Genomic DNA, 72089 nt, shown 5'->3' with positions numbered 1-72089 from the left:
ACACCCATGGTCGTGGGCACAATTTTTGAAGGCACAGACATATTTATTCTTATCAGTACATAGATTTTGATGACCTCTCATAATACCCAGCATACCAGTCGCTCTGCCCAGCTTCACTTTAGGCAAGGTTTAGTCTGATAACTGAAACACCTGCAATGATGTGTAGGGACGTTTTTCATTCTCTTAAAACTCTTTGTCAGCTGTAATTTTAACCTTACATATTTGTTTCTTGTATGTAGCATATTTATATTTGCCACTATCAGTAAGTCACCAGATAAGAGGTGTGCATTTGGGTCCTATGCTGTATGAATCTGACTAGCTAGCTAACAAACTAGCTAAACTAGATATAGTAAGCTAGCTAACATAGCTACTGTGGCTAAACGTGGATTCATAGATTTTTGGCTACTTGGGGGCAGTACACCTAGCTGTAAATGACTGATGTATTATCACCATTTTAGGTTGTTAATGCTAATGCTAGTTGCTTGCAGTTTGTCTTCAGGTTGTTAGCTAGCGTACAGTGGTATTAAGTGTTTGTTGCAAGGTTTATGAGAGTTGTTGAGCCAAAATAATGAGCTGAAATACGTTAAGATCTTAAATTCTGCTTTGAGGAATTAATCATTTCTTCCACAGTTTATAGAAATATTGCTTAGTGCTGCTTTGAATTTTTATCGAGGTTACATTAAGCCAAAGTAGCCTAACTCATTTAATATGGGACACCAGGCAACCTAATGGGTTTTGATTTACTGGTAAACTATTTTAACCAATATCTGGTGATTTTAACAAGCATTATCCCAACATTTGAGTAACACAGCAAAAATAAAAGTCTATGTATGAATAAACACTGTCTGCCAGGGGAATGACAAGATCTACTGAGTACTGTCACCAATGCTACAAGACATGAGACTCCTCACAGGTTCACTCCTTTCCTGTGTCTCAGCACAACATGTTTTCTTGCTATTGATTGGGGCAGAGTGTTCCCTGCTCTGTTTCTATTGGCTGGCAGCCAGGGTTTTTTGAAGCCATCATGACGAGATAAGCCAATCAGAGTGGCAGGGTTAACCTCAGGGTTATCAGCGCTACTGTTTACTTAACCCTGTTCACCACAGATACTCAACACGTGTGGATGTGTGTGCACGTTCGCAGCTCCAGCTTGCTTTGTGAGCTGTGTGAACAGTACAGTGTTTCATTGTTATTATATGAAACGAACCATCACAGGAGCAGTGGTATCACAGTGTGTCCCAAGCTATTAGACACTTATTCATCTAGACACCTCACACACACACACACACACACACACACACACACACACACACACACACACACACACACACACACACACACACACACACACACACACACACACACACACACACACACACACACACACACTCTGTGTCTTTATTTTGCACACTCTTCCCCTCCTCCCTCTCTTGTCTTCAGATTCTGGACAGATGTGTCAGTGTTTGGGCGAATGCCAGTTCCAGTGATACTAGAAGTTCAGACAGAACTCTCTGTCGCCTGCACACATGAATGCACACACACACACACACACACACACACGCACACACACACACACACACACACACACACACACACACACACACACACACACACACACACACACACACACACACACACACACACACACACACACACACACACACACACACACACCCCTTTTCCTGTTGGATTTTGTTCCCGCTGTTCTGAGAAAAATGAGGCTTGACTTTTAAAATGGAATGTTCTGGACCTTGTCAGCAGGGTTTGGTACCGGTCATCGAGTCACGGTCGGCCGGGACAAACTCACAGTCTTACATGTTGTATCATGCTCTCCAGGTTTTGCTCATGTTTGAACTATTCCTCCCACCTTAAATAGAAAGTCCTGCTGGGCTTGGACAAAGTTTATATTCTGGACCTCTTTTGCAAACAAGAGGCAACTGTTTGGCTGCATTGCAAAGATTGCAATTAGAGTTCTATCACTACTGCTTTCAAAATGGCTGAGATTATTGATGCAGCTGAAATAATAAGATATACACATAATCATGTTGATTTTTTTTTTCATGTTGGCTAAGGCCTGTGCACTAGGTGTCACTGTTTTACATAGAGACAACCTTTCTATGCGTCACCCCACTAACCATTGGATAGTTTTATAGTCGTGCAGCTCACTGAGACACCACAGCTCTTTCAGCGTAAACACAGTCAGCTCACACAATACATGAAGTATAGTAACACTTGTTTTTGGTGGGACAACATGTTGCATAGTAGAGGCTAGATTGCAAACTGACATTTAAAAAAAAGAGCTAACTTCTAATGATAAGTGTCTCTGATCTAAAGTGGTCCCTGGAGATTAAATGGCTTTTGGCGTCTTGGTCTTACAGTTGATCTTCGTGCTGCAACCCTCACTCCCGCTTGGCTGGTGTTCAGCAGCGAGACTTCATGTTGCTGGCTGACGCATGAACAGTGCACTCACCGTCACCAAGTTTAAATGATTAACCTCTTCAATCGACTTTTCCATCCGAAGCCATTAGAACATCGGATATCTGTTTAGTTTATGTCTCATTCCTCTTCTTTGCGCTGCCAGAGTCGTTTGAGTTTCTCTGTATTGTTTAATGGATGCTGAGCTCAGCGTTGACCTAAACAAATGTGGTTTAGATTCTGGGAGTGTTGCTATTAATATCCAGTCAGTCTTTTGGCTGCAGATAGCTGATACTTAAAGAGGGAGACAGGGCATGATGGGAGAAAACTGCCTGCCTGGTGCACAGAGGAAAATCTGTTAATCTACTGAGTGTTTCACAGTCAGCAGCTTAATATATCAGGAATCTGCAATTACACAGCAACATTTCCAGTGGTATGTATGGCGTGTTTTTAGCAACAGTTGGAGTTGATAAGAACTGACTAAAGTGTCCTTCTTGTTGCCCTAGGTCGGCATTTTCAAGGAACTATGGAAACTGGCAAAGAGCTAATATTGATCCATTAGCAGTAATTATTTAACAGTTATGATTGTTATCCAGAAGTTTGACATATGATTGCAATCTAGTTTGTAATTCAGATAGTCTGAGAATGCAAGTCCTTCATGACAACATGAAAGATTAATAAAGAAAAATAGCTTGTGTTTATTACTCCTAAAATCTCATTTACAATCCATTCAGTGTACAACAAGACAGGTTTTTAATGCAAGCCTCACTCTCAGGGTTCATTTGCCCTGCTCATAATGAAAATCCCTGGTGGCAGAACAGACTCAGTTTCTCAGGCACAATGCAAACATTCCAAGTGATTTAGCTGAGGCAAAATTAAATTCCTCAAATGATTATTGCTCAAGTCTTTTTTTTTCCTCTGGTGCACTCATAAAAGAAAAGACTTGCAGGTGCAGGAAGAACATTCCTTGATCATGCTATCGCTATTGAAAGGGGAGTTGTGTTCCCTGCTTTCTCAGTACTCTATTCCTGTAGCCCACGGAGCCCGAGCCAGATGGAAGGGTGGCGTTCCACCACACGGCGTTCCAAACCAAACATCTGCCTGGCAACGACCGAGGCCTTCTCACTGAGACAAAACACAGGCCTGCTCTGTGCGATACCATTACAAATGATTTCTCTGTTTGATCGGGAATAGCTGCTGCACACTGCTTCCGGCAGGGAGATGTTAAGTTGGAAATATCTGGGTTTCAAAGTAGATTAAGTTGGAGCTTCTGAGGCCTTAACTACAGGTTTCTGAACATTTTTTAGCCTGGATGCACCAGAGGTGTGTTCTCAAGTCATGACTTGAGTCAGACTCAAGTAATAATTCCGTTTACTTTGGACTGGACAAAAGAAATGAAGACTTGTAACTTGGCTTTGACCTTTGATACTACTGACTTTTGATTTCTTTTTTTTTTTTAGGACCTTGGCCTTATGACTGTCACAGCCTGGCTCTTTGACTGGACAAAAACGAGAGACACACATTTCTGTCGATGAAAAAGATATCTAACTGACGTTAAAGGTGATCATTATTCTTCACATGTTCGTCCGTTGAATCTGTTTTGTTTCAACGGAGTGTTGAACCCGGAAATTGTATTTTGAAAGGGTGTTGCGTCAGACTTAACAGCCGGATAAGAGGAAAGTGAATTTGAGATTACATTTGCCAGGTGGCCAGAAATATGATTTCAAGTGAAGGCTAATGTTGCTTCGTAAATTCAGGAATGCTTAACTAGGCAACTGCTTACTAATAGGTGTGCAACTTTAATGGTGATAGTAAGTCAGTGTTGTGCTTACAGCTCGTTACCGCTGTCCTACATGGCCCCAAAAAAATGCAGGTTTAAATATGAAGTTAATTTGAAAGGAATAAACACAAACTTTTAAAAATACTTTTTATTTCTGTTCATTTGCTATACTCACTGTTAATTGACTTTAAGATTTAAAATAGCGTCAGATTTGGTGAAGGGCATATAATGAATTGAGACCTATTTGTGTCCTGCGAAACAGTAAATTTGACTGACTCACTAGATCATTAAAATCCACATTTTCTCATTGTGGTGGAGCAAAGTGACAGTCACTGAGATTGAATGTGTCTGAATGTGCTGGCCTGACCCTATCAGTCACACGGTACACTCCCAAACATACCTCTCCTAAAGCCAAAAAACATTGGAAAATATTGATGGATTTTGGTGGACTTCTGGGGTTTTCTTCAGATGGTAGATGCCTGGCCTCACATGCAGCAAGGATTCATCCAGTTGGTCCAGAAACCCGCTTCGGACAATATCATTGTATTAAATGCCTGTAATCAGCCTCATAATTATGGGTTAAGGTGCCTTAACCCATAAGACTTTAGACTTTTATCATCTATTCACATGATAACAGTCACTGTCAGGACGCTTTGGGAGTCGCGTTGTAAATTCAAACAAAATAGTTGTCACTTGGGTAGGTTTAGGCAACAAAACTATATGGTGAGGGACCTGTTTTCATCTATTATGGGGGCATGATAAAGACAATGTCCAAAACTGAGGGGCATGACTATTTAAATGGAACACTTAATGTAATTCTCATATATTTGTCTGGGGATTACATGCAGAGAAAGGTGTATCATTCTCATGGGAATTCAATCGTCTATAATCCAAATGTGGAGCTCCTCTTTTACCTGTGTACAATTTGACTTAATATAGTATAATTTCCTGGACAAAATATCATCATAATCGTATAAACTTTCTCAGAATAGACACATGTTGCACAAGGGTATAAGGCACACAGGGTGTTCTCCACTGTGTAGACAAACAGTATTTTTTTCAGAGGTCTGCTTTGAGCTCCATGTGTTGGTGTAACTGTAGAGGCTCGGTGGCACTGACGTACCAGGCGGCCAGAATGAAAAGAATGTTCTGTTATTAGTGGAAAAGCTCCTGTTATGTGGATTAATCTACAGCTTCGACTTTGATCTCCTGATTCACTCTAAGCGACTTTGGAAGGCCAGCGCACATTCCACACACACACACACACACACACACACACACACACACACACACACACACACACACACACACACACACACACACACACACACACACACACACACACACACACACACACACACACACACACACACACAGAGTGTATGAGTGTACATGCTGTAAATAATGTCCATCATGAGTCACATAATCTAGGTCGAAAACGTCACGAAGTTCTTTCAAAACAGGTCAAATTTTCTTAGTGTTTAGTTAATTCAGTTAATCAACATAAAGTTCTACTGAGGTCTCCTGATACGGACATTTGTTTCTCTAAAAGGCCTCATACAAATGACACCATTTTGAAAACACATACAATCCTTCCAAATGTTCCTTTGTTTATTCGTGAATTTAAGATTTTAAAAAATGTAAGATGTTTTTTTTTGCAGGGCGCGAATTGAATGCAGATTTACTGTAAATAAAGCTATTAAAATGTACTTCTGTGTGCGTGTATCCGTGTGCGTGTGTGTGTGTGTGTGTGTGTGTGTGTGTGTGTGTTTGTGTGCGTGCAGGGGGGGCTTATCACACAGTGTTCCGAGCTCTTAATAAGATTTAAGTTTGTAATGTAGATGCCTGATTATAACCCAATCCCATGTGGAGGCAAGAGACAGAACTAAATATTTTGTTACTAATTTAAATTTAATGATTATCAAAGGATTAATGATTCTTAAAAATATAACAACAGCCACTGTGGCTATAGTTTTAAACAGGGAAGTCCAGTATGTTTTGGGAATCAATACACTGAGAATCATAATCTTATATTGTTGTCTCTTTTCAACACAACACAGGCTAAAAGGGAAGCCATGAATTAATGACTGAATTGAAAAACATTGCATAGTGTTGGAAAGGGTCTAAGCTGAGCAGAGGACTAACCAATATAGGGTTAAAGAATATGAATTGCCTATATGATGGTAGGTGACAAATAACTAATGCATAAACAAGACTATAGGTGTGTTCAGACAGAGACAAATTTTAGATTCGACGCAATTGCATGTGAAGTCAACGGCAAGACGTCAACCTAGGTGAAAAGGGATCTGCAGGAGTGATGGGAATATCCTTTTTGCAGGTCAACCCGTTCTCATTCCCTACTTGTCAAATACGGCAGTTTGGTAAGTGGCCTTCAGCGTCTGATACCGATGCACAATGCACCTTCTAGGGTCTGCATGAGATGTTTCAACTGGTCAACCACGCCGAAGGGTCCTGACCAAGAGGCCGTATGTGACTTGTGAGAGTATTGAATAAAAACCAAACCAAAACCAAAATATTGGATAAAGTTTTGACCTGGGTTGCCCTGTTTGCATTAAGATGTGGACCTTTGTTGCATGTTATTCTTTATCTGTCTCTCTCAGTCCCTGTCACTATTGCCTTACTGTCACTATAAAGGCATAAAATGCAACTTTGTGACAATCCAGCCAATAGTTGTGGCGATATTTCACTCAAAATCAAAAATGGCAACGTCACGCTCAGTCAGAGGATCATTAAAGTTATTGGAGACACAAAAATGTCATGACAATCCGTGCAAAATAATAGTTGTGGAGACATTTCAGGTTGACAGAAAGCATTGCCACCCCCAGAGCCACTAGCAAGACTAAAAAAAAACTAATCATCCCTGCTATATTACTTCAAGCACGTCAAACCCCATGTCTGTGTATTATTATTATTATATGCAAAAGTAGTGGCATTCCAGCTCGGAGGTGAATGTCAATAAAGAAACACTAGGTTGTCAACAACAGCTCTCAGACCACCCGACCACAGACACTTTGTCCACACAGAAACACCCACAAACACAGACGCACACAATGAATCATCTACAAAACATGTTGTACCCTGGAAGAGATGACACACACACACACACACAAACACACACACACACACACACACACACACACACACACACACACACACACACACACACACACACACACACACACACACACACACACACACACACACACACACACACACACACGGACACGGACACACACACACAGACACACAATGTCAGGATGACCCAGTTCTTTCCGGCCGGACTCTGAATTCTGTTTACTCTGTGGAGCTCTCACTGTTTCAAAACACTAAGTTTGTGACCCAACCATTTATGGCATTTTAATTGTCTCACACATCAAAACACACACTCAGGCAGGGCAGTGCTATGGTGTCACACTTTAGCCTGTTGTGCATCCCATGTAAACATACTGTACACTGTATTTACAACTGGAGAGAATTGAGCCCATGGTGGTGGTGGCGTGAGTAGTGGTGTGTTGTGCGTCTGAGTTGACCTCCCAAGACCTTGAGAGACTCAGATTCCACCACATCTGGGGTGCCTAACCATTTCCCAAAAAACGGTCAGTGGGAATTTTTATGTAACAGCCACGCTTCTGGTGTGTTTTCAAAACACCGCATGCCCATGTGTTTGTGCGTCTGACCCATTTCAGTGGGAAGCATCAAGCTGTTTCTGTTGGCCATTGCATAACTCTATTACACTTAATCTATGAATGCAAACAAACAGAGCAGTTGGACTCACCGGTCATCGGGCCAAGCGAGGCCTTCGCCTTTTAAGTTTGTTGGCTTTCCTAGAAGGCGCTGTGAAGTGAAGATGAAATGGTGGAGGTTCTCATCTCTCTAAAGCTTCTGCTATAATTTCTACCAGCATGCAGAGTTTTTATGTAGGAATCCATGAGGGATATTCCAAGATGAGCATTTAAACGGACCTAAGATAATCCTAAAATCTTTGTTGTCAATTTTTGTATTTATTTTTTACAAGTTAGAAAATCTGCCAGTTGAAGCCAGATCATTTCAATTCCTCCGAAAACATGATATCTTGTTTGAAAAAAATGTTGAAAGAAGGGGCCGTATTTGTAAGCTTTGTTGCATTCTTTCATGATACTGACTTTTCTGAGGGGAAAACTTCCTGGCATAGATATAAAGTATATGTCCTTGAGATAACCAGTTCCCCAAAGTAAATCATTTAAAATGAAAATCTGCACTTTGTTACCTAGGCATATTCAAGATGACCCAGTTGAATGCTTCTCCTCTCCTAAAAAGAGGTGAAGCATTCACCTCTTTTGTGTGTGTGTGTGTGTGTGTGTGTGTGTGTGTGTGTGTGTGCGTGCGTGTGTGTGTGTGTGTGTGTGTGTGTGTTGTCAGCAGTTGAATGTTGCAGGTAAGATGGGCGAACGAAAAAATGTTGCCCTGCTGCGGTTACATCAGTGTTAAATATGCACTCTTTATTCATCTGAAAGAATATAATAGATATAAAAAGATATAAAATACATTCCCTGCTGCAAATACATCTGGAATGCAAAATGCAACCAAAACGTATGTTTTAAAAAAACAAACACTCTCCCCATGTAGACTATAAAGGTAGTTACGATAAAGTTTAAGTTGTACAATGTTTGTATTGCTATCGCCAGCTTGGATTTAACATAGTGAAAATCAGCTGCAATGAATTCCATTGGTGACCCCCTTTCATTTTTGGGGAAAAGTATTCAAACATAAATAGAAAACTTTAAAGGCATTCCTGCAGCATAAATTACTAAGTGTAATTCCGGCGCAAAATCATCTCATGGTCTTTTTCAGCACTTACAGTACATACATGAAACAAGCCATGGAGACAGTTTTTTTGATCTAACAACTATTAACGGAGAAATATGGGAGAGTCGCTAACAGCCGGACGTGGCTAACACTGATTAGCTCGGGGCGTTACGGTGAAGGCATTAAATCAGCTTTTTTTTAACCACTAATACTGCTCATGATAACACCAACCTCTGCAGTAGCATGAGAAGAGTCCCTACATATAAAACGAAGCAACATCATACTACTTTTGGTTTCTACAAAAAAGGCTTACATGCTTCATTGTTGAAAAAACATTCATTTTCCCCATTATTTTTTACTTTCTCATACTATGACCCGGTCTCTTTAAGCCCAGTCTGATCTGAGTCAGCATTTACAGGTCTTCAGCATCTGTGCTCTCTATGCAGCCGTTGAATGGCTGTAACAGCGCTGTGGTGGTACTTTCTAACAAGTATATTTGTGACATCACAACCGTACAGAAGTCCGGACAGCTTATTTAAAGTAACAGTTAATAAAATAATAAAAAAAGACATCTGACTTTTTACAATATGGGACCTTTAGGGGCCTTCTCTACAGATTAATTTCCGACTTCACTGGATTGGGTTTAGGTTGCTAGTAGTGTTGTCTCCCGTTTGCTGCAATGCCAAATATCCTATGCTCTAGCTGCTGTAAATACCAGGCTACTGCAAGTGCAATCTAAGTTTAAGAAAAAGACCATATAAGTGATCACAGTCAAAGTACAAATGCTACAAAAGTACGACAGCTGTCAGAGAAGTTCTGTCAAGTGCTGTAAATGAGTATAAACACCATGTGATTGCTAGTGCGTTTGATACTCCATGTTTTTCTAGTGTACATCCTGATGCTGGTTTTGTAAACAAAGACCTATTTGGATCACTGATTCTGGAAATAGCCTGTACCTTTGACCTATACAGAGTAGTCCTTTTTTCATGAGAAACTGATGAAGCCTCACATACATGTGTCCTTGGGCTCATGTACTGTATATGCAGGCTCATGTTTGACTTGGCAGGCTTACACATGTGTATAAGCTGGCTGTCAGAGGAAGGGGAATGTCTGCAGGAGCCAGAGCGAAGCAGTTGGTAAGATACTGCTCCCTCTGGGCTGTCGTTGGGTTGTCTGTGTGGCAGAAAAGGTCCCTCCAGGTGTATATAAACGTCTCACCTCAAAGCAAGTGAATGCTGTGCAGTTATATGAATAGCTGGGTTCAAATAAAGTATCCCCTCTACTTACTGGATCCACTTCTCCAAGCCTCCTCCTTATCTGCTGTCAACCCCAACATGTGTCCACATACTGCAGGACTGAAAGCAGATAATGTGAAGGGTTCAGTTAACCTGTGAGTGGGTGAAACCTGAGTTTGTGAACCGCCACTGGATGATGGATAGGTGAAAGGGGAGGACCTGTCAAGGATTATCTAACATAGGACAAAACAATTTATGGCCTGTAAAAGATCATTCAAAGCAGCATGTGTACATAGTGTTGTTGGGAGCTATTACTCCTAAAGCTTTTTTTTTCAGTTGCTCTGGTATGGATAATAGGGGATAGTGTTCTACTATTCAGGCCAAAAAAGACACTTAATTCCAAACTGCATGGAGAATGAATGAAATAACCACAGTGGCATGTACAGCACCCAGTGTGTGGCCAATATGTGAGGACAAATACCCTACATTTCACTTAATATTTCTGCCATTCATTTATACATAAGCAGGGTCACAGTTATTACTGGCACAATAGACTACAGTCGTGCTGTTGGTTCTGAACTAGCATGCTAACAGAAATGTTAGCAAATGTAAGTCGTTCGGGATGTGTTTGAGCAGCGACTTTACTATGCTAATAAATACACATACAAAATAAACTCACAAACTTTCAAAGAAGGACATATTCTAACATGTTTTTTCCTTATCAATCAGAAAAATACAACCATACACCCTGTGGAGCAGCGACTTCTTGTTCCAAGGCAAAGCATTATTTTAGCAAAATCAAATATTAACAATGGCCCTACAACCGCAGACACTAGTAGACATCAGTCGTGCGTTTACATGCACAGCAGTGACCCAAAAATAGTCTTTCCCCTGTTGAGAGACTACATCCATAATTTATGTGGTCTAGGGCATTTCTATGGTATCAAGTATTCTGCAAGTTAATTTTATTGAGTAAACTTATGTAAAGTTAAAGTTCATTTCCCTAAGTATAACTTAAGTAGTAAGTATACTAATATCAATGTCCTAGTGTACTTATAAGTATACTATTTTTATACTACTTAGGACTAAATTGGCCCACTTTTTAGTTTGTAATAGCATACTTTTAAGTATACTTAAAGTATAATAGCAGTACATTTTGAGTCTAAAACTGTACCGTTATATACTTCTCATTCACTTTTTAGTTTATGAAAGTATACTCTGAAGTACTTCAAAAGTAAACTTTAAGTATACTCTCTTATTGTTAGTTTAAAAGAAGTATACTCATGGCACACTTGAATAAACTTCTTTTTTGGTAAGGGAAACCAAAGTATTGGTCAGATTTAACCAAACTTTTGGCCTGATGATGATGATGCCACTGGACCACTAGAGTCATTAAAACTCATCTTAACGTACTAAATAAATGATTTTGTGTTTCTCATTAGAGTTTATTGTATTGATAGACAGATACATCTGCTGGCCGATATTACCGTCTGATATTTGCATTCTTGCCGTGTATCGGCATCGGCTGATGTGGGCTGCTGTGTTCACAGATGTCCACAGGCAGCTCTGTGTTGCTGGAGATGCCTTTTTTCAATAAATGTTCCTTTTTTAAATGTTGTTATCATTATTGTGTAATTTTTATGATGCAAATTGAAGGAGCAAAAGTAGTACCGGCTCTAGAAAATCGGCATCTATATCGGTCATCACCTAAGGTCCTGAAAAAAACCCATACCGGTCGATCCGTAGTTTATTATTGTCAGTGTGGCGAAAGCTATTAAACAAAAATATATATATAAACATATTTATTTTTTAAGTTCAAATCATAATTAAAAAAGGTGTGGAATGTGTGACTTTCATGACCACAGTTTTTCTAATCACCTTGACTACGGCCCTGCTTATAAGGTGCTTTAAATCTGCTACTGCGGTACTAGTGTAGGCTCCACATTCATAATTTGACCAATTCCAAATGTAGCTGACTTCATATGTGGTTATACTGCTCAGTAGTAGTTATTGAGTAATTTTACTAAACGTAAGGTTTTACCTCAGTAGTTTTAGGCCACATGCAATTCTGTTGTTTGGTCATGGCACACAGAATCAGAATCAACTTTAATGGCAAAGTAAGTGTGAACACATACAAGGAATTTGACTCCTTAATTTGGTTGCTCTTAATATACGGTAGACATACAGCTGAAAAACAAGGATAATAACATTAACAAAGATAAACATTAACATTTGACTAGGAATAAATATAAAAGTACTCAGTACTGTACTCAAAACATGAAAACCCTATTAACCTATGTCATGCAGTCGGTTCTTGTTAGTCAGTAGTGAGGTACAGAGATTACCTCCTAAGGTATGGCTGTATGCCTGGAGGAACTTTTTTGTTTGCCTGCTTTGTTAGTCTGCATGTGTACATGAGTGATGGATCTGACACAAGGAACATATGCTGCAGGCAACAGTGAAGGTACATACTGTAAACCAGCAGATGGATGGATGACTCTAACGACTGTGTCACTTCAACTCCCGGAGGAGCCTCCACCTCTTGAAGGGTTAAAGTCAGGTCTTGAACACACTGCAAAAGATGTCAACTTCCACAGTAATTTTGAGTCTTAAAAAAAGTTATTTTTCTTTGAAAAAAATGAAATGACAACTTCAGAAAGTCAGTGAACACTGTTATTATCTTACTTGTTTTGCTAAATATGAGATGTGTATACTGACCAACAGCTTGCAAGTAAGAAAAAAATGAGAATAAAATGAAACTTAAAAAGTAGTTTTTTTGCAGTGTGCTGCTGCGGACAGGGCGGGCGGAGAGAGGAGGTTCCCTTCAGAGAGAGAGAATGAGAGAGAGAGAGAGAGGAGGCGTGTGTGCAGAGCGAGCGAGGAGTGTCAGCTGGTCGAAAAGTGCAGGTTGAGAACAGTGCGTGTGTTCGGGTGTGTGCGAGCGTGCGTTTGATGCGTGTGTACGTGTGCAAGGAAAGCACCTCGGGGGGGTCGGGGGGAGGAGGAGGAGGAGGAGGAGGTGGAGGTGGTGGTGGGGGACAAGGTGCAGAAGACAGAACAGCCGAGAGAGGTTTTTGGGGGGAAGCAGTTTGTGTGGAGATCCAGACGAGGACGGTCGAAGCGCGCACAGTCCTGCCTGTGCGTCCTGGTCGCGTTTATTGAGCTGCGCGCTGCCCTTTGATTACCGTAAGCACTTCGCTTATTTGTTTGGGAACTCAGTACAGAAGGCATATGATTTAGCTCAGTGTCAGCCTGCTCTTCTTACACAAGCTTCATGCACAGGGATGCAGAGGAGGTGAGACGTTTTCCTATTTACTTTACCAACGCTTTTATTGACATAAACAAGACTTTCACTTATACAACTATATACTTGAAAGGCTGCCAAACCAGCTTATATAGCCCATGAATAGACTGACAAGGACAGAAAGCATGCATCTCTGCAAGAGGAGATGTTGACTTTATGATCTTGTTTTCTAACACCACACCACTGCAGTCGTGCAGAGACTGTATTATTGATGGAAGGATGTTCCAGTTTTTAAAACTGAACATAACTCGTCCTCAACACACCACTCAGTCTACTCTCTCCATCAGTGTCAGAAAGTCTCTGGAGTGTTTCATCTCTTCACTCTAGCTGCATTTTGGTTTTCTGCCACTAATTGCTACTTTGTAAGGGAGTTATCTGAACCCACAGCACATACTGTGTGTGTGTGTGTGTGTGTGTGTGTGTGTGTGTGTGTGTGTGTGTGTGTGTGTGTGTGTGTGTGTGTGTGTGTGTGTGTGTGTGTGTGTGTGTGTGTGTGTGTGTGTGTGTGTGTGTGTGTGTGTGTGTGTGTGTGTGTGTGTGTGTTGATGGTCTGTCATAAAGCTCCATTAGCTGTGACTTAATGTAGGCTAATCTCTGCACGCTGCTAAACTTCTCCTTCCTTCCTTCCTTCCTGATGCATAAAGAAGACTACAGGTCTGTTTAGGATCAGGCAACGTTAAGGCCTTTAAGAGGCCCAGAGTGGCAGATGTGTTTAAGGTACAGGTGCGGATGGATATAGTGCTGATGAAACTTCCGTTCAGAAAATGCAGTCATAATAAGTAAAAAAAAAAAGCTACTTAAAGTCACTCAATGGCAGCATCTGAGCTTATTTGCACTTATATACAAGGTATAGGAGTTCCACACACATAAACACACACTAACACGTGTGGCATTATTAAGTTGCTCCCTGCCCTATTTAATTCTCTAGATCTCCCCGTATGACCAGTAAAGCTGAATGGCTCTGTTTCTCTGCAGCAGAAACCACAAATGTCAGCAAATGTCAAGCTCTCGGAGCTTTGGCTGTGCTTTAGGGCTTATTAGCCACACGTATGATCAGGCCTGCTTGCCCTTTTGGCCAGCAGTTTAATTGGTGTGAACACAAGCATAAGCCTATGCAAGAAAGTGCAACATATAAAACTGTGTAATTATCAGCAGTGGGGAGGCTGTCTTTTCAATGTGTGTGTAACTGTGCCCACACATTTCGATGCTGATTCTCAGTCAGCAGAGCGACCTAAAGATAGCAGAGCCCCATGTGGAAACAGTAATTAGTGGGGTGAAAGGAGAGGGAGAGGGGAGGAGGAGGAGGAGGAGGAAGGAGAGTTATTGTTTGAACCATCTGATATCTGTTATATAAGGACCTGTACAATGGAGACATGCTGGGGGAGAAAGTGAAGACAAACCAGCAGAGTCAAAGAGTGAGTGGAGCTTTTTAGTGGTGTGTGTGTGTGTGTGTGTGTCTGTGTGTGTGCTGGAAGCAGTATCGGTTGCAGCACTGCCCTGAATTTTGTATGTGGGCTGCAGAAATATCCATCTTAACAAGTGATCTCTTACTTTGTGGAGCATTTGTATTTTTCTTTTTGATCAAGAGATTGAGCTGGACATCTCTAAAATGTTTTTGCAGCTTTGCATGAAACTGGGTGTGCAGTAGCCTGTACAGTATGGTCTAAAATTTATATCACAGTAGAATTTGAAGCATAGGCGGTAATGGTATCATATCATGGCATATTTATCTTAAAGTACAAGCTTGAGGGTCTTGTTTTTTAATTACTTTACTTTACTACTAAAAGACAGCAGTCAGCATTGGCCACTACAGCCATGAATTGCTTTTTCTCATAGGCTTCTACTAATAGGGCCAAATGTAGATAAAAATCGGATTAAAAAATGACGTAATACTGGGCCAAGGAAGCCATTTATCGTCATATTTAAGTGGTTTGAATGAATTTTGGATACATTTTTTAACACTCTTGAAGGCAACTTGCATCAAAAATGTCAACAAGCAAATTAAATGGATTTGCATTGGCATCCAAGCAACACAAGACTCAATGCTTTGGAGCTTGAAATGGAAATGTATTGCCTTGTGTTTCCTCATACACACACACTACTTCCCCCTGCTTACTCACAGCAGATAATGCTGCAAAATGCAGTGGAAAGAGCCGACTCCTATTTCAATTTCCTTCAGGAAGGCTTCCCCCTTTTGCCGTCCCCTCGAGTCTCCAGGTGGTGAGTGGTCATGTGTTGCTAGCTTGGAGAGGGTTTCTTATTTAGTCTTAAGCCCCAGGCTTTGTTTGGGGGGGGTGACTTTTGTGTGTGTGTCGTACACAATGGCTGTGTTTACATTGGATTCGGTGCGCACATGTTCATCCATGCACGCACATTCATTCGCACATGCAGGCTTAGTTTCTCTTCAGCACAGAGAGGGGTGTAGGGTTTTTGTCTCTTGTCTGTAGGCATTACAAAGTTGTTGCACTGTGTTCAACACAGATCCCAACACTCACCTGAGGCGGTTTGATATTTTTTGAATTCAGCTTTTTGGTGAGTTGATCTTAATAGTCTTCGTTCTGTCATTTAGGCGCTTTCTTTCCCCTTTTTCACTCAGTCTGCTTCCTGTGCTGTGTCCTTCCTTCATAAGCAGGGTGCTGGTGAGACCAGAGGGTCCCTACGGAGGGAAGACTGAAGGAACATCATGGCCTTAGCAGGATGCCCTGACTACTTCTTACGTCACTCAAACTACCAGGTAAAATATTTTGTGGCTTGTATGTATGCGTGCTTCTCAGTGGTGAAGGCTTGAACTTTTTTTTCGGCTTCTGACAGAAACTGGTTTATGGTTTGGGTTAAACAAAAATCTAAACGTTTTAGGAGTTTGTCTACTTGTCATTTTGCTCAGTATGCTTTCCTGTGAGTGTACTAATGCTGAAGCATAGAGTGTGTTTTCACAAGTAATTAGAGGCGAGTAAGATCCTGCAAAGTGGTATCTTGGCTCCAATAGTTGGTGATTTTATTCTACAGCATTCTTATATTGTCCATAAACAAACTGTTGGTCATTATTGAGGCAAATGACACCTGTGCACAACATTTGCTAACTTCCTGCGTAGTTAGCTGTTAGCTAAATGCTCATGTAGCCTAATTACCTACAGAATGTTGCCTTTTGCTCTCATTCCAGAAGTAAATTTTCTGAGTAAAATGTTATTACAATGCATTTAAATATCTACAAAAGTAAGATCCACATTGTTAAAAAAAAGTAAGCACAACTGTCTGAAAAAACACCATGACATACAGTATCATCTTGTAAAGTTGTTATAGCGAATTTGTCAGAACAAATTGTCTGTTCAGTAACTGTTTAGTTATTTGGAATGTTTTTGGTCTTGTTCCCTGACCACCAGAGGTGCATAAGGCATTGGAAAATACACAAGTGTACGCACAAATCCAATACCATATAAAATACGCCTGAGAAAAGAAATAGACTTTTTAAGTAGTTTCAGAAGGATAAAACATCCGTTTTTTCTTCTTCGCCGCTCTAAAACAGTAGTCTGCAAAGCAAGAAAGTTTATCAATTAAAGAATAATTGATTTCCAGTTTGATCTGCTAGTGCTATTGGAGAGCGTAATGTTTGTCAGAGCTTATGTCGTCAGAAATTTGGCAATATTTTACCCTGAAAAACCCCACCAGTAGAGGTTGCAAAGTTTCAGTTTCGAGGGGTGGCACTAGTGCTGCCAGATTCTTGTGTTCTGCACTACTGTTTTATACTTTTACTGTATTATTTGAAAATGTTGTTTTACTACAGTAATTTGTGCTTTCACAGTTTGGTGCTGGGTGTTTAGCACAGTGGGGTTAATATTATGGTAGATTAGGAGGCAAGGGAAAGACTATAGTTAGAGGAATGTGCTAACAAGTACAGTTGTACAAACCTCTCTGTGTGTATTCACATGTGTACAGAAGTTCTGTGAGTGTACATGCTTCACAGTGAATGACTTTTTGCCTAGTTCTTAAAATATGGCACCTTTTGCAGCACAACAGACCCACTTCCTCTGTCCAACTCCTGCAGAATGAGCCCTTTGTTTCTCAGCTTGGATTTTCTCCTCCTCAACCCTTCAGTAACCTAAAGAATTCGGCTAAAGAGCATCGTGGAGGTCTATAAATAGAGCACTAAACAAACAACAATAACAAGCTGTGGACTTTTTTGTGTGACAGCCCTAAAAGCATGGGGCTGATGGCATGACGTCTAACTGGGACCAATGGGATGGAGGTGACGTAGCCTCAGCTGCCTTATTTCTCTTAGTGGAGGTACAAAAATGCAACTCCCTGCTAACACAAACCGTGGGACCGCTGAGCCCCTGTTGATCTGACATGAAGTTGGATTGGTTCAGGTTAGCTTCCAGAAAAGGGTTTTGCACCAGTAAGACTGCAGTGAATAGTGAATTGAATCCCCATAGAAAACAACATTCCTCCACCCTGCATCGAGCGGAGAAAAAACAGTTTGATAGTTAGAGGGAGAGAAGTGGGTTACAACGTGTGTGTGTGTGTGTGTGTGTGTGTGTGTGTGTGTGTTATGTAAAGCTTGCCAGTTGACGTGACGCAGCATGGCACACACACACATACCCCATGGAGTCTCTCTGTAGGCAGTCACTGTAGCTTTAGTGTGTATAGATAAGGAGCAAATGAGCCCTCCTTTCTGCATACTTACATAACGCTGGGCATGTTTGGGAATCTGGGCAGCATTCCAGGTCTGTCTCCAAAGCGTGTGTGTGTGTCAGTGTATGTTTGTGAGTGTGCGTGCACGCGTCCTTCTATGTTAGTGAGAACTTTGGATCTGTGCCAGAGATGTCTCAGAGGAAGCAGCCGGCAACTTTTTCTCTGTTTTCCCCTCCATCTCCTTATATTTGAGTGCATATTTGTTCATGTGCATACACATGAACTGCACTGAGAAAACACAGTCCACAGACTGAGTTACGACTTTAACTGGTCAAAAGAGTAGAAAGAATGAAGCAACAGATCCTCTCCCCTGAACATCAGTATTTGCACCGACAGTCTTGAACGTGTCTGTTTTGTGTGAGACAATTGACTATAGTTCTTTCTTTTTTTAACTTTCTGAGAGGTCAGAGGTCAGCAGCTGTACACTGTGGTCGCCACGGCAATGAGCACGCTCAGTCTCGCGCTTGTGCTTTCGAGGAAGCACAGGCTTTGATTCTCTGAGAGAAAGTATGTTGAAATGCCTGGATGTTAATGCTGTGGGCTATAGAGTGAAAGGGGAGACGTTTGCTCATGATCAAAGAGATGGCGAGAGTAGTCATGACTATCCAGAGCAACCTAAAGCTTAGTGAAGCTCCAGGCCACGAACCATAACACTGTTCCAAACTAATGTATCTTTAAGATGAGCAATCACTCGCTCTTATCCCAAACAAAACACAGGAGATGAGTCTTTAATTTCAGTAGGACAGAGAACAAAAGCAAGCAATCTTCTGGAAGAAAAGAGCTTACAGGAAGAGAGAACATCTTTCAAAGCCAGCAACTTTGGAACTCAATGCTTATGTTTAAGTTACTTTGTCAGGTCCTGTGACTTCAGGACCGGGTTGAACATCAAGGTAGCATCAGTACCATCTCTTCAGACTATGGACTTGGGGCAAGTGCATTACTGGGAGTTCACAATTAAGTTTTATGGGGGATATAGCCATTAAAGCTGACTCTTTTACTGCACAAGTCCTGCTGAGGGGATGAGATTTGCCCTGGGTTTACTTGTAGCTATATATTAACACTGCTGCTACTGATATCTGTTACTAGATCTAGGACACTGTCCTGCCGCCAACTCCAGAAGTATGACAGACAGGCTGTTATGGCTGTTCCCAAAACAAAATGTAACCTCGTAGACACTTGATTGGTCCATAGGTTCTTTAACATTTAGAAAACAATAGCATACACATTCTCCTAGAGCCTGTGCCAAAACTTCATTGTAGCTGTATGACCTATGACTCATATGACTATTCACCTTTATGTAGGTCTATAGAAACTGTATCTTTATGGCAGCAGCCTGCAGGATAGCATTTAGTAGAAGTGTGTCTTTGCATCGTTGTATCCACATGTCCTCATAATACAGCCTGCCATCTCTGGTATCATTTGCTTGCCAAGAGATAAGGATAACTATAAATATATGTGTTTTAAAAACAAGTACTAACACAAGCGTATGTTGGTCTCCACACTACAACTATAACGACAATGACAGTGATGAACGATATTGTTGGGATCACTTTTAGAGCTATTTGAAGAATGCTAGAAACACTGTCAGCCAAACAAAATACATTTAAACTCGGTCTAATATACCACAGTGTAGACCTCTTACTGAAATTCATTCTTATTAATAAGAATAATGACAAAATGAAGTGCTTAGCCATGCAACATCAACTTATAAAGATGTATCTACCTGTGGAAATGTCAGTTTAAGAGGTTAATGTGAAGTTATCTCATCTCTTTGAGCAGGAGTCCACTTCAGTGGAGTTGGAGTAATGCCCATTGTTGTTTGCATGCTGGCTTTTATGCCTTCTCACATGATGAGTAAGATATCAGAGGGAGTTTTGTGAGCAAGCTGTTGTATCTTTAGCTAGTCAGCTCTAGCTGAAGCCTGCAGACTTTCTTTGTCAGCAAACAGGCCCCGTAGCCAAGTTGCCTTCCTTGGAAAGCTTTTGGCTGCTGCTTCTCAGAGCTATAAATCTTACTCTAGGCATTTATGGATGTTTTCGAAGCACCGAGGGGAGCTGCGAGTGTGTGTATGTGTATGTGCATGTATGCACAGCAGGACCTCTGGCCACGAGCAGTTCCTGGAAGCGATGGTTCCTCGTTCTTCTTTTTCCTGGAAATGGGAAGATTGAAAATTTGTTTGGCTTTCTTCCCTCCCTCTCTCCACTGCATCTCTGCTGCCTTGAGGCTGCTTCAAATTAGACAATGTGTGAGGAACTTGGCAGCTTATGTGTGCATCTCCTGACGTGTGAGATTGTGTAAGTGTGCCTGAGCTGGTATGTTTTAACTCTAAAAATGATTGATCTGCTGATATTTTTCTTTGAGAGAGAGAGAGAGAGAGAGAGAGAGAGAGAGAGAGAGAAGAGAGAGAGAGAGAGAGAGAGAGAGAGAGAGAGAGAGAGAGAGAGAGAGAGAGAGAGAGAGAGAGAGAGAGAGAGAGAGAGAGAGAGAGAAGAGAGAGAGAGAGAAGAGAGAGAGAGAGAGAGAGAGAGAGAGAGAGAGAGAGAGAGAGAGAGAGAGAGAGAGAGAGAGAGAGAGAGAGAGAGAGAGGATCTCTGAACTTGAGGCTTGATGTTCCTCGAGAGCATTAACCCGTCCGTTGTCTGACCTCTTAAACTCTGTGAAAATAGCACGTTGTCTTACCCTTCACTCAAATATCTGACATGTTGAACCCGCTGCATGGTTTTTACCACATGGCATTTAAAAAATCCTTCTTTTTGTCTACTTTTGTTGACAGGAAAGCATGGACCGCACTTCCTCTCGCAGGCCCGAGGAGCTGATTGTTCCAGGCTTTCAGCGCTCGGCCAATCCTAATTTGCCACATCACCATGGTAACTCTCCTCTCTTCATCCAACCTATGTCAAATTTATTCAGGGATGAAAATCAAAAACGATGAAAAATATGGTCATTATCCCCCAACGTCTTTAACTACTCCCAGTGTTGTAAAAGATGGATGACAGAGTACTGTCCGTATTTCACTCAATTCCTTTTTTCACATCTTTCTTTATGGGATCTCTGCAGAGCCAAAACACTTCTGCTGGCTCACTGAATGTTCTTCCTGTGTTCTTAGAAATCCCCCCTCTCCTTCTTTATCTCCATCTCCATCTAGGACATTGTCTCCCTTCATCACTGCAGGCTCTGCTCTCCAGATGGAGAGACAAGTGTTAAAGTACCCCCCCCCCCTTTTTTTTTTAGCACTGCTCAGCACTTTTCTACAAGCACCCCATTCACACACACACACACACACACACACACACACACACACACACACACACACACACACACACACACACACACACACACACACACACACACATGTGTTAGCCTGCTTCCAATATATTCCCAGAAATCCCTTCAGCTATTGTGGAAAATCTTGGGAATCCTTTTTGGAAAGCGGCCAAAGAAAGAGGAGAGGGTTTAAATTCTTTACCCCTGACCTTTTTTTTCTTCTCACTTGGCTGGGTGGTTAGGTGGATTGTATGCTCTGCTGATGTATGGTGTCCATGCTTGTGTGAGAGTATTAAATATGGCTTCACTTGAATAGGGTGAGTGGATGTGGTGTTTATATAGGCCTGTAGGTCACCCAGTGACAGGCAGAGGGGAGGCTGTGGTAAGTAGGCCATAGGTCTGTGGGGCTGGGGGGAGGAGATAGTAGAAGGTATGTACTCTAGTACTCGAATACAGGCAGTGACACCACAGATGATCCCAGAGTGATTAGATTTTTTCTGCCTTCTTTTTTTACAAAATTAAGAACTTTTTGAACTGATATTACTCCTGTCCTTTTAACCTACACATAAAAATATTGATTGCAGCAATTTCATATCTACTTTGTTGTAGTTGTAAATGTAATAATGGGAAAGGAAAAAGCACTAAGTGCAGAAGAAGTTTATTAGTCAGGCTGAGGGAAAAGGGAGATGTCAGTTACACTACTTACCATGAATAACTCATAGACTGCACAGAAGTAAACCACAAACTGATGATATTAACAGCATAAGAGTATTTGACTCATGGACAACCAAATATTACGATGCTAGTGTCTTTGTGTTCAAGTCCGCTTGGTTTACCTGACACGTGCATCACTGAATAGCTGAAATTAGCTCTTCCATCATGCAACAGCATGTGAAATTCATCTGCATGCAAAAAGATTAAAAAAAAAAAACCCACTCCTTTTGCTAAATAGTTAATGTTTAACAAAGAGCAGACACACATTATAGAAAATAAGATAAAGCTTGACTCAACTGGACAGATCTGAATACGCAATGCTCAGAATGGCCATTACATACACTGCAGATCAAAATTAGAGAAAAAATTATTAATACTTGATTTATTCTGATATTCTGCTATTTTGTAATGAAAAAAACCCCAAAGAGAATCTCTGGAAAATCCTTGGCGACAAGGTAATGTCTAAGAAACCCACTAAAGTTACTGGACTGTGGAAGAGACTGAAGAAGAATGGACCAAGATCAAACCAGAGCAGTGAGAGAAACCACAAAGCTGTGGCCTCTACACTTCCTGTTCATTTTTGAATCCTACAGGCCCAAGAAAACATTGTTGAAATCTTCTCTTCTGACACAATGATTACTGTTGCCTTGGTTATTTAAAAAAAACATGCTAGTACAGCACTGGTAAAGCCACAGCGGATATTCTATCAAATTCTGAGTATTCAACCTGAAGTTTTTAGTATAGCCATCAATCATTCAGTTTCCCTGATAATGTGTTTTGTAGAAAAAAAAAGTGATTGATGACTTTAGTGTGAAAGCACTCAGCTACTGTTTCATTGTGACTTTGCACTCCAGAGAAACATCACATCAACCTCACTGATGGATATGCTCTATATTTAGATCAGCCAGGCTGAGCTCAGGTTACATGCCCTTCAGTTATGCTCAGCCTGTCTTTTTAATGATCTGATGACATGTGTCTTGATACATACCATGATGTATGCTGCATGTAAGCCAGCCAATACACTGTACCCGATTTAATGGTTTGTTCATTATCATTATTTGTTTTGTGTGCTTTCCTCCAGAGCTGCCCTGCATCACGTCAATAGAGTCAATTCACTGAGCTGCTCAGTATAGACACGGACGTCAGACACAGTCAGAGATTGTTAGCAGAGAAAAACATTACTCCTTCACTTTACTCACCCACATTTACACATCATGTGTGGTGATTGAGAACTTTCCTTTTTCCATTTTCTGCTTCCTACAATGCAAAATGTGACTACAAACAAAAAATCAAAGTAATCTCAGTACATAATTAAATGGTGTGTTGACTGTTTGCAAAATGTAGGGAAGTGCATTTTTTAAATTCTAAATACAACCGGAGTATTAATATTTCATGTAAAGGAACTCAATTGCACTTGGCGCTTGAAAACCTAAAACACCCAGCTCTCTTCTCTGACCTCTAGACTGCCGTCAGAGATCGATGATTGCAGGTTGTCGTGGCCAAGGACAGAGAGCGCTCATACAGTGTATTCTGGGATATAACAGGAATGAAATGGCCATGATTGTATGGGAGGTTCTGATGCTAATCAGAGTGCTGTAGCAGTTCACCTACTCATTCAGTTAATAGAAGATAGGGAGAATGCATGCTATGTCCTCTGGCTTCGCTGACTGAAACCAGCAGTGCAGTGTGAGCCAAGCCAGCAATGGGTAGAAGGAGAGGAATGTCAATGATACGATCATTATCCCCTTAGAGCTGCACTAGGCTACATTTTTATTTAAATCTCCAGCCGGCTTATTAACCTTTCACAAAGTTAAAGGGAAACGTCGTCATCCTTATATGCTTGCTATGTTAACCATGATAGACTGACATTGCCATCCCCACGGCTGGGCCGTTAACTGAAAGTATACATTTTAAGCCCAAGAAAGAGAGAAAAATTGCTTGCATGATTGTCATGACACAATTAACACACATAAAGTTCCAACCAGAGTTTTAATGTCTTTAATTAAAAGGACACTGTAGCGTTTTAAGTAATTTATTACCTCCAATCAACATATTAATTCACAAATAAGTCCTCAATGATGTACAATTACCTCTTCCAACAATCTGACTTATCCTCCTGAGTTAAATTCTTATCTGTTCTATTTCCAAAGGAAGGGTAAGCTCTGTGGAGGCTTCCATGTCCTTCCGGTCTATAAAAAACTATGGACAGCGGAGAGGGACATAAAGCACTATGTGGCACCAGTAAGGCTAAACGTGTGTTTTCGTTCAGAGCCAGCGTGACTGTGGAAGACTGGAGAAGGAGCTCAGCGAGACACCCTTGTCACTGGCACGGCAAAACGGCAAAGCATGCATTGCACTTTTGTTCATAACGCAAAATTATACTTATGCCACGCCACAGGAGACAAAATCCTCATCGTCAAAAAAAAGCAAAACAAAAGAATCAAATAGGCATCGTGACCATACCTGAAGGCCACTGTAGCTGCTACTACATGCTTGGAAAGGGAAGGGTGAGGGGAGGGGTATTCAGTTGGTTGTAATCTCTAACTTACCACTAGATGACGCTAAATCTTACTCACTGCTCCTTTAAAGAAAACTTTAAAGTCATTGTTTTACTTCTAGAATCTAATTGAGCAAATAGAGGAAAGTTTAAACATTAAGTGTAAAATACCATGCAAATTTTTCTTCCTCCCCCATTTTTTGTGTCGCCAGCTACCACTGAAACTTAAATAGGCCTTTTCCACGGAAGATATTTTGACATGTTATCGTAAGAAAAGCACAGGTGTAAATATTTAAATAAATTATTGATGACTTTCATTTACCTGTTTTGGCCCGTTGTATTGCTGCATGCTGATTAACTCACACCGGTGCTTTTTCTTCTATAATAAGTGAAATGTCTGCTGTTAGAAGGGCCTATAGTATATTGCAGATTTACATAATAACCATGGTCTCTGACTGTCCTCATGTGCTCTCTTGTTCTTTTCCAACTGTGTCTCCCCCCGCCAACCCGTGTCCCAATCATGAACCCCAGCATCACACGACCTTGTGTCCCAGACTGTCTTTTCTGTGTGCATATGTGTGTGTGTGTGTGTGTGTGTGTGTGTGTGTGTGTGTGTGTTATGCATACCTCTTTGTTCTCAGCGTGTATGTTCTTTGTGTTCACATGGAGTAAAATGTATGCTTTTTCTTTTAATTCTTCTGTAAAATTGCATGCCCATACTCATCAACACTGCAGACAGAGAATACATGGTGTTGTATGTGGGCCCACCACCAACAGGTAAAGGCATTGGGGTCAGGTGCATTGTTAGCAGGGTGGAAGGCCTAGACGGGGACCTCAGAGTGCTGACCCCTGGCATTGCAGACTGGATCTAGAGCTCTTGTGGGAGTTGGAGCAGTAACAACTAGATATATTTGGGTTCTCCTCCATGCATAGCAATGGTTCTGGGGGGTAATTGGGTGAAGCGGCCTACCTATCTGAACCAGAGTGGTGTTTTGTTATTGGACGTCTGTGCTAGTCATGGATTGACCGTAACAAACACCCTAGGCCAAAGTTTGCTGATACGTAGATCTCCACCTGGTGGTGAGTAGGAACAGATGGTGGGGCTGCCACACAGACCTGGTAAAACCAAACATGTAGACAGGGGCAACTGGGAATGTCTGACTAAGGCCCCTGTCTGGGAGGTCTTCAACTCCCACCACAGGAAGAATTTTTCTTCTGACTAACTCACACCTGTGCTTTTCCTACTTTGACAGATCAAATGTCTGCTGTTAAAAAGGCCTATAGTACCGGTATATTGCAGCTTTACATAATAACCATGATCTCTGACCTCTGTCCTCATGTGCTCTCTTTTTCTTTTCCAACTGTGTGTGTCCCCGCCAACCCATGTCCCACTCATGAACCCCAGCATCACACGACCTTGTGTCCCAGACTGTCCGTGCATATGTGTGTGTATGTTTGTCATGCATTCCTCTTTGTGAGCTGAGATCAGACAGGCGGACTCCCGCTGTTTCTTGTACAGCGGCTTCTGTTCTATTCAGTGGGCTCAGCGTGTATGTTCATTGTGTGGGTGGGTACATGGCGTACAATACGTGCTTTTTCTATTAATTCTCCTGTATAACTACATGCATATGCTCATCAACACTGTATAGCGTACATGATGTCCTAGGCTCGTCTGTGTTTGTGTTTTGGCGCCCTGCTTTGTCCTGATAATTTGGCCACCATATGCCATGGACAAACTGGTGAATGTAGCCTGAGTTCTGTATTGTCTTCCTATAGGAAAGTCAGGAAATAGGTGTGTAGTGTTATCCCCAATTATACAGAAACACATATCGATATATAGCTTATTGTGAGGACATTTAATGAACCTAAGTCTTGCACTTATTCTGCCCTTAACCTAAAACTTGTATTTTAAGAGAGATGTCTATCACGTTAGTACACCTTTCCCCTTTAGCTTGCAGTGCACATTAGCTTTTAAGAAGTGCTATAGAAAATATATTTTTGAAGGGAAATGGTACATAATGAACACATTCTCCAAGTTCCACCCCATTTGTCCCTGAATGGCAATTCATTTTGCAGTATTAATCCTGGACTGATTTCAGTTAATTAATAACAGGTCAGGTTTAAAGACAAGCACTGACACGAAGCTGCCTTGTTGACTGCAAGAGCAGCTCTAGAGAGCCTTTCACCCTGTTTTGGTTTGGTGTGGGTTTAGTCTGTGGCTGACTGTTGGTTCCAACTTGCAGTTCTTGATAGACAACTCAGCCCCTTGAATGACAGGTTTAACATATTCTGACCAATGTCAAGCTAGCAATTTAGTCCGCTACACAGCCATTGGCAGAAATCCAAACCCAAGTGAAATCCAACACGAGGAGGAGTTGAACTTCAAAACAAGGCTGTGTGTTCTCTCTTTCTCACTGCTCTCATACTCGATGGTTCAGGACCACAATGTGCTTCTGGCAATGTTTTGACTGACTGTGTTAACTTCTTAGCATTTGCCCCCTTTTTTAAGAGAGGTGAGGGTAGCTGACAGGGGATGTTCAAGGGGAGATAGCAGGTGAACAGTAGATGCCACATATACATGGATACGGTACATTATCTGAAAGCTGGGAACCTGAAGATTAATTTGAGATGCAGCTCAATAATTTAAGCTTAATAAATGAATGAATTAAAATAAACTGTGAAACTGTACATGGGCTTAGAACATTATGCTGTGAGTTTATGATTCCCATTACCATGCTCTATTATGTCTCATGAGTTGTTTTTTGAGGTGATACCATTTGTTATGCAGATTTGGTGCTGCATTTTACCATTTTTTACAACTAGAAAATTGATGAAATTGTCAAAAACCCTTCCAAATACCACATTGGACCCAGACCTTGAGGAGCACCATAGAAAAATCCATGTGGTGATTTGGTATCAAAATATATCAAAGAGATTTCTGCAAGGATTGCATTTCTCAGCAATTGAATGGCAAACACTTCTGTTCCTAAAGCCACCCATCCTAATGCTCCATGAATGCTCCAGGTCTTCAATTGTTGGTTGTAAAGTTTCATAATGCCGTGATTTTCCGAGATGTAACAACAGCTCATTTTATACAGTGAGGTCAAGTTTCAAAAAATGCTCTCACTACAACGAAATTGCTACTGATGATGTTAGACCCCATGGTCTAACATCATCACACATGAATACTAATGAATAATAATGAAGTCTCAGCTTTCCAGTCAGCCACAACTTATTCAATTTCAAGTTTATGAACCCCAGTATGCAGAAATATTGCAATACACCATTTTAGAATAGGCAAAAATAACATGTTTTCTGAAGGAGAAAAAATGCACGTGTTTTCACCAAAACTGCCTGAGATTATCATAAAATGGGCATTTCTGTAGAGCCCCCTATCATTCAGATATCTTGAGATGAGAGGTCAAGGGACCCCTTTGAAAATGGCCATGCTTGTTTCCCCTAACCAAACTTTACAGTTAGCTGACTTCCCGACAAGATAGCAGGACTTGGTACCATGATTGGTACCAATGGACTGTCTAGTTTTAGATGATACCATCATCTTCACCATAGCCTTAAAAGTCCTCTATGGCCTATGAAAAAAGATAGTCGTGAGGGCCTCCGTGGTTAAATTACAGCTAATGAAAGGTGCAATATAAGTGGGAAAAAAGGTCAGAATACTGAGTTGCCTGTTCAAAAAACGTTGTTCACCTCAACAGGGTCCCTTTAACAATAATTTCTGACAAATTGACTTCCAATATTTACTCTGTCTTTTAAATACAGAAATAGAGATACAAGACTAGACACATCACTAGGAATGTAGACATTTTCATAACAAGTTTCCTAAGCAGATTTGCATACTTTTTTTTTGCCGAGAGAGTTACCACTACAGACTATCGGCTGGTTGTAGATAAGAATTATAAAAATTATAAAAAATAATAAAAATAATCTCTCAAACACTGTCACTCAATTTCTTCTTCTACTCTTTTCCACCTCTCCCGTCCCAACGTCCACCCCCTTCCACAGATGACGATGTTGATCTGGAGCAGCTGGTGAATGACATGAACTCCTCCATGGAGAGTGTGTACTCGACGCAGGCGGACACGGCGCTGCTCCTGAACAATGGCCACGTGCACACGCCACACCAACACCACCACCATCACATGCACCCTGCCTACCCAGGACACGGCCAGGCCCACCGTCGTCACATCCCGTCCCTGCCTCCATCCTCCCCCTCCAGAGAGAGACTGCAGCACTCCCAGCCCATGCACATCCAGGCCGTCAGGTAGACAACGCATCACCAACCCCCCTACCCCCCACCCCATTTGTGCCTAATGAGGAACACCTCTGTTTGTCTTATGCCCTGTGTGCTTTTGTTGTTTGTTTGTTGTTTGTTGTTTTGCATCAGAAGTTTTAAATGTAATTTTAATTCTCCCAGCCGTCAGCTCTCATATAAGCATAGATTGCACTGATTGACTGGAGTATAGTTCACTACAGTAAATCCAGATGTAAATGTAAATGAAGGGAAATTACCCTAAATATACACATTAATTAGAAATGTGTGATTAATTAGGTTCTAAAGCTTTTTGATGTTACTGTTTTGTTTTCAATTATTTTGGACTTGTGATGTTACAGGTCATCAGTTTTCTAAATCACCATGTTTTTGTAAGTGTCGTGCAATCGATTGCCATTTAACTTTTTAGTGTAGTATATTGTTTTTTAATACTTTTTCTATACCTATATGGTACTCATCATCATGTGTACACTACTGTCAGTCTGTCACTGGCCAACCAGCCATGAAACTAGTGTGTGTGTGTGTGTCTCCCTCTGCAGGTATCTACAGGAAGAGCATCGACTGCGTCCAGCCTCCCTTCCTGCAATTCCCAACCCTTTCCCTGAGCTCTGCAGCCCAGCGGGCTCCCCCATCCTCAGCCCCATCCAGACATCCGAAAACCACGTAAGCACGCCCATACCAGCTCACTTAATTCACACTGATTTTATACTACTGGAGGAGGCAGGTATGTTCAAGTGTTGGAAGGTTTCTGACTGAGTGGCTACCTTTCACTGATGGTGTAGGGAAAACCAACTCTACTTTTTGTATGTTTTTGAAGTTGTTACCGGCCAATACAACGGTAGTCGTAGATTTTGGGCTCCTTACTGGGGGTTCAAACCTGAATTGGCTGGTGGCCACATGTAGGTTGCAGTGAAAACAGGAAGTCCTGCATATCTTTGTAATAATTAGTTCAATTAACACCAAACTTGAGGTATATTGGCCACTAGGTGGTACTATTATGCAAAATTAAAAAATATGCAAGAAAATGCAAATCCTACTATTCCAACGACTTCACATGGGTCATGCTAATCTTCTCCGTATCAATTCGAATTTTTCATGTGCCGCCTAGGCCGAGCATCCGATCCGCACAAAACTTCGCACACTTTGTGTCAATCTTTGTTCCCTAAAGATCAAAAGCTATCAAAATAACTTTGGTGATTCAAACAATGCAGACATTTTAGAGGAATAACTTCCTGTATGTTGCAGTCAAAAGAGGAAGTGATGCATATATTCAGAACGGTTTCTCAGATTAACACAAAATATGAAGTCAATCGGCCACTTGGTGGCGTCGTTGCGAAAAATTGAATATTATGTGAAATGTAAGAAAAAAATGCAAAAGACACTTTTTCAAACTCCTCTTAGGAATTTGCACAAAATGTGGTGCATATAATGTGTAGACCCATGATTAAAAGTTATCAAAAGAATATTGAAAGTCCAAAAAATGCACATGTGTGATGAAAGACTTCCTGTAGTTTACAGGCAAAGCAAGAAGTGTTACATATCTTGGCAACAGTTAATCTGATTAACATGAAACTGAGCTCACAAGTTTACCACGCTCAACTAAGGCTCCTTGCAAAGTCTGACGCCAGTCGTCCACGATGTGGCGTTATTTCACAACCTTGCAAAATATACGAAACCCAGTTGTATTTGATGTCCTGTACTTGACCACTATTACAAGACAGGGAGTGTATGTGTTTTGGAAACCAGCAGAGTGGCCTGTTATGTTCGGGTCAGAACAGCATGTGTTGACTTTGGCTGCGTGAAGCGTTTCCTTCCATTACACAACAGCTCACCCTGGGTTATCTTATTGTACGTGTGTGGGTTATTGTGGAGGCATCATTATCAATCACATGTAGACGCACGCACATACAGGGTGACAGACATGTTTTGCTGTGGACGGAGGTGAGCAATGTCTCCAGGATGCTGCAGACAGAGCACAGACTTCCGTAGCGGAGCTGGGAATATGGCTGGGAAAGTCTGCAAGTCGGATCTCTCTGAACCCTCTGAATCCGTCTGTCGGCTCTGGCAAGACACACGCCCAATTCCGGTTCACATGCTTTACCCTCGGCTCTTAACGTCACTGTGTGTGTGTGTCTGTGTGTGTCTGTGTCTGTGTGTCATAGCCTTGCCCTTTCCTTTCCCCGGTAAAGCCCCCTGTCCTAGGAATGTTCCATCCCTCTAAAAGATGTTTTCAGGATGCCCACCCTGAACAATAAAAGTTATTTTAGATGCTCACTCATCCTTTCTTGCACGCTCAAACACACAGATACACACACAGGTGGCATTATCCAGTTCACATGCTCAAATACTCATGTGATAAGACAAAGCATTATTTTTCCATTTCGTTGACAACATCTCACAAGGCCTGGAGTCAGAGAGCAAGTTTGCAGTTTTGTACAAAGGATCTTTTGTGTGTGTCTGAGATGTGAGAGCTGACCAGATGTTGCATCATGTCCCAGAACATCTTCATTTTGTCCATTTTTAGTTCATTTAATTATTGTTTTGTGAATCTAAAGAGGCAAATAATCATTCAGTATTTGGTATAGAGAACTTGAACTAGTGTATTTAGGTGGTTTAAAATGTAGTTTGGAATTTCTTAAAACTGCTTTGCATATGCTTTGTATCTTCAAGATTGCTCAATGGCACAAAACAGGAAGGTGGTAGTATTCTTCCAGCATGAACAGCACTAAAGCTTGTGCTGGAAGGACAAAAAAGCACATGGAAAAATCACTTCCAACATTCCTTCATGTTTATCATTGTCAGCAAGAGAGAAAGACTTTTGGCTGAACAAGCAGATAAATGTGGCTGGAGGTGAGGAGGATCATGGGAAACAAAAACCACCACCTCTCCAATATAATTGTATCAGTTCACAATCATTAATTGACATGACATTGATACATGAATGCTTCAAATGCTACATGTAGCAACTTTAGTGGCATAGTTTGAGTGGCAATGTTGGTCCGGACGGATTGTCTCGGGACACTGATGGTTCCCCGGATGATGTATCTTAAAGACTTTGGTGATCTCTTGACATTTTTCGTTCCATCATCAGGACAAAATTCCAATTAGTCCATTACTTTGGTTAATGACCAAATACCTGCAATTCCAATGACATTCCCATCAGACTCATCAGTACTTTTCGTTTTGTGTAAATAGTAAAATACATGCTACCTAGTATGATAAAATTAAACTAAAATGGTGAAAGATACCTGCTAAAAGCACTAATTAGCACTGCTTGCCCAAGCCTCACAAAGCTGATACCATGGCTGTATACTTTTATGCCATCTGTCCACTCTTTGGTACGGCTTTGCTTGGCTCCAATCATTTTTTTTTGAATCCGTACTTTTTTGTTTTCGTTTTCCACTGCGGATAGTACCCCCTGAGTGTAAGCAGTCTTCTCAGCTGATCGCTACGACGACATAGCGTAAAACGGCTTTGACATATACTTCAACCCAAACAGAGGAATGTCTGCATTTTGACAATTCTAAGGCGTAGTGTATGTGTAGTATGTAGCGTATGGCATAGTTTTGCAGAATACGTTTTTTTTGTAAGTTGCTTGACTGTAGCTTGCCAATTTTAAAATGGTTTGTGAAGGATGTCTTGTGTCGCACTAGTTACAATTCCCTCTGACAAGTCAGTGGTCTGCAGTGTTTTAACTTTACCCTCTATTGTCAGCCCAGCTCGTTTGGAACCCCGGAAAAAGTACCGGCTACTATCCACAACTTTTGCTACTGGTAAAAAAACAAAAACGAGTAAACTGAGTACATTTGAGCTCAGGTCTACCATTCAGTGGAAAAGCAGCATTAGTCTCGTTTAACAATGTTATGAATTACTGTGCAACATCTTCCTAAGCCGACACCCGTGTTAAATGGCCATTTGGCCATGGCCATCCTTTGTGGATGCGTGTGGAACCATCATGTTCTCTAATCCTTTCTGATGCCATGACTAGTCTTTGGCTGATTGAATGAAACCTTCACTGATCAAATTAGGTTAAGTTCAGCAAGAACAGCGTCACACTGGCTACGACTTCAGCGCCTCTGCTGGCATGCTACGTTGTGTAATGTCATATGTAAGTTTACAGAAAACAAATAGGCTACTGAAGGTTGTGAAGATGTTTGAATACATATATGCATGGATGTGTGCAGGTCCGTTGTCTGAAGAGCATTGAGGATGGCTTACATAACAATGTAGACGAGACACTCAGACATGCTGTGCGTTGGCCTACAGACAAGGTTGCATCGTATTTGCATTGGCATGGTTTTATCATATGATCTCTCTTCCTCCAGCTGTAGAGTTGGAATCTCAACATTCTTTGCTAAGCTTCAGTCTTTCTCAAAGGGAAAAACACATGAGCCAGTAAAACTGTGTGTGCGTGACATGACAGGTTTATGGCCTGCGTTGTCTTTGATAACATAAATGGATTTGTCTTCAGGCTACCATGAACTGATAACTTGAGGCGGCATCTCCATCAGATTTCAAGTTCAGATGGGGTTTGCATGGGGTGTAGTAGCTGCTAATGCCAGCTTAGTCTGACTGTTGTTAATACTGAACTCTGATAGCGGCCGTTTCCCACGCAAGTTGTGGCAGTCTTACACCATACAGTTCAGTCATGTCTCCCCCACTTTCACAAGGATTTGGTCAGGTCCTGTCTGTCATCACTGGGCGAATGGGTTTTCTTTGGCATCATCTCCGCGGCTGTAACGCAACTCCTGCTTTTATTTGTGGCCAGAGATGCGGCATTATAAACATCAGGGACGGCAGGGAGGCCCAGTGGTTAAAGAGACCATCTCTCGAGCAAAGAACTCGAGTTTAAGCCCCCTGTGTTGGCAAACATCCACCCTGCTGAAGTAGCTTTGAGCAAGACACTGAACCCCTTCCAGCTCTGGGTTCACTGCTCTTTAAATGACCCTGATCTCTGATCTCCCTGTGGAAAGAAGCAAGATAAAATACTGTTTTAATGAAATAAAATGGGATGTGAACGAGTCAGTTTCTCATGAATTGTTATTCGTTGCGTGGTTGTTGAAATATTTGGTGCTTGCGAAATTTAATAAAGCGTTATAGTTTGATCAGTTGGGTGTCTTTTTTTTTTAGCCATGCCAGCATCATCAGGGTTGGATAAGCTGCTATGAAATGTTACAAAGACATTCATGGTCCCCAGAGAAAGAATCTGAAGGACATTAGTGATCTTTTACTTTTCCTCTGGCAGCACCATATTTTGTATTTGAATGTCTCAACAACTATTGGATGGATTGCCATAACAGTTGGCACAGATCTTAATGGTGACCACATTTGGGAGATTTACTGACTTCCTCTAGCGCCATCATCAGGTCAGATTTGTCTGGCACACTGATTTTTGACCAAATACGAAGCGACTCCACCTCTTTGTCCATATTTTAGATTAGCCAAGACTAAGGCGACATCTGGCACTGCCAAGATGGCGACGGAAGGAGCCATTGGGAGCCACCCACTTTGAGCATTTAGAAATCTATGGTTGACGTCACACATACTACGTCCATATTTTATACAGTCTATGCCAGATTCAGGCAAAACTAAAGACATCTTCATCTACTGTACTATGTTTTGTGCTAATTAGCAAATTGTAGTATGCTAACCAAATAAAGATGGGGAACATGGCAAACACATCCGCTAAACATCAACATTAATTCATGTAAGTAAGTAGTGTGCTTAAGAGGATGTTAGCATACTGATGTTAGCATTTATTTATGTAAACAGTACATAATACATGCAATACATGTTTGGAGCTAATGGTGTGATTGAATCGTCAAAAAGGACTGGATGCTTTTTGATATAATTCAGCATTGTTGTTGTTGTACTGTGATGAACTAAACCTTACACTAAACAAAATTGTACCTCACGTTTTTACATTTCCACCTCCTGGTTTTATTTTTATTGATAATACACTCCTATTGTTAATTCTGACAGTCCTTTAATAGCTGCTCTGTGCTTAGTGGTTGTATAATACTATATTTGACTTAATACAATGCCTTTAATGGTGTAATTTTTTGCTTCAAGAAAGCTTTATTAGCTGATAACAAAAGCTGACAATACCTCCAAATGTACCGTATATATACTGTATATTGTTTTTAATATTTGGCTACAAGCCTGTAACAATGTCATAAAATCAATTTTAAAGCTCTACCACTCCGAGCCACACACACCCAGTGTTTAGGACTCATGCCCCCCCCCCCCCCCCACCCCCTGTCTGGTCAGCTGAGGAACTTCTGCACGCAATGGTCTGCTGACCCACTGCAATCAGATCAGGTGCACGTAGGCGCGTGTGTTATGAAGATTTACAGGACTTTTGAGTTTCTGCCAGGCAGTAAATGTTTTACATGCCGTAACAATGTGGTGACGCAACTTTTTAATTTCATAGGGAATATGCGCTGTTTTGACACGTGTCATTACTATCAAACTAAAACCTGATTGAAACCATTAAAGTGCAACTGCATAATGATTAGAGTTGATGGAACCGCAGAACTCAGTTGTTATGAAATAAAGAATTAAATTCTCGAGGTTTTGGAGCAAGAAATTCAGATTTGCAGCATCTAATTGCAGCACTGATGAAACCATTTGTAATATGAAGCTATGGAAATGGACAGAAGATTGGCTTTATTGATTGGCTTCTGGTATTGATTGGCTTGAGTATACACATAATTTGCTAACAGCTAGCTATTTGGGACCGGGCTGTTTCCAGGAACAAAATCCTCCGATAGTTACATCACTGATACTTGAAATGCTGCTACAATGTAATATCTCCAGCCTCTCTTCCTTAATCTCTTCTTGAATGTACTATAGCAAGCGACAGAGAGGAAGCTGTACCCAGCATGCCGTTCGGCCTTGTAACAGTTAATAAGGGTCCCCTCTCAATACACTGCACAGTGTGTACATACTGCACTACTAATACATCTGTCATGTAGATCTGAAAGAGCTTGCAATCAAGACTGCACGTCCTTTAGTCCTCAGCAACACACCCACCAAGTGTGAAGTCAATCGGATGAACGGTTGTCGAGAAAATCGAAGGACAGAGAGACAGAGACTCTCTGTCTCATTTCAGTTAGATAAAATCAATGATATCCTTTACATGACCAAACTATGAAGCAGGCCTGCATTCTTCTGTGGGATTTGGGGTGCAGAGCTTTGTGTTTCCTGCTCAGACTAATTAGATGAAAGTTGATGTGTGGATGGGATCTTTGCATGGAAAAAGTAATCACTGTGTAAACTTTTCTGTCACATCTACAAGTTTTATTTATTTATTTATATCTGCTAGGTCAAAATTTGATTTATGTTCCATTTTATTGGATCAATTTCACCAACAACCAGGTGTTTTTATTTAGTAAACCTTCGAGTGATACTTAAAGGGATTCCCATAACTGACTAGTAGATGTCTATTAGTCAGTCAGAGGCTCTTTGTCTCACCGTGTATCTGTATGTGTGTGACCGTGTTATGTCAGAGGTGAGCCACTCAGTGAGGCTTTTTGGTGGCGCTCCACTGAGGTGAAATCGAGTTTGGCCTGTCTGCAGAGCTAATCAGCTCTGTCTGGCTTGAAACCCGACTACTCACAGACATGAAAGACAATAGATGCTGCAGAGACCAGTGTGGGAAGTCACCAACAAACAGAATTCAAAGGCGGACATTTGTGATGTTAGTCTACAATGGAAGCCTCCAACAGACGGCCAGTCATCATTTAGATGTTTGCAGCTGCTGGTATAATAAGTTTCTTGTTAAGTAAAAAGGTTGCATAATTTAATATAGAATAATTGACAGTTAATAACATCTTAAGGGGGAAAAAGCAAAATGAACAAGCCACTCATTGTGGCCACTCACTCGACAAACAGCTAAATATAGACCTTGCAACAAAAGTAAATCCATATTATTATTATTTTTTTTGTAGATTTACTAAGAACAAAAGGAAAAACCATATGTGACCATATTTTGTGTCCTGGTTCAGTTGATTTTGAGTGCTGGAATGTGGCATTGAGATGTACCACTTCCTGTAGTTCAGGGATGTCTTAAGTATTGTGTGTAGGGCCGGGTAACATTTAAAAATGACAATACCAATACCTTTAACGTAATACCGATATTAATAGGGTACTTCCTTTGATACCCATCATGTAAATGGGAGCATTCAGTTGCGTAAAAAGCTACCACCACGCCTCCACATAACCATACCACAAGTTAGAACTAAAACACAGGGGGAGGCGGCATTCGGTTATTATGGCCCCCTGACTGTGGAACAGCCTGCTGGAGAACCTCAGGGCCGCAGAGAATGTTGATGTTTTTAAAAAGAGGCTCAAGACCCACCTTCAGGCTTTTAACTGACCTGTTTAATTCGTTCTCATTCCTTTTATGTCCGCCCCCCTTCTTTATTATTAATCTATATACTATTTATTTAAGCTTATCCTTTTTTATTGTTTTCTTTATTTGGTCTATTTTATACATTATACTGTTTTTACTTTTTTTTTATTCCCTTAGTTTTTAGCTTCTATGCCTTTTATCTAATTGTTCTGTTTTAGCCCCTTGGCTTTCCAGTGTATCCTCCTGGGGGCCTCCATACAAGTCAATTACCAAATGCAATCCAAAAGGAAGGAGTCCATTGATGCTTCGGTTAATGTGTAAGGACTCTTATCATGCTACTGCAGAGGTTTGGTGTTATCATTAGCAGTATTAGTGGTTAAAAAAGCAGTTTTAATACGTTCACCATGCTGCCCCAAGCTAATCAGTGTTAGCCACATTCAGCTGTAAGCGACTCTGCAGGATATCTCCGTTTATAGTTGTTATGTGAAAAAAAATTGTACTGTTTACATTACATGCATAAAAACAGAAATATATTCACTACCCCCGCCCCCTCCACTCTGAACGTATCAAGATTGCTCTTACAATCTGTGGGTCGTTTTACTTTATAGATCTGCTCTGGCTTAGAGCAAACAGATCGCTTGTGTGTGTGTTTCTGCCTGTTAGCTTGTATGAGTGTGTGCATTGGCTGTGTGTATGTGTGTGTTTGCGTACAACCTGATAGGTTTAGGGGCCCATAAACCTCTTGGTCAAGTGGGCCTGACCCTGGCGCAGATTATTGTGTTTGACCTCTGACCCCGTACATACTGTGCTTGTGTGTGTATGTCTTTGTTTATTAAGGCATGCAGGTGTCTGTCCATGACCCTTCAATCCAATGTGCTGCGGCTCCAAGCCCTCTTTGTGTGTGTGTGTGTGTGTGTGTGTGTGTGTGTGTGTGTGTGTGTGTGTGTGTGTGTGTGTGTGTGTGTGTGTGTGTGTGTGTGTGTGTGTGTGTGTGTGTGTGTGTGTGTGTGTGTGTGTGTGTGTGTGTGTGTGTGTGTGTGTGTGTGTGTGTGTGTGTGTGTGTGTGTGTGTGTGTGTGTGTGTGTGTGTGTGTGTGTGTGTGTGTGTGTGTGTGTGTGTGTGTGTGTGTGTGTGTGTGTGTATAAGCGGCATAGGAGACCAATAACCCTGTACATTTCCACCCCTCACCCGCCTCTGGTGGCGAGAAAAAGAGGGAAGTGGGGGAGGGGAAACCAAAGGGGGGGGCCCAAGGTGAGTTCAATTTCATCATGTTAAGTTAAAATCTGGTAAAAGGGGACACAGGCACAGCTGAGGATTTTAAGGACGTTGAAGTACAAGTACACTAACAGATGGGTACAGAAATGGTAGAAGTTAGAAAGCAGAGGGAGATCGAACGAAAGGAAAGTGAGTTTGTTATCTCTCCCAATGTACACCCTTTCTTTCACATGTGCTCATCACATACATGGGCTTGCATTATCCACACACACACACACACACACACACACACACACACACACACACACACACACACACACACACACACACACACACACACACACACACACACACACACACACACACACACACACACACACACACTCTCAGTAAGTGCCCAGCGTTATACTGCTCCCCAGATGGCTGCAAACGGCAGCCTGAGTCTGGAGGGAAAAGTTGAGCAGTACAGTAAAAAAAAACACTGCCAGAGCTGGTTGTCATAGTTTAGATTTTGTCTTCCTCTGTTGAGAGTGAGTGCATGTAAGTCTATGTGTGTGTACGGCTCATAGTTCTCATGCACACTGTATTAGGGGCCAGCTGGGTCGGCCTGCGCTCTACACATGAGCCTTATTATGACTCAGTATTGCATTACTGACATTCCTCCATAGCTCTTTTCTTTTTCTCTCTCCCACCCTCCCTTCCATTTCTTTATCTCTCTCTCTCTCTCTCTCTCTCTCTCTCTCTCTCTCTCTCTCTCAACTGGGCGGATTTGCTGAGCAACCACCTCCTCCCTAAACACCACCCCACCCCCTCCCTACCCCTCCCTTGACCCCCTCAGCAAAGCCCAAACGCCCGACACGTGATCCCTACGGCTTCGGATCGAATCACACCACCGTTTTTCTTTCAGCTGCCTTCCCTTTGCAAACCTCGAAGCCTCCAGTGTACGTTACACATGTTGCTCTGGTCCTAACACTCTCGCATAGTATTTCACATACAGCTGAGGAGGAGGAGGAGGAGGAAGAGGAAGAAGACGAGGATAAAAGGGAGGGGGTAGAAATGAAAACCGTCAGGCAGCTCAAAGAAAATGTCAGTGGATGCATAAGAATAAGGGATGTGTGTTTGTGTTCTTAGTAGTTTGAGCTTGTTTCCCCTCTATCCATGTGCGTGTGGGGAGATGTGGGCGTGTTTTACGGAGAGAGACTTTTGGTGTGGCGCCATCGGTAAAAGGAGGTGACTGCGATCTTTTTTTGGGAGGGATGAGGGGATTTGAACGTGGCCCTGAAGATAAGAGTGTAGAGTATGTGACAGGTAGCAGCTCACCGTTTAAAAATCCCACACTGGGTTAATCCAGTTCGAGGACGAGGGGAGGGGTGGAGGTGGAGGAGGAGGGAAGAGAGGTAGCGGCAGCTCATACGACTCCTCGCAGCTCAGCCTTTATGCTGCCCAGCACGAGAAGAAGGGGCAGGCTGTCTCTCTTTCACTGTCGCCCTTCCTCTATCACTTCCTCCCTCCTCCCCCCTCTTCGCTCTTACCTCTCTCTTGCATTCTCCTCGCCAATCTGTCCCTCCCTCCCTCTCTTCCTGACTTCCTTCCCTCCCTCTCCTCTCCTCCTCCTCCCCTCCCTCTCTCTCCCTCTGTCTCTCTGTGTCACTGGAGAGCGTCTCAGTGTGAAAATGCCATCCTGCTCTCCAGACTGTTGCCTCTTTCAGGCTGTGGAGGTAAGAGACTTTGTGTGTGCGTTCCTTTCTTCTCTGGGCGTCCGTCAGGAGCTGCGTGTGTGTGTGTGTGGGGTTATCAGTTTGCAGCGATGAGGACCTATGCATTTTTCCGCCCACTTATTGTTTCGAAAAGTTTTTTTTCGAACAAAACTCATGCGTCATGAAATCATTTTTTTCTTGCGGGGGAAGAGAGGAGGGAGTCTTCTGGCTTTGCAGGGCCACTGTGACGTTGTTTCTGGTCGCATTCGGAGTCTCTCTTTCGCCATGCCATGCTGGTGTTTCGTGTCATTTCTAGGCCACCGTTGCTGACGTTTTTTGTGTTTTTTGCGTGTTTCCACTTTGCGTTACCATTGTTCGACTTAATTTTCCGTACAACCCCCCTCCTGCCCTCGCCCCATCACTAGCTTTGTGTCTTGTTTCATGTCATTTTCAACACTTGTTCCCCGGTGGTTTTGTGTGACGTGCACGGCAGCAGAATCCCTGCTGGGGACAGAAGATGCTAAGTATGTGGGTGTGTGAGGACACACGCACAAACATACACACGTATACATGATTCCTCTTTGAGATATGGAAGCCAATTTGAGTCATCTTTGTGGTTTTTCATGTATGTTTGTGTGTGTGTGCGTGAATGTGCTCCTACAGTGGTGTGAAGGTGCGAGTCCATGGTTTTCTGTGCAGCAACACTCAGAGAAGACAAAATTACACCGGGTTTGAAATGTCGCTTTGGGCACTTGGCTGAAATGGTTCAAAATGGCGCAACAATGAGAGTTGCTCTGGCTTTGGACTGTACCCGCTCGTCACTCCCAGCGGTGACATTTTTAAGGAAAAAATGCAACATGCACTGTGTTATTTCACTGTCTGAGTGTGAATATGTTTTTTTTTTAAACTTTTCCGATATTCTTACATGTTACAGAAATAATGTCATTGTGGTTTGCCCGTCAGCAAGTTTACGTGCGTATTCGTAGATGTGCGCGCGAGTAAGTTTGGTTGAGCTGTAGACAAAAAGGGTTGAACTGAGAGCACAAGGCCGGCCAACCTTTCCTGGACGTCATCCTTCCTTTTTCTTCTTTTTTTTTAAAGCGGTTCTCATGTTGGGAGTGATAGAATAATGTGAACAAGACTTTTTACGAGTGGACTTGACAAAGCACCTGGTTATGGAGGTAAATGTAGCCTCTGATCTGTTCTCCCTTTTCTCTTGAGATTTTAAATTCCCAAATATATGTCAGGACGCGTCACGTCTTCCGACTGTTATTAGACTCTCTCCAGCCTGTCAAAACGTGACCTCCACTGCTCTTATGTACATATTCTTATTATTATTCCCATGTGTTTCCAGATAGTGAAGGTGTGGAGCGAGGATGGCGCCGGTAAAGTGGTGGAGATCCCAGCAGACATGACGTCGAGGGATGTGTGTCAGCTCCTGGTCTACAAGAGCCACTGTCTGGACGACAACGCCTGGACACTGGTGGAGCACCACCCCATGCTTGGCCTTGGTAAGGATGTGATGTTTGGTACTACTTTGTGCATCCCTGTATCTGCATTGGTTATATGCAAGGATATAAACAGCAGTCTGACATCCAGCAAGGCTGACCACCACCACTAGTATGAGCCAAAATTTGTCACATTATCAGTTATATTTTCCAAAAGAAGCATTTCTTTTTTGCTCCATTCCTGTAAAAGCCTTTCTGTAGCAAACTGTGATACATACCAGGGAAAGATTAAAGCCTGTAAAGCCACTCCTTAAGTGAAAATAAGGTTACAATGAATTATGAGAGAAGTGACTGTAGTAAGTTTTTAAGGATTTTTTCTTTTCTACAGGTGTCTTTCAGTCTTGTTTGTGCGTGTGTGTGCGTGTGTGTGCGTGTGTGTGTGTGTGTGTGTGTGTGTGTGTATTTGTTTTATGTGTGTCTGCATAGTTGGGGATACTCTCTTGTTGTATTCCTTGTATACGGCTCGGGTAGGGAGGTGTGGCGGTTGTAGGATTAAGCATTTTCCATGTTCTGCTCACATGCGTGTTCCCTCCCGATAATTATCTTGGGGGGGGGGGGGGGGGGGGGGGGCACAACACTCATGCCACGCTTCTTTACTTTTGCAGTGTCCCCCTTTGATTTATTTATTTATATCTTTTTTTCACTTTCCGTTCTGGGTCCGTCTTTGTCTTCGGCGAGGCTTTCCTACTCCTGAGACGTATTTTTAGAGTCAAAGGATCGCTTTGTGCTTTGCTGCTTTGCTGCTTTGCTGCTTGATCTTCGTTTCTGGAAAAAAAAAGTGCACTGGAGAGATGGAATGTGAGGTGAGGAGAGGGAGGGAGCGAGGGAAAAAAGAGAGAGAGATGAAGGGAGAGAGAAGGAGAGACAGAGAGGGAGAGATTGAGGGGGGAAGGGAGAGGCCTGGACTAGAGCGTCATACCAAAGATGCAAGGAACCAATCGTGTTTCTCCGTCGGACGAGCCCCTAGCCTTCCCAGCCAATCAATTTTTCCCATAACCCTCACACACACACACACACACACACACACACACACACACACACACAGACACACACACAAACAAACTCAAAAAGAACTCAGACATTTCCACCCCTAAACTGCAGACAGAATATTTCTTTAGCAAGGAAAAGAGTGACTCAAATAATTTCCCCCCAGGATTATTAAAGTATTTCTGATTCTGATTCTGATACAGTGTCCCCAAAATATATCTACATTATGAGTGTGTGTGTGTGTTTTCCTGTGTGTGTATTGTCTTAATAAAACAAGTTTGTTGCTGTCAATCCGTGTATATATGTACGTATGTCCATGCAGAAATTAACATCCTGTCACTATCTATTTCTAAGCGGCCTCATTCTGAGATGCCCTCAACTTCAAGAAAGACGAGAACACACACACACACACACACACGCACGCACGCACGCACGCACGCACGCACGCACGCACGCACGCACGCACGCACACACACAGAAAGTAATTGTGTCTCTGTGGTGCACAGTGAGCAGGTTAGGCCTGTGTGAGCTCTTAATGTGTGGTTGTGTGTTTGTCTGTGGCTTGTACTTGTGCTTATGGCTTCGCTGCTCTCAGCAATCAGCCTAAACAAATGACATCATCTTCCTGCAATGCCCTCACCACCACCGCCTCTTCCTTCTCCTCCTGCCTCCTCTCCATCTCATCCCACTTCTCCTCTCCACCTTCACCTCCTCCCTCCCTGCCTCACAGAGCTTCTTCTTTTCACAGCCCCTCCTCATTTAACCTCTTACTCCCTTGCTCGTCTCTTAGTAACAGGCAAGTCTTTCTTCTTGCTGTGTCATTGTATACAATAACAGCATGGCCGGTGATGTGTTTGCGCTTCATTTCAGCTATCATACAACATGCAGCATGTAAGGCGAGCACTGCTAACTATGACTTTTATGGAGATTTGGTAAACTCTTTTTACTCTGTGTAAAAGACAGAGAAATACAATGAAAAATACTGGAGAATGTTAAACTGACAAGCACATCAGAGAGTTTCTTGCTGCTAGAGGGCACTGATCAGAACAGTTTACAGCAAACAAGGTCAGGACATCTCAGAATATGCTTTAAGAGAGAGCGAGAGAGAGAAGATGGATGCAAAAGAGCTGCTTGTTATGCTGCACATCAGCCCTAAAAAAGAAAGAGCAGTGAAACTAGTGTAAATTTTATTGCTTAACTACTTTATTTGATTGAGTGAGAGATTTTTACCATACAAGTAAGCCCTAAAGCAGTGTATGCTGATTTTAAAGTCAGCGCTTGCCCCCGCCCCAGTCACATCCCTCAGGACAACATAACTCAGTTGACTTGACTAAGACTGTCTTTGTGTCTTTGTCCTCATACAGAGAGATGTCTGGAGGACCACGAGCTGGTGGTTCAGGTTCAAGCATCCATGAGCAGCGACAGTAAATTCCTCTTCAGGAAGAACTATGCCAAATATGAATTCTTCAGGAACCCCCTGGTGAGTCTCTAGCTTCCCTGAAAGAGTCATTTCTGTGGCTGCTTTGGTATAGCACGCATCCCCACAAACCCACACACACAGCTGGGGTTCAGCTGCTTTTCCAGCCTTGATATTTTTGTGTCGGAGCTGCTAATAACTAACATTTCATTTTGGGCATGTAAAACCTTAACATTTGGTTGATTTAGGCAAAAATTCCTCAGTGTTTCTGACAGAAGGTTTTTCTAGGTGGGCTGACAAACCCTCTGTAGCACTGATCATTGACTTATTTAAGTAACGAACTTGACTTACGTATATAACTTACGTTCTTATTTTGACCAAAACGATAATACTTGTTGCCTTTCGAAACCTAAATTCCTTCAGTGGCGCCTGCACGTAATTTTAACACGTTACATGCCACCACCACCACGTTATGCAGTGTTAAAATCTTGTTGTCATTTCCTCTGTGAGGCCGTACTAACATGCTCACAATGACAATGCGACAATGCTAACATGCTGATGTTTACCATCTGTCTTTGGTGTGTTAGCGTGTCAACATTTTTTTTAATCACAACAAAACACAAAGTTGCGGCTGATGTGAATCTAATTTTTGCAAGTGTTGCAAGTAACCAAAGTATTGTATAAATAAAAAATGTTATCTGATGACGGGCGAGATAAAAGTCACCAAAGTAATGGAAATTTTGCAGTTGTCTCACTCTATAAACAATGCTGACTTTGCGTTATCTCTGAGTACATGCATGTTTGGCGGATTTGACCATTTCTGTCTTCTTTCCGGTGATGCTAAGCTCATTTTACTTTCCCTGTTCAAATAAGAGCACAAGCTAAAATATTAAAATGTATAGCCGGTCATTATTTTAAGGACATAGACTTGCCTCCGCCAGCCAGCGAGTCAGCATTAGCCGGTTTGCGTGGTATGTTCTGCTGATGTGCGGGGCTCGGCTGTTGCGTGCTCTGGCCGGGTATACTGTGACATTATTGCCGTGGTGATTTAGGTGTGTGTCCGAGCCAGCAGGTGACCTCAGCTCTGTGGTAATGAGCACAGTAAAACGCTGGCCGCGGCCTGTCAATCACGCTAAGAGTAGCGTTGCTGGCTAAAGGGGATTACATCAGCGGGTGAGATCATACTGCATCTACTCCCAAGCTGGAGTGCTCTCTCCCTCTCTCTCCCTCTCTCTCCCTCTCTCCCCTCTCTCTCCCTCTCTCTCTCTCGCCCCCACCACTTTGTCTCTGAGTCTTTGTGCGCATCAGACACACACGCATACAGAAAGAGAGACATATTCTACATTGAGAAACACAACCCCACTCTGTGCTTCCTTAGTACTAAGTAGTTTCTAGTGCCTCTTTCTCTCTCTCTCTCTCTCTCTCTCTCTCTCTCTCTCTCTCTCTCTCTCTCTCTCTCTCTCTCTCTCTCTCTCTCTCTCTCTCTTTCTCTCTCTTTCACACACACTGATTGTCGGCCTCTGTGTGTTTTTCCATCTAGAACTTTTTTCCAGAACAGATGGTGGCTTGGTGTCAGGAGTCTGATGGCTCAATCCCTCAGTCACAGCTCTTACAGGTGAGCCGATGACTCAGTGAAGGGACACATACTTCTTAAATAGCCCTTGATTCATAACCTAACCCTTAATTTAAACATTTAACTAAATCCTAAATCTAATTATAATCCTAAACCTAAATCCTAACTCCAAAGTAGCCACCCTGAAAAAAAAAAGGTTGCAAGCATAAAAATGCTCTCAATGCAGAGGGTTTTTATCTTTGGGAGGACATCTGGTCGTCCAAAAATATGCATGCACACACACAGTTCCTGAAATCTGCTAATTACATTCACCCAGTGTTGTCGCTGCCAGATTTTTAGGAATACAGACAAAAACCTGCCTCATTATTTCACTGTGATCTCCAAACACAATCATTTTTTAAGAACATGAAATGTGTACACGTGTGTTATGTACATCCAGTTCCCCTGCAGCAGTGTTCCTAATAGATGCTGTTTGTGTGTTTTTTGCAGAACTTTCTGAACTCCAGCAGCTGTCCAGAAATCCAGGGCTATCTGTATGTGAAGGAGCCCGGGCGCAGATCCTGGAAGAAACTCTACATGTTCCTGCGACGCTCCGGGCTCTACTACTCTACTAAAGGAACATCCAAGGTGATGAATTACTGCTGTATTAATACTGAAACTGGTACAAACGAGAAACTTGCGGTCACGGTTTACACACATTTCATGACTGACAAACATTTTGTGTAAATTACTGTAGCCGCTCATTTTCAAGTTTATCTTTTTCTTATTTGCAGTTGCAACATTACAATTTTAACGTGTCTTTTAAGAGGACCTCAACGTCTTGTTTTTTGAGAAATGAGAAATCTTTATTTAGCATTTGCTGAAGCAAAGTAAATGGAAAAAAAATGTGTAAAGCAGTGTATAGTTATTTATGTTGTTGCTGACATCCCTTTCCCCTGCTTCCCGATAACTAAACAGGAGCCCCGACACTTGCAGCTGCTGTCAGATCTGGAGGACAGTAACATCTTCACCATTATCACAGGCAGAAAACTCCACAACGCTCCCACAGATTACCAGTTCTGCATCAAGGTAACGCAAGAAAACACCGCAAAACCACTCCTTAACAAATGCACCTGCTTCCCCTCTTCCTATATTGTATTTTGCGTGTGTGTGTGTGTGTGTGTGTGTGTGTGTGTGTGTGTGTGTGTGTGTGTGTGTGTGTGTGTGTGTGTGTGTGTGTGTGTGTGTGTGTGTGTGTGTGTGTGTGTGTGTGTGTGTGTGTGTGTGTGTGTGTGTGTGTGTGTGTGTGTGTGTGTGTGTGTGTGTGTGTGTGTGTGTGTGTGTGTGTGTGTGTGTGTGTGTGTGTGTGTGTGTGTGTGTGTGTCAGAGGACACAAGGGTTAAAACCGCCTAGCGGGGGTTCAAACACACACTCAGCACCGTGTGTCCCACTCCAGGAGTAATCTGTGGTGGGTCACCTGCTGATCTGGGATAAGCCCACTGGGATAAGCCAGGATGGTACGCCTAACCCCCTCACCTCTCTTTCTCTTGCTCACACACACACACACACACACAGACACCAGACGATCAGTGTGTCAGCGGGGGTGACAGTGCAAGATTGGGTAAGGGATTTTACTTGGCGGATGGGGCAGGCTGGATTGTTGCTATGGCGACATGAATAAATTTATCCGCAGGGGTTGCATCTAAGGAGCAGTGTGTCTTTGCTGTGGTGCTTGATATATTGTTTTTGCATAGATTAAATGCTGGAGGGCACAATAAAATGGTGTTTATTGACTGTTAGAGGTGTAATCTGGTACCTGGGGAAATTTATTACTACAACTACTCTTACTTATTTATTTATTTTTAAATGGGGTTCATGGCCCAGCTGATGTGTCCGGAGAACGGGTTTTCTCATCTGGATATGTTATTATTCAATGAAGTTTTATGTAGATGAAAAAAATCCATATTTTTAATTAAGGAAATTCCATTATTTGCACTTAGCCCCATTACAAAAACTATTTTAAGTAGTAAGAATGCCGTAAAGCTTGAAAACACACTTTTTGTGCATTTTATACGATGAGTAAAGAAGGAAATTAGTACAAAACTAGTCACAGTTTGTTATCATGTCAGCTTTCTTAGAAATATTGCATGTATGGCTCTGTGAACCCTGTATTATTAAACGACTTTGAGCATCACTGAGTGGGAGAGGGATTGGTTTATTGGGGGTTATCATTTTAAAGCAGTCCGCCTGTGATTTGCCCTTTTGAAGTAAGGCTATAAAAAATTTTTAAAGTAGAAACATGGACTATATAAGTGATGGACAAAGTCTCTATGACGTCAACTATAGGTTTCTGATGAGTCATTGTAAAGCTCAGTTTGGCGTGGCTCCGTCACCATCTTGGCAGTACCTGACTGGCTAATCCAAAGCAATGAGGTGGAGCGTGGATGGAGCTGAGGTGGGCTGAATGAAGCCTATAGTCTATGCCCTTGATTTTGCAGAACTTTAAGACTTATTAAAAATCAAATTGGTAAGTTGTAAAAAAAAATTCACCTCTGTACAGTTATCATGAATGGGGAGATTAGCTATAAAGACCAAAAACGTTTTTTGTACCAGGCTGTAAATAGGTTTATTTCTGTTGGAGGTCTGTGGGGATTGACTCATTTTTGGAGCCAGCTTCAAGTGGCCTTTCGAGGAACTGCAATTTTTGGTACTTCTGCGTTTGGTTCATTTTTCAACTCTGGAGGTTGGCACTTGAGTAGAAGTAACATATTCTTCCTTTTACAAAGGATGGATTGGATTCATAAGCAGTAAAACGCAGCCTTGTTCAACTGCATGCACACAGATGTTTAGCAGCTATAGCCTCATTTGGTCTGGTAAGACAAGAGAAACTTGAGCAGCTGATGTAAGCTGACATAAGCAAACTTTAGGGGAATATTGCTGTGTTACTGACATTAGAGTTCTTGCTAACTTTATGACTGTTCCCTTGTTGTCTCACTGTCTTACTGTTATGCTAAACTGCCACTGTTTTCTATATTTTCCCATTATTCCATGATTGTTCCTTGTGATGATCATGGCCGTTGTTAGACAACATCTCAGTCTTGCTTTAACAGTGATCATAAAATGCAACGAGCATAAAGGCTAATTGTTTTTTGTGAACCACTGAATTTTAAATGTGATACATTACATCGAATATAATGAACCTCTGATCAACAAAAAAAAAATGAGATTTTTGCAATTACTGAAGAACAAAACTGTTACAAAACATAACAATGTTCTTACTATGGCATGGTACTGTCATGTTGCTCTGCCATGTCATGGTTTGAGGGTCTCTATATACCAAAACTGAAAGGCAACAAAATACAAAAGGGGCCTTTCATGTTCATGATGAGTGAGTATCTCATTATTTTAACACCCCACTGTGTCTTCTGTTTGGTTTACAGCCCAGCAAAGTGAGGAGCGACTGTAAGGAGCTAAAGATGCTGTGTGCTGAGGACGAACAGAGCAGGACCTGCTGGATGACTGCCTTCAGACTGCTCAAAGTACTTCCTTTACTTTCATTTGTTCTTATTGTAGTAAAGTCAAAGGCTGCAGGTCATATTACTATACAGTTCAGAGAGAGTTGACAGATACTGACCCAGACTTATAGTTGCCAGAATTGGTAAAATCCCTTTATTGATTTATAAGCTCTTTTAAACACAAGTTGATGCCGTCTCTTCTCTTGTGTCCTAACAGTATGGGATAGTACTGTATCAGAGCTACAATGTTCCCCAGCAGAGGAAGTCTAACCTCTCGCCTTTCTCAGCACCTGTGGTGAGTATCTGCTCTTCATCACCTTCTTACAACTCCGCTCTAATGCCCCCACTCAGCCAAGACCGATCCACATTGAGCCATTAATTAGCTGATGGTGAATAGGAATTACTCTGTGACCACTTTGTTCCTCGTTCTTTTTAAAGGGACAGTTCAGATTTTTGGAAGTCCATAGTCAGTGTATTACGTACAGTTGACGGAGGTCGTCACATCCCCAGTTTGGAGAAACAGGCAGGACTACCGACATGAAAGCTAAGAAATGTACTGTTGTAGATGGGGGCAGCAGTAAAACGTATTTAAGCGACCTAAAAAGAGCTAAGTGTACGCTATGTTTAGTATGCTCTTGTCAAAGCCACCAGACTGCGTTGACAAACACTGTAATTTTACCTCACAGAACACAGGAGTTTCTCGTCTAGCGCTGCCTCAATCAATCTGTTGTTTGTTAATGTTTTGCCAGTTCCTAACCCTTTACAACACCAAAGTCACACAACTCATTGGCAGAGTGGGTCATCCTCCATTCAAGAGATCGGCGGTTTGATCCCCAGCTTCCCCAGTCCGCATTTCTAAGTGTCCTTGGGCAAGACACTAAACCCTGAATTGCTCCCCGTGCTGCGCATGGGTGTGTTAATGTGGTGTGAATGGTTAGATCAGATTAGATGGTACGTAGATGTCCACTGCCGTTAGTGTGAATGTCTGTGTGAATGGGTGAATGTGACAAGTAGTGTTAAAGCGCCTTGAGTAGTCAGAAAACTAGAAAGGCGCTATATAAGTACAAGTCCATTTACCATTACCAAAAAAAAACTAACCGATCAAGGCAGCAGTAGACCAGCAACTCCCGTGTTCTGTGGGGTCAAATTTTTGCCCGTCTTGTGGCTTATGACAAGAGCATAGATGGATATAACGGCTTCAGTTCCTTGTCGGAAAGGGCAGTCTGACGACAGGGTAAAGAGGTGAAAATATTCTAAATATAATATAAATATTTGCTGCCCCTGTCCACAGCAGTATATTGCTTAGCTTTCATGCCGGTACTTATGTCAGCTTCTCCAAACTGGAGGCGTGCCGACCGCCATGACTGACTACGGCTAAGTACCTCTTAGAACCCCACTTATAAAAAATCTGAATTATCCTTCTAAGACAAAACACCACGGACTGGTTCACTTTTCCATTTAGCATAAGGAGGATTTGTAAAATGCAACATGATTTTCGATCCACACAATCATTCCTGTTGTTGACCTTTTGATAATGAGGTGAAAACAGGGCTCTGTAGTGAAAGGCTCATGGTCCAGATTCAGTCTATAACTTAAGTACATCCGCTACAGAACATCTTGTCCCAGAGTTATTTAAAACAGTGAACGTTTACATAATGCTCACATATTTACGGTGTTAAAAGCACACAGCAAACAGAAACCTGCACACTTGTACGCCGTGTTACACCAAGACTAATCTCCTCACAGCAGGAGGTATTTAGCACTTTTAACATCATGTTGGAAATAAGCGTTTTCTTTTTTTTTTCAACCCATGAATAAATCATATATCATATCACAAAGGTGTCATAAACAGTAAAATAAGTGACAGAATTTGTAAAAAGTTTGTACTGGAACTTTTTGAGCATTATTATATGCCACAAACTGTATATCATGCAAATTCAGATAATGATTGCACAGTTGTTAAATTGACTTTATTTGCAGGCTCAGAAATTAATTAAAAATAAAATCTAAATAATTTGAGCAGGCGAGACAGCGAGCCAGGTGAGGCTTGTGCTTTTCCTTAGAGGGGCATTTGTGGTTTGACAGAAGTGGGTCTGTGTGCAGACAGGATTTGTCATGCCCCAGTGAGTGTGTCTGGCTTGTCTGACCTCTGACCCTTGTCTACCCCATCACCCCCACCACCCCTACACCATGCTCATTGTGTACCCCCTCCCCCCACCACCCACCACCCTGCCACATCTCCCTAACAGCGGAGTGTATCTGAGAATTCCCTGGTCGCCATGGATTTCTCTGGGCGGACCGGTCGCGTCATCGACAACCCCGTCGAGGCCCAGAGCGCTGCCCTGGAGGAGGGACAGACCTGGAGGGTAAGAAGGGGGACGAATCTTTCAAGAAGTAGCCGAAATCTGAAGTTATTCTCCAGTTGTTGCATGTGATTCCTAGTTTCCTACATTGTTTAAAAAAAGCCATTTTATCATTAACTTCCCCTTGGTTTAGTTAGTTGAATTGGACCCTGATCTCCTCTGTCATACAGGATAGGGTTAGAGTTCAACAAAAAGTCTAATTCTTTGTGTTTTGGTTCATGACTGAGAAGACTTCAGTATGCCATTATAAGTCAAAGGGAACATGTTGTTATCTTATGGTAAATGTTGCACAAATGTGCCCTTTTTTCCACACAGAAACGAAGCCAGCGTATGAACGTCCTGGGCAGTCCTAGCCCCCTGCACCCATCCTCTCTGAGCACAGGTACTCTCACTTCAGACCATTAACAAATGCAACAGAAATCAGGAAATCATGCAGGTAGTCTTAGGCCCCAATCACCGTTACTGAGTGTGTTAAAGCAGCCTGGGACGGCTTTTTGACATTTTTTTCAATGGGAGTGAAGCCTTTTGTGTTGCTGAGCGCCTTGAGTTAAAAAAAACTTCAACTCGGACGGTGGATGCCTAAAAGGGATTTAAAAAAAAAAAAAAAGACACAACTGTCGGGGCGTCTTCATCAAAAAGACTATCTGAACAGGGCCTTAGTCTTTATTTGGGTGTTTAATTTCGCCTGCCGAGAGCTGGTAGATACACTGATGTATGAAAAATTGGTTATGAATCTAGGAAAATGCTCAAACACTGAGTCACAGATTTCTTGATGTCTTTGTCTTCCAGTGATCCACAGAACACAGGTATGGTTTCATGGTCGCATTATGAGAGAGGAAGCCCACAAAATGATCATTCAACAAGGCCAAGTAGACGGGTAAGAACATCTATATGAGTGTGAAAAGGTTTGGAGGCTCATTTAGGGATTATGGTTTGATGTGATGTTATCTAATGGTAAATGGTGCTAATGCAAAGCTTAGATCTCTGAAATGTTTGTGTCTAAAAACATCTTTTTGGCATGAGAGTCGTGCATTAAGATATGGTTCTGGAAAAAGGGTCACGGCTCCCTCAACTCATGCAGCAGCATGTCATTAAGCATTTGAAACGTAATAGTATCAAACCCATCAAAGTTACAGTAGTGATGCACTATATTTCATGAAGCAGTTGAATCATTTCTCTCTCATGTTCTGTGTTTCAGGTTATTCCTATTGCGGGACAGTCAGAGTAATCCCAAGGCATTCGTGCTCACCTTGTGCCACCACCAGAAGATCAAGCACTTCCAGATCCTACCGGTCAGTCACATTACACAACACAGTCACATTACACTGCAGGAAGTATGTCAAAAAAATCCCCTGAAGGAAAGCACGGTGATGCCAATCACTGCTTTACTCTCTTAGAAAAAAGACTTTTTAGGACCGTAAAATGTCCAATTGTTACATTTCATGTTGTAGCTCAATGACTAAACTCCAGTCAGAGGCTACATCTACACTACTATGTTTTCATTTTAAAACATCTCAGTCCTCACAAGCGTTTTAGCTCAGTGTCAGTTCCGTTTATACTAGCATGCCTGAAAAAGCATATCACAGGCCATACACACACGCTGGGTATGCACATGTTTGTGTAAACACGATGTAACGCCACTGGACACAGGAATGGTCGCAAATTTGTTCAAATAATAGCTTGCCTCTTGTGCATCTAGGCAGCTGTCTTTTGTTTCCTCTCTAGAAAGGGTCTTGCGATAGAGGCGTGACAAATCAGAGAATGACATGATCATCTCAGATCATCAGAGATCGTCTCCAAAGGTCTCCATTTCTACCCGTCCAGACTGAAACACAACACATGACGTTTCAAACTAAATTGGGGTCAGCAGCATTTCCAAACGTGTCAGTGTTAGGGGCGAAAACGTATTAGCGTGGATGTAGCCTTAGCACCAACAGCCAGCTGTCGTGGCTGGTTAGCATCGCCAGCAAAAAAAAAACATGTGTGTCCCTGCAATTTTCAAGCAGGTCCACCTTTTCTACAGTCTCTGAGATCATTAATCTGATAGTATACAAAACCTCCAACACTCATCTAGCCTGCGACGCTCTCTACCAACCATTTTCCAGAGCATACCATTCCTTTTTTCTTCCTCCCAGATGTCCATCTGTTTGAATATATTTTGTTACAGAAATCTTGAAATGGCTTAAAGGGTCATTTCACACAAATTACAACAGTCATAATTGTCAGTAGGAGTCATCCTGCGGTGTCCCTGAATGTCTGTACAAAAATTCGTGGCAATCCATCCAAAGTTGTAGAGATATTTCAGCCTGGACCTGCATTTTTCCATATGTTCTGCTCTCACCATGCTCTCTCAGTAGCTCACAGTGACAAAAGTACATGTAACGATATTGTCATGATGGTTACCTGTCCTCTCTCCTCCCTCTGGTTCTGTTCTTAAGTGTGAGGAGGACGGCCAGGTGTTCTTTAGCCTTGACGACGGCGCCACCAAGTTCACCGATTTGATCCACCTGGTGGAGTTTTACCAGCTCAACAGAGGAGTGCTGCCCTGCAAGCTCAAACACCCCTGCACCGCCGTGGCCTTGTGACACTCCACACCCCTAACACCTCCACCCCCTTTTTTTGCACACCTCTCACCCTGAGATCCCAACCCCCATCTGCCCCTCCCTCACCAACGCAAAGAGGTTGAGGAGATGGAGAAATGTTAAGTCAAGTTTTGGGGATGTGAACAACTCCGCCAGGCTTGGAGGTTCGATTTCCCTCCAGTGTTCTTTTCTCCGCCTTACCGCTGTTTGGATGTTTGACTGGGAACCGTTCGGGCAGTTGAAGCGTTGCAGATTGTGGACCCGGCAGTCGCCCAACTCTTGCGATGTTGTCATGGAGACTCGATTGTTTTGTCATTCTCCTTTTGACCCTGGAGAGAGACCATAATGTTGTGAAAACACAAGACAGCTAAGGTCTGTTCATAAGGCAGGTCCCCCGGATGGCTCCCTCCATTTAGAGTCCCTCACCCTGCAACCTCCTTCCCCTTCCAGGCACGATAAGCTGTGGTGACTCGCCTCACCCTTGCCCCATTCGCTACCGAGGTAGGGCAGGGAACACCACCCTTTGACTTCCTCATCGAATATCAGGGATGGATGGGAACCTCTCTGGGTCTTATCAAACTCGATCCAGGAGTTTTCTCAACCTGTGCAGTCCAGTCTGGATAAGCTGACACCCTGCCCCCAGCCCCGACCCCCTCCACCAAAACACCCGAGCGGACTTGATGTGGCCTCTCTTCTGTGTCCTGTCCCACAATCCCCTGGTGCAACCTTGATCCCGTCACCGCCGCAGAAGCTCACAGAAAAGTCGGGAGAGAAGTGGCTGAAGGCAAGATAGGCAGAGTGGTGTTTGCTGAAAGGACAGAGGAATGTTTATCAGGAAGGCTGTAACAAGCTTCTCTTGTAGAGTTGATTACTTGATGTCATTTTAATGCTGTTTTATTACTGTTGATTCAATGCAGAACTAGTTTTGCACTCCCGGGCGGACAGACAACAGCTGTTCTCTCTAGCTAAATGAAGCTGCCTGCTCTCCGTTCGTCCTCCTCCTCCTCCACCCCTCCTTCTGAAAAGCATGCATGTGAATTTCCACCACTTCTGATTGGATTAAAGTGGCGTGGGAGCAAAGAGAGTTAGGGCTGATTATGCAGTGCCTTTCAGGAAGATTTGGGGACATCTTTGACCTACACGTGAGTTGAAACATCATGACCACGCTTTGGTAAAAATCCAATGTGCGTCTCACGACCATGAGGAAGAAGAGGAAGACTGTTAAAAAGACTCCTGGAAAGTGTGTCCACCCCCAAGCTTCTACCATGTTTTTAATGGAAAGGGTTAAATCTGTTGGTGAATTTGAATGTCATTTTCTTTTCCTAAGTCTGTTCTGAGCTCACTGCTTGCACATTTTAATTATTGATTTGATATTGATGGGATGGAGCTGTCATGTTCGTATTCTGACCACTGTTCCCTCACTCCAGAAAAGACAAATCAACAAAAGCACTCCCATGACGTTTCTTTTTTTGTTTTGTTTGTTTTTGTCTTGTTTTAATTATGGAATTAATCAAATGACTTGAAATGTGAACTCAGCTGACTGTGCGTCCACACACAGTGGAATGAGATTCACTCGCCTTAAGTGAAAATTGTGAGCCTTGTGTTTGAAATCAAAGCTATATTATAATGCACATACAGTTAGATGTCAGATTTTAAGAGGATGGCGTAACATCAAGAGTGTTGAAGACTATGTTAACATTTTTGGGAATATTCTTTTTTTACTTTCTTACTGGGGGTTGATGGAATGAGCGATACCACTCTCATGTCTGTGCGCTGAATATGAGCTACAGCCAGCAGCTGGTTAGCTTAGCTTAGCATAAAGGCTGGAAACTTGAGGGAACAGCTAGCCTAGTTTTGTCCAAAAGTAACAAAATCCACCCTTCCTCTAAAGCTCACTAACTAACACATTAGATCTTGTTAAAAATTGCTTTTTGTGGTTTTGCCAGAGGTTAAGTCCTGGACTATTTCTTGGCTGGGCGCAGTGACTTTCTAATCTAAGATAACCAGCTGTTGGCTATACAGTAAATTCCCTATTACAATGCAGACCACAATGGAAAGTCTTTGACTTTAATGTGTTATCCTTTTAAATATGTGTGATCTTTCTCCCATTGTGTTTAATAAACTATAGTTAACCAAAGACATGACAGCGGTATCAATCTACTCATCAAACTTTGGCAAATAAGTATAGGCTATTTCTCAAAAATATCAAACTATTTCTCAAAATGAATATCCACTTGAATATGTTTCAGAAAAAAAGGTACTAGTGATGCAACCTTACATTTCTAGGCCTATTTTCTTTTAGGGTGCTGTACCTATTTCTGCAGATAACTGGCTAAAATGTAACATCACATCCAGATATGTCCAGCAGCTACCTGTGAGCTCACTAGCAACAGTGGAGAACATCAGGTTGTGATGTCAGTCCCTCACAATCAAACAGCAAGGATGTATTTCTTGAACAGCTATTTTGCAACAATCATACAAAGGGGAAATTCATGATAATAGAGGTATAGGAAGCCATTTCCAGACCAGCAGTAGCCTCAGTAGACCAGAATGCCTTCCATGCCATCAGGTGTGTGGTCATTAAGGGGCTGTACAAGAGTTAATTCATTATTTTAGAGCTGAAATTATGAATTGATTAGGAGAACAGAAAGTTATTGAAAACTGTTTGGATAATCAATCTTTTTTTAAGCAAAAACACCAAAACAAATGATGGTTGCAGCTTCCCAAATGTGAGCATTTGCTTTTACGTGTTTTACAATTATAGTAATGAATACCTTTGGGTCCTGGACTGTTGGTCAGACATAAAAAATCTAAAAATCTTTATTATCCAGGCAATTGTGATGGACATTTAAAAAAATGTTCTGACATTTTATGGACCAAACAATGCAACGATTAATTTAAGAAAATCGAAAACTTCAGCAATCAAGATAAGCGTTGGAACTTTACATTACTTTGGCTAGCTAGCACAATCTTTGTGGCGACAGGCCAATATTTCAATGAAAACAGCTTGGTCATGCATATTTCTGGTGGTTATAGAAAAGCATTCTGGGCGATGAAGTGAAAAGAAGACAAGACAGTTGTAGTAGGCAGAGTTAGTCCTTCATAAAAGTAGAACTGTAATCAATAAACAAATGTAACTTTAACAATTTCCAACATTGACGCCCCCTAGGGGAAAAAAGGAAAAACGGCTATATTCATATGGTATATTAGCATAGCATCATGTCATCTGAGCGGATTTTCTCTCTAAATTTGTTCCTGACTGCCCTGCAGTCATCCAAAAGACAAGAGAGGACTGTGTAGGAATGGGCATTTTAAGTCATTTCCATATTGCGTACTTGCAAAGAAAAAAACTAACATAAGAATAGGGTCCCTAATGAGTTTTTTTGACGTCTTGGCTCAGGCAGAAATAATGTTCGGGGAAGAGTTAGTGTATTAAAGTTCCATTCACCTTATGTTTAGTTGTGTTTATTCACGTTATGTAATTTTATTCTTATGAAAAAGCGGCAGTGTTTCCCACAGAATTAGATTCTATTGATGGAGGTAGATGACTGGGGGGCTTAAGTTAACTTGGAGTCAGCCTGCGCAAACCCCAGCACTGTGGGTGTGATAAAAGAGTAGAATTTAACCATGTAATGCATCATCCAAATGCCTGCCTTATAGTAGGAAAGCACATTGCTATCTCCTGACGGGGGACCTGCCGTCCGCTAACGTAGGGGAAGTCTCCTAGCACCAGGGACATGCAGAGGGACCGTGGGGCGCTCTAACTTGCTAACTTGCTCACCTACCATTAGATGAATTGTCTACCCATGTAGCTAATGTTAGGTGGCGATTTAAATCATGGGGCAGCCCAGCTGAGCATGTTGAACATTGTTCAAAATTATTATAATGTCTAACATTATAGTAAAATATTGACATTTACAAAGCAAAAGAAAGTAGGCAAGTACTCGATTCGTTGAAGGAATACTGACGTCCAAATCGAACACTCATGCCCATTCCCAATTTATAGGAATAAAGAAAACAGGAGAGGAGGCTAGAGAAGACATTTTTAAGTCCTTTTGTCTCTCCCTGCCCTCTCCTACTGTCTTGTGACCAGCGAATGAAAATCCTGCAGGCATGTCACATAACACCTGCTTATCCTCACCTGCACCTCCTCTTCCATCCTGTGCCAGACTTGCAGCAATCAGGGTTAGCACAAGGGCATCAGACTCCCTGCCGGGGTATAGCTAAACTCTCTAAAAGTACTGTCGTTGAATCACAAGCCACTGCCACCACCAGTCGACCATCACGTGAGTTGACTGACTCACCAGCTCTGTGCTCCACCAATCAGGCCTTTTTAGTCAGCCAGGGCAGACACTCTCCAGGGATTGGATAATGCTTGAACCCCCTGCCCCCCTTTCCCACCTGTGTCCAGCCTGTAAGCTATGACCCTGTGGTGAATATGTGTGTGTGCGTGTGTGTGTATGGCCAGACTGTTATATTCCATATTCAGGATTGCTTAGCTTGTTATCATAACTTGCCTTTTAGAGACGCTTAGAGGAAGTATGCTTCTGGTTGGGTAAAGTCAGGCTAAGACGTGGATTTAGAAGAGACAGGAGTGTGGCTGGAGGTCTCCCAGCATTCCCAGTCTTCAGTTAAGGTTCCTTCCTGTCTGTCAGAGAGAGATGCAAAGCCACATCGCTATGGGTCAACGGGGACGAACCACAGTCCTCTTCTCCTCCCTCCATTTTTAATCACTGTGCTATAATGCAATCCTATACACAAGCCCAAGTATATGAATATACCAGTATACAGTATCATTTGTTTTCTAAGTATGTGAAGCTATGGAAGACGTAGATCTAACACTGTACCTAGGTCACAGATCACTATGTATGGGGCGTTATGCTTTTGCTCATAACTCCGTGTAAAATGAAGAATGATATATTTAGTCCTTTTTTCCATTATTTGATTGTGTATATTGACATTAATGTGTATTTTCTTTGGTTTGCCACAAAATTATATATATATATATATATATATATATGTATATATATATATATATATATATAAATAATATACCACAGTATATACAGTATTAAATTAAGCTGTTTTTTTCTTTATTTTAAAAGATCAAACTGGATTTTTGGCGTGTGTCAAATTTCTGAACATCAGTTGTGTGTATAAGCTGACAGGCTGACAGTCTTCAACTCTGCCAGCATCCAATTCTGATGCCAACCACATCTTTTGAATATCCCCTCTCCATCTGTCACGTCTGATTCCACTCATTTACTTTCAGTTTCAAGAAAACACTTAAACACCTTATACACATGCACGCACATACACACCAATGGTTTTCCACCAAGAACACACACACATACACACACACACACACACACACACACACACACACACACACACACACACACACACACACACACACACACACACACACACACACACACACACTGACGCTTTACCCTTGGGGATATTCTTAGCAGCTTTTGTACACCTTTCATCACAAGTAGTGCAATTATATGCTGTAGCTCAAGATGGTTGTGCATTTCATTATGTCCATTTATTCACATTTTAAGGTGCATAACAAAGTTTTTTTTTAATTCTTTTTCTTAACTAAGCCTATTCTTGCAGAAGGTGCCTCTTGTTTGTGAACAGTATCAAGTCCTTAGTTGCCATCCGTCCACTCACTGCGTTCATTCACAGTAAGCTGTAACTGTGAAGCCTACTGGAACTAAATCCTAACATCAGGTCAACATACAAGTCCCATCTACATTGGTGAATCACAGTGTCGGTGCAGGTGAAACTGACTCTGTGTGGTTTTATTTCGGGGTTAAAGTCATTATAAGCTGAAGTCAAATAGACATTTCAGGGAAAGATAAGAAGAGCAAATAAACCATGATCATTTTTTCAGATAACCCCACTGTGCTTTGCTTCATTCTGTCTGTACGGCTCCTGGATCTACATTGTATCCTGTTCAGGTATTTTTGTACAAATAAGGGACTGATATATTCTCTGTTTATTGGAAATTAGAATAAAAGACAACATTGCTATAAACCAAAAATGGCTGGCTTGGTGCTGTGTTCTTCAAAAATGAGTGTGAGCATTGTGCACTTGTCTTGTATAATCTTGACCGTCTTAAACTTTTGCTAACTCATCTTCATTACAGACAACAAGGCAAAATAACCTTTGCCTTGCAAAAGTAACAAAACATTAAACAATGCATACACAACATGCAATACAAGTCAAATAAAAACATCAATTAATCATTAATGAGGACAGACAATAACCCTATGTACATGCATCTAAAATAAAATAAATTAATTTGCTCTTAAATGTTTAGTACAGTAAGTTTTGTACATCAGCAGTTCTTTATAGATTCATAATTTCAGGACATTGTATTTATAACTAAAATCGTTAAAAATGGGCACAATTTATAGTTGTCAGTATACTCCATTACAAGTAAAAGTCTTGCATTCAAGAAAATATAATCAGCAAAATGTAGTTCAAGTATCAAAAAATTGTGATAAAGTATGGCTCCTGTGACTAATATGATATTATTATAATGTTTATACTGATGCATCAGTCTTTACTGTTGTATCTGCTTGAGGTTGAGCCAGTTTGAACTACTTTATGTGCAGTAAACTAGCTCATTTGGTAAAGGGGTTCCCAACCTAGGGGTCGGGCCCTCCAAAACAGTCACCAGATGAATCTGAGGGGTGGTGAGCTGATTAACAGGAGAGGAAAGAAGGAAGACCTCAGTCCTGATACATACATTATTTTTGTTTGTTTGTTTGCTTTCTTACTTTTCTCTAATAATTGTTGACTTGTCAGCAGTCAAAGCACAGTCAGTGATGACTGTGTTCCTTTAAAGTGACCCAGGAAGGCTGTCCAGTGAACCAGCATACACCCACAACCCCAAAGCCTGGAACTGACTCACCTAAATGGAATAATAATGAATACAGCCAATATTATTGTTATTAATTTCAGCTTTTGCTTTGACATTACAAGAAAGTTGGCTACACCAATGCAGAATGTTCTTTGGGTAAAGAGGGGCCAGACTAAGAATGGTTCACAAAGACTCTATGCACAAACGAGGAAGAGGAAGAGGAAGAGAGACCCTGCCCGGGGCCCGAGGACTCGCTGGCGAGCGCCTGGTGGCCGGGTTTGCCACAGCGCCCGGCCAGGCACAGCCCGAAAAAGTGACGTGGCACCTCACTCCTCTCCATCCTGTGGGCCCACCACTCGCAGGAGGAACCGCTGGAGTCGGGTGCGCTACGGGTAGCAGTGAAGGTGAGGGGCCTCGACAGACCAGACGCGGGCAGCAGAGGCTGGCACTGGGGACGTGGAATGTCACCTCTCTGTCGGGGAAGGAGCTTGTGCAGGAGGTGGAGCGCTACCAGTTAGATCTGGCGGGGCTTACCTCCACACACAGTCTCGGTTCTGGAACCGTACTCCTGGATAGGGGTTGGACCCTATTCTTCTCTGGAGTTGCCCAGGGTGTGAGGCGCCGGGCGGGTGTTGGGATACTCACAAACCTCCGGCTGAGCGCCACGGTGTTGGAGTTCACACCGGTGGACCAGGGGGTCGTTTTCTTACTCCTGCGGGTGGTAGGGGGGAAATCTCTGACTGTTGTTTGTGCATATGCACCGAACAGCAGTTCAGAGTATTCGGCCTTCTTGGAGACCCTGAATGGAGTCCTGCATTGGGCTCTAGTAGGGGACTCCATAGTTCTGCTGGGAGACTTCAACGTATGTTTTGGACACTCGAGTGAAGAGAGGGGCAGAGCTGTCAACTGATCACCATCTGGTGATGAGTTGGGTCAGAGGATGGGGGAAGATTCTGGACAGACCAGGTAAACCCAAACGAGTAGTGCGGGTGAACTGGGAACGTCTGGAGGAGGCCCCTGTCCGAGAGATCTTCAACTCACACCTCCGGCGGAGCTTTTCTGGCATCCCTGTGGAGGTTGGGGGCATTGAACCGGAGTGGGCAATGTTCAAAGCTTCCATTGCTGAAGCTACAGCGGTGAGCTGTTGCCTCAAGGTCTTAGGTGCCTCAAGGGGTGGTTACCCTTGAACACCGTGGTGGACACCGGTGGTCAGGGAAGCTGTCGACTGAAGAAGGAGGCCTTCTGGGATATGTTATCCCAGAAGGCTCCAAATTTACATACAAAAGCAGGATTGGACCCCTCCTGTCATAGACTTAACAGATAGAAATCTGTCCAGACGGAGGATGTGGCAGCATTTGTGGCATCAACATCAACAATGGCTCAAACTCCAAAAGTTGTATCGAAAAACCTATTTTACTGTGAGCTACAGGATGCTTTACTGAAGATGCTGGCTTTAATTTAGTTTACATCAGCCTGATACCATTTAAGTACAATCGAAAAGATTTGTCCTGTCGTCCGTTTTCCCAGAAACTGTTAAGTCATTGGGTCACTGTCTCCATCAATCAAAGTCACCTGTTGCAGCCCTGGTTTCCATGGTGACGGGTCAGAAAGTTTATTTAATGGAAATCACATCTCTCAAACAACATATTTTTAATTAAAAAAAACATGAGTGCAATGTCCAAAATATTGATATCATTTTGATGTTTGTGGGGTCAAATATGTGAGAACCAGAGCAGGTTCAACACAATTTCTTGTCTCAGTTTGGATTGTAGCACCATGGGCAACTGGTTGGCACTCCTGTCGCAGTTTTTTGCGATTTTTGACAAAAATAATAGTACACCATTCCGCACGTATGTTTGGCGCATGTCTTTGCAACGCTGAATGAAAGTTTTAGGTGGAAGAAGGAGAATAAGCTGAACTAGAAATGCATTTCTTGAGGGAAATGCGTTGAAATATTTTAATGCTGGAATGTTAAAAAAAAGCTGAATATTTAAAGAGAATATTAAAAGAAGCTGAAATTGTGAAAAAGGCCAGCTTTGTGAGAGCCAATCAGCGTCCAGCTAAATATGTACAAAAGTAAAAAAAAGCTGAATGCTCAAAGGCACCTCAGCACTGCCCAGGTGGTGAAATGGCACCATACAGGGTCAGTAGTAGTAGTAGTGGTTGTAGCAGTAGTCGGCTAGTAGTGGTAGTTGAACCTCCTGTATATACATGACTTAAAGTTATGGTCTACGATTTGGAATATTGGTAATTATTATTAACATTGTTTATACAGCGATTATGGTCTTGCAGTCCAATCTACACAATATGAATAGCAAAAAGAACCAATCGCATTCATTCAGTCTAACAAAGCCCAAGCAATAATAGACTGTGTGCTTTTTAAAGTCCACAGAATAAAATTACCTATAAATTAGTTAAAAGCAAAGACTAATGAAATCTATCTTAATTGTTTCCCACCGTGAAATGAATTTGAAAACTATTCAGAAACACATGAAACCCAAGTGTCTGCCTGTCTATCCTGAGGCGTGTGAAGGAGTCGTCTCAACAGAAAACAAACCAGACGTTAAGGGTTGTGGACAACAGGGACTGCAGCAAGCCTCAGTGAGTCAAAAGAAGCCAAATGCAAGGTATGTAAAAACACATTTATTTGGCACTTATTGTCTGACTAACCACTCCTGCATTAGAGGATGCTGATTGGTGGCTAACAGGTTTATTTTACACTGCTGTAAGTAACATGAGTTTTGCACAAGGCTTAGGTTTTGAGGCTGAAAGACAAAATGTGTCACATTATGAAAGACGAGGCCAACAGTCCCCATAACAGAGGATGAAACCTAAATGTAATATATATATATATATAAATACACACCTAACAGATCATTGACAGTCCTCATGTATGAGGGTTGTAAAGCAGCGTCTTCTCTGACTGTGAGCAAAGAGCCACTTGAGGGCAGTGCAGACCACACTTTTGATTAGGACCAAAACTCTAGATAATAGAGGGCTACCTTTTCAAAAACCGATTTTGAAAGGCGACTTTTAAATACTTTTGTGAAATGTAATTGCAAAACCTAAACAGATTTCCTTTTAATACCAATCTGCCAAGCAAAATAAGGCTGCTTCACTGCTGCCTACAGCGACAATGGTCAAATGTATCAATCACATAACAGGGCCTGACCAGTACCGGATTTTCAGGATGATGCTGCTGTTGATATATGAGAGTAAATAAAATCTGATAATAGTATATTGGCTAACATTATGTGTTTGAAATAAACACAGCACACACACATTTTTGGTAAGTATCCCTTAAATTAGGATATTAAAGAAACTTTTCCAAGAAACAGAGATAGGACAAATTGAAAGGAAGAATTGGTCACATACATGTACTGCGCCAGACATTACAGTTGTAAAGCATGCCTGTTCGAGGTGCTCTCTGTTGACTCAAATATGTAATAGTTCCTAAATCACCTCAAACAGGGCAGGGCAATATGGTTAAAAGGTTCTATCCCGATATAGACCATTTCATGTCTTACATGACCATATGAAATAACCACATGATAAAGCCTATTTTTGTGTACTTCTTAAGGTGCTGAGTATTCTCTAATTTTATTAAGAACTTTAGTGCAAAATGGAAATAAGGTGCACAGATCAGAACATAAAGCGTTGTCCAAATTACATAAGTATTACAGTAACGCAATTTTGCCAGTTTTTTCAACATTGTGATAGAAACTGTGTCGAAAAATATATAAGATAGACATATGTATATATATATATATATATATATATATATATAAATATATCATCGCTCAACCCTAACCGACTGTGTTATTGGTTGGGCTCTAATATACAAAGTCTAAAATTAGTAGAATACTCTTGAGAGATGTGTGTGCATATACCCCTAATATCATGCTGCAGAGCTATAGTTCCCTTAAAGGTGTGTCCAAGATCAGGGGCCTCATTTATAAAGGTGGCGTTCACACACTTTCAAAGCAAACTTTGGGATTTCTAAAAAGCAAACTTGACGGGGAGAATGTGGGGTCCTCCATACTTTTTTTTTGTTTTGTTTTGAAAATGTAGAGACGGTTCACAATACTTGCATGTTATGGAGTTTATTCAGATAATTGATACGGCAAATAGGGCAAATAATGTTTACGCGCTGATGCTGTTATCGATGCGTCTGTCTGGCAGTTAGGGGCACAGTTTAGCATGGTTATCATACAGTGCCTATAGATAGTCACGATACCCTTTTTTTTCGTTTTGCAGCCTGAATCAATTACAACTATGTGGCTTCTTCGAATACAGTTTGAAGACTCTATTGAACGCAACAAAGGCTCTCTTACTTATGCACTGAAAACCAACTGCGCGGTGTACCCAGAAAAAAATGGGCATCACATCAACTGTCACCCAGTCAGCATTGGAAACATGTTGGTGGTCATGTTTAAGTTTTATTTATCATATTCAATTGTATTTATAGTGCCAAATCATAACAAAAGTTATCTCAGGACACTTTACAGAGTAGGTAAAGACCACACTCTATGACTTATTTATGATTTACATAGACCCAACAATTCCCCCGTAGAGTACGGGTCAAACTATTTGACCTACCTGTATCTACTTAACTTTAGTCAAAACTGTGTAGCATGTAGTCAAAATGATAAAACAATAATAAATAAAAAATAAAATGTCAAACGGGGTACATGTGTTCATAATGTTTAATTTTCAAATAACTGATGGCAAAATGAGAATATTTACATGAGTATGTATGCGCTGTACAAAGAAATATACATGCAAAGATAAAAAACATAAAAACAAATAGCCAACATGTAATCTATGAAACAAATGAAACTGGCAACAAACATGACAAAAAAAAGACAAACAATGAAAAACACCCAACAACCCTACACTGAGGTATCCAGTCCAAGTGTCCTTGTTGAATGGCCTGTGCACACCTTTTAAAATAAATAAAAAGATAACAGGACTGTGACTCCTGTTCCTGGCAGAATCAGTTTAAACATGACGCATCCTAAAATCATACTGGATTAATGTAGACTTGAGTGGTTATACCAACGCTGTCTTGTGTTTTTAATTTCCAGTAAAGAAAACCAATACCAAAAAAACTGTTCAGTTGCTTATTCAGGGTTGTTTTTTTTTAAGAACAGGAATTTATGGAAGAAATATTTTGGCAACAAGTATCTGTACATAAAGTTAGAACACCATTGAGTAAATGATGTCCAAAAATGTTCCATTCAACACTCACACATCTTTCTTTAATCCCGCCTTTTTACGAAAGGGCACAAGAGACTAACTAAACTAGCCGTGTCCCTCTAACATAGTATTTAACTCGTGTAAACAATCATTCCACATGGTCATAGAAGACCTAACTCAGGTGAAACATGGTCGCAAAACATTTTTTTATTAAGTACTATAAAGCTAGAGCAACTTTGGTGTACCAATACTACAGAGGCGTACAGTACAAAAAGTGTTAAATAAAATTGGAGGATAGCGTAATGATTGTAGATTGTGACCTCGAACGTGGCCTGGAAGTATTCACACTCAGAGATCAAATAAACACAAACTACCAGCAGTGCTTGCAGTACCAAGTACATGCTTTTCTCTAGATTTATTACAGATACAACAGATGTCTTCATAAATAGTTGCATAAAATGTTAAAGCCGCAACATTGCACATGATAATCAAACATAACATACAATGAGTGCATTTACAGTAATTTGTCTTCCTCTGCTCCACATTCACTCCCATCTGATTGGCAAATCAGCGCTGCCACTGAGGCTCCAACAGTCTCATGTCCTGCCATCGAGCAGCAGGAGTCCACTGTGAATGTGAGGGGAAAGAAGGCAGAAGTCTATGTACAAGATAAGGCTTAAACATCTCATATCTGCGCAACACAAGTTTTGTTCTAGGAAAAGCAAACGATGGATGTCTATTGTTTCTTCTCAGATTGGACAGTGCAGCATTGTTATTCGCGACGTAGTCATCATGGTATCTTAGATTAGGTACATTATATAAGCGCAGCCATCAAAAAGCTCTGATCGGACGTATAAATGTCTCAATAAAGTCAAGAACCTCAGTTACTGTCTACAGAGTCCAAAGTAGCACAGCAACTTTAAACTGATGAGCATTTTCTACAATAATTCTTTTTTCTTCTTGGAAACGTAGACAGTTCTTCTCCTTTTGTATACATTGTTTCTATAAGAAAGGGCTGCTTCTCAAAAGTCTTTGAGAAACAGTTTTAGTGTAAAAGCAGGAACACACATCATCTGTGTCCCTCTAGCAGCAAGAGGGATCCATCACTAGCTTTGTTGGCATCGCTTTCTCCTGAAAGCTCTGCCTCTGTGCAGTGGTGTCAAGGCTCAATCAATTGGCTCTTGTGATCAGCATTAACTCTTGCAAAGGAAAATAAATTACTTCATAATGTTTTTTTTTCTTTGTTTTTTTTTTTTCTTTAGAGTTAACTACAAAATCTTTTTTGAGTTGAAACCAGCAAGCAGCAGTAGACAAGGGCATCCATTAATTTATGTGATTGGCGAGGGTTCTGATTGGCTAAAGACCACGGAACGGGTCTCTGTTTAATTGGTGAAAGGACTACTGGACTTTAGTAAATCAACATTCGGTGAAAGAGGATAAGATCAGCATTCGTTATTTCTCCTTCCTTTTTAAATCTAGACCATCAAGATGCTCAACTCCAGAGGACCCTGCAGCCCCTACAGTACAGTAGGGATTGAGGGTTGGTTTGGACTTGTGTATCTAATCCTTTAAACTCGGGGCTGAAGCCGACTTTGGATGAAGCTCCTGACTCCTCCGATGGCCCGGGCGTCTGTCTGATGTTTCCTCCTGTCTATGAAAGAGATAAGACGGGAGGTGTCCAGGCAGCCCTCTGCTCTGGCCCTGCCGTCAGCCAGACCGGCCTGCAGCCACGGCTCCTGGAGGCAGAGCCCGGCCGGAGGCCTCCTGCCCGGGTCGGTCCTCAGGAGCAGGCAGATGAAGTCCCGGGCCGACTGGCTGACGCCCTGGAAGTAATCCCTAGGAAAGCTGAAATCTAGCCGGCAGATGTTCAGGCAGGTCTCCTCGGCGCTCTCGTCAAGGAAGGGGGAGGCGCCGCTCAGCAGCACGTAGGTCACAACGCCCAGGCTCCACAGGTCAGAGGTCAGCGACACTGGCTCTCCAAGGACCAACTCTGGGGCGGCAAACTCGGGGCTGCCCAGCAGAGGGTGAACGTAGTGGGCACCGTTGAGCTGGACAGCATCACCAAAGTCTGTGAGTTTGACCGTTGGCTGGCCGCTGGAGCTGTGGGCCACCAGCAGGTTCTCAGGCTGGGAAAAAACAATACAGTATCACCATTAGTCTGAACCACCATGATGACCAACTGGAGATCAGGTAAGTGCTATAGGTGTTTTGGAAAGGACAATCTTGACACCTTTTATAGTGTGTGTGTGTGTGTGTGTGTGTGTGTGTGTAAATTGAATTGCTTGATATTTCATTTTGGGAAATAGACTTGTTTCCTTGCAAGGAGTTAAAGGAGGTGATCGATAGCACCTATGTTTATACAGTAAATATAAAGGTAACAGAACCCACCTATCAGCTCTTCTTAAACTCACCAATTAACACCTAATTAGCTAAGTATATGTTGTTAAAATGACAAGTTGTGGGATTATGTGGCTCTTAGTTTTAAATTTGTTGCACAGATATGGATGGTGTTGATCTTTTCATCTAATTCTTTGCAAGAAAAAAACCAAACCTATTCCCAAAAACAGCTTGACTGATCTGAAGCTCAATTTTTTTCCCCAACTTTACAAAGTAAAAGATCCCGTGTGAAGAACATTCACTGAATGTTTAAATATTGTCTGTAAAGAAATGAATCTGCATTTTTTCACATATTATTAAGCATAGTAATAAATAAGTACGGTGAAACCACTCACTTTTACGTCCAAATGCACTATCCGGCAGTTGTGCAGGTAATGTAAAGCTTCTAAAACGTCCCTTAGGTAGCAGGCCACCTTCTCCTCCGTCAGATTCCCCCAGCTAACGATGTAGTCCAGCAGACGACCCTGGTCAGCCCTGTGACACAAAAGTAACCCATCAGATGAAAGAAATGCAAGCCTTACCAATGTTAATGAGCTACAAAAGCTTCTGAAACCCCATGTCATTTTTTGGGGGTCTGTACTCACATCTCCAGGACGAGGGCGTAGCTGCTGGGGGTTTCATACGTGTCTATCAGGCTGACTATGTGGGGGTGTTGGAGCCTCTGGAGCAGATTGAGTTCCTGAGTCACACGATCCCTCCTCATCAGCTTCTTGTTCACCTGTTTGACAGCCACCAGACGTTTGGTGCCCCGCTGGTCACAACGCTTGACAACAGAGAAACGGCCCCTGGTGAGGAAAAAAAAAAATGGACGTTTAGAGAAACACATATCTGAAAGTCAAATGTTCAGTTATATGATGGGGAGTCCATTACCTGCCCAGTTCAACCACCTCAGTGTAGTGAGACTCAAAGTTGTCCTTCCAGCTCACTCTGATCCCATCAGTGGACACCGCTGAGACACATAACACAGACAATCGATTCATGTCCACACTTGGCACCAGCATCATCACTGCTGCTGCATATTCTGTTTGTTCTTACCTAACACTCTGAGGCTGGCTGAAGACATTACGCTGCCAAGCTCGTTCGTGGCAACACAAGTGTAAACGCCGTCATCCTCAGAGGCTACGCCGATGATCCGCAGCGTTGCTTCACCTGTATCACTGAAATAAACTTGTTCATTAACATTTGATTTCAATTTGATCACTACTCGCTGCCAATTTTTTTGTTGAAAACAACTGTGCCCCTACAAACAAGTGAGAGTCCTATTTTACGGTGTCATGCATTACACCTAGAAAACAATCGAAACTGTAGTCTGATGGAGTTTTAGCAACATACATAGATACATTCAAGACTCTCACGCAGTGATGGTTTTCTCACCTGTAGGCGATGCTGAAGTGTCCATTGTTGGTGAGGTTGCTCTGGTTGGGTCCCTTCCAGGTGACAGCGACCCGGGGTCGGCCACAGACCTTACACCTGAGGGTGACGCTCTCTCCGTTGTCACACGTCACGTCACTCAGAGGTACAAGGAACTCTGGGGGAACTGGGGGGGGAGGGGAGGGGTTAAATCATACCAAATGCTGAGATGATCTTCAAAATTGGGCACCAACTGTCTAAAGCAGTTTGATAATATAAATTTAAATAAACACACACACACTTCTACAAAGGTGCACGTACCATCATAGATGTAGTTTGGATTTAGAAGCTGAAAAGAAAGACCAAAGCACGTCAGAGTGAGAAATGCATTATGAAGCAGAGGCATGACTTATTAGAGTTACTAGAGTCTCCTTAGATGTACTGACAAACTCACCTTTACAGAAACCTTATTGGCTAGGCCTTCTCTGGACTTCCTGTAACCGTTTTCCAGCTTGGTGTCTTTCTTTGTATCCTTCTCCTTCTTTTCAGACTTTTTGCGAATGCGTAGGGATGTGTGCCAGGATGAAGACTTCCTACTGGAACAGCAGAATAGATAGTCAAATCACACAGGTAGGTGAGAGTATGGGTGTTAGCCTGACAACATGTAGAAAACACTGGAATTCCTTACCAAGCTTACTAAAACATCATATAAGCAAACCAATCTGATGGATTATTGTTGAGCTGCCTACAACTATTTTACCTAATAATGGCTTGAAACGTATCTGAACAGTCAAAATAATGTATCCTTTTATCATTCTTCGGTGCTCTTACTTCAGGGATCCCTCGGGGCAGTCGGGGACGATGGCAGAGGTGTGTCCCAGCACAAATCCGGGGATCCAGCCCTCGGCGGCGGGGCCCTGCTCCGTAGCGGCTCTGAACACCAGAAACATGTTTTGCTGGTTGCTGGCCAAGATCTGGACCACCTCTCCCTGACAGACGCTGATCTCATCCTCCTTCAAAGCCATGTAGTCCTGGGTCACCAACATGGTGGATACGCTACTGCTGCTGCTACTTTCACTCTGCACCACCGGGAAGAAACCCCAACATGTTGAAAACTCTAAGTACAAACTCACATGGCTCATTGTAGTAAAATCTTAAATTAGAATTCAGCTTTTATATTAAAGTTGACTCATTCAGACTGATTTTGTTGCCACTCAAAAACAATGTAAACCTAAAGCTTTTGTTGAAGAAAAGTGAGAGAAAGGCTCAAAGCAGAAGACAAACACTGGAAATAGAGGTTTGGTTAATGTCCCCTTGATAAAGGCTTCGTAAAGGGTTAGAGTGAAGTGCAAGAATGACAAAAAACAGAGCTTCATTGTCTTCTAGGAAAAAAGAACTGTGTGAAGAAAGGCAAGAGCAAGATAAAGATTTCCATTTCACTCGTCTTTGCTCTGCAGCTCCAGGCAAAGACAGGAGGAGGAATGTTAGGTTGAATGGGAGGATCGCTGTAGAGTATGTGTGTAGGAGAACCACAAATGTCAGGTTAGTTGCAGGAAAACTACATTTCAGTAACACACCATGACGACTGCAGGGTGTGACGGCCAAGAGGAAGTCAGGTGTTAGTAGAAGCTTTGTTAAAGTAAAGGAATCTAGAGACAGCCTTGAAAGGGAATCACTAAAGAGCGGATTGTGGATTTGAACCTGAAAACGTGTTGACAGTGGAAACCTTTGCTAGAGATTGTCTTCAGAGAATCAGAGAGAATGATATTGAAGAGCAGTGAAAGTTGTCAGAGATGCGTAATAGGGGACAGATTAGTAGCACTGGCTGCAGCAGGACAGGAGACGGACAAGAAGGACCAGGCCTCCATCTGCCTGGGTGTTAGTCGGTGCAGCACTGGGCAAGTAGTAGTCTTACCCCATTACTCTGGGTGGACTGGATGGACTGCTCACTGGCCGATGAGCACGTACTCATTCGGTCGGCTTCCTTGCTGTGCGTGGAGTGTCTGTGAGTTTGGCTCCCAGATCCAGAGCCAGTCTGGATCTGGTTTGAGTTCTGACGGACCGGCGTCTCTCCTGCCT

General features: G+C 42.1%; 2 protein-coding genes across 11 annotated transcripts in view; one reads left to right on the top strand and one right to left on the bottom strand.

The window, feature by feature from the left end:
- The first annotated feature begins 13293 nt into the window (after window positions 1-13293).
- LOC310955537 (growth factor receptor-bound protein 10-like) lies at window positions 13294-59169 on the top strand. 5 transcript variants are annotated; one of them, XM_083925390.1, is made up of 18 exons: window positions 13294-13531; window positions 16022-16072; window positions 16173-16274; window positions 21003-21096; window positions 28728-28986; window positions 29535-29658; window positions 41618-41774; window positions 44123-44238; window positions 45716-45790; window positions 46238-46375; window positions 46706-46816; window positions 49168-49266; window positions 49460-49537; window positions 51492-51608; window positions 51921-51987; window positions 52395-52482; window positions 52804-52897; window positions 54044-59169. In XM_083925390.1, exons 3-18 carry the CDS (start codon window positions 16224-16226, stop codon window positions 54188-54190), a joined length of 1815 nt encoding a protein of 604 aa, XP_083781516.1. In that variant the 5' UTR covers window positions 13294-13531; window positions 16022-16072; window positions 16173-16223; the 3' UTR covers window positions 54191-59169. The 5 variants fall into 5 exon arrangements, with proteins under 5 accessions (XP_083781516.1, XP_083781515.1, XP_083781519.1 ...); XM_083925389.1 differs by having other exon boundaries at window positions 16170-16274; XM_083925393.1 differs by lacking the exon at window positions 16022-16072 and having other exon boundaries at window positions 13294-13422.
- Window positions 59170-65774: 6605 nt separating this feature from the next.
- Window positions 65775-72089, bottom strand: part of LOC310955725 (triple functional domain protein) — an 83075-nt gene continuing 76760 nt past the window's right edge. For 3 of the 6 annotated variants that reach the window (XM_083925718.1, XM_083925721.1, XM_083925720.1), the window contains exons 54-63: window positions 71926-72089; window positions 70842-71089; window positions 70465-70606; window positions 70332-70359; window positions 70035-70197; window positions 69696-69817; window positions 69531-69609; window positions 69245-69445; window positions 68996-69134; window positions 65775-68389 (exon numbers count right to left, since the gene is read on the bottom strand). The exon at window positions 71926-72089 is cut by the window's right edge. In XM_083925718.1, coding sequence (XP_083781844.1) covers window positions 67832-68389; window positions 68996-69134; window positions 69245-69445; window positions 69531-69609; window positions 69696-69817; window positions 70035-70197; window positions 70332-70359; window positions 70465-70606; window positions 70842-71089; window positions 71926-72089 — 1844 coding nt within the window. In that variant the 3' untranslated portion in view covers window positions 65775-67831. Of the gene's footprint in view, window positions 68390-68995; window positions 69135-69244; window positions 69446-69530; window positions 69610-69695; window positions 69818-70034; window positions 70198-70331; window positions 70360-70464; window positions 70607-70841; window positions 71090-71925 lie in introns of those variants that run through there. The other 3 variants (XM_083925719.1, XM_083925722.1, XM_083925723.1) reach the window with 2 other exon arrangements.

The sequence above is a fragment of the Echiichthys vipera genome (genome assembly GCF_963691815.1).
Source record: "Echiichthys vipera genome assembly, chromosome: 13".
Lineage (NCBI taxonomy): Eukaryota > Metazoa > Chordata > Actinopteri > Perciformes > Trachinidae > Echiichthys > Echiichthys vipera.
Note: the sequence above shows the minus strand (reverse complement) of the source record. Positions and strands in the feature narration are given on the sequence as shown.

What these genes read in the sequence shown, in the direction of transcription:
- LOC310955537 (XM_083925393.1), top strand. Translation starts at nt 16,224, where the DNA reads ATGGCCTTAGCAGGATGCCCTGACTACTTCTTACGTCACTCAAACTAC. An exon ending in CGCCTTTCTCAGCACCTGTG is followed by an intron (nt 49,538 to 51,491) that starts GTGAGTATCTGC and finishes TCTCCCTAACAG; the next exon opens with CGGAGTGTATCTGAGAATTC. An exon ending in AGGAGGGACAGACCTGGAGG is followed by an intron (nt 51,609 to 51,920) that starts GTAAGAAGGGGG and finishes TTTTCCACACAG; the next exon opens with AAACGAAGCCAGCGTATGAA.